General features: G+C 33.9%; 1 protein-coding gene and 1 long non-coding RNA gene across 2 annotated transcripts; one reads left to right on the top strand and one right to left on the bottom strand.

Moving 5' to 3' along the window:
- Positions 1 to 9,496: 9,496 nt before the first annotated feature.
- Positions 9,497 to 46,066, top strand: LOC127105383 (transcription factor NAI1). Its single transcript, XM_051042559.1, has 4 exons — positions 9,497 to 9,699; positions 9,774 to 9,878; positions 45,168 to 45,479; positions 45,610 to 46,066. The coding sequence occupies exons 1-4, from the start codon at positions 9,658 to 9,660 to the stop codon at positions 45,670 to 45,672; spliced, it is 522 nt and encodes a 173-aa protein (XP_050898516.1). The 5' UTR covers positions 9,497 to 9,657; the 3' UTR covers positions 45,673 to 46,066.
- LOC127105384 (uncharacterized) lies at positions 39,399 to 45,122 on the bottom strand. Its single transcript, XR_007794994.1, has 3 exons — positions 44,785 to 45,122; positions 39,704 to 39,759; positions 39,399 to 39,646 (listed from the first exon to the last, which is right to left on the bottom strand). It is a non-coding gene; the product is annotated as an uncharacterized LOC127105384 (long non-coding RNA).
- Positions 46,067 to 57,405: the final 11,339 nt, after the last annotated feature.

The raw sequence follows: 57,405 nt of genomic DNA, 5'->3' as shown, positions 1-57,405 counted from the left end.
GAGAGACATACAACATACAAAAACCAAAAATATATCTTCTCCCCCTTTGTCATTATAAAAAAGGATGGGAAATATGAAACAATAAACAACATACATGTTGTATGATGATAAAGCAAATAATATGAACACGGATAATAAAATAACCAAAACACACTTTTAATAAAAAGCAAAAATCTGGAAAATGATCAGGTGTAATCGGTTACAATATGTACAGAAACAGTAGTGAATCATGTAAGCAAGGATGTAATCGATTACATGCTAAGTGGTAATCAAATATGGCAATATTTAACTGTATTGCATTGGAAGTGGATCGATATGTCTCTCTAGCTTTATTGGCCTTTGTCGGGCGTGATGAAGTTGCTGATGTGGAGCGTGTTACCTTCGGTATGGCTGTTGTTGATACTGAGGAGGTCCTCGAATTGTAGGATGATACTAATATGTGGATAGAGTGGCGTCTGATATAGAGACCTACAAGGTTGTTGCCTCTGAATAGTCGAGATGTATGGGTATTGAGGTTGTTGACTCTGAATAGTCATAGATCGAGATTGGAAATATTACTACAAGGTAGTAATACGTATAAGGGATCTCATCTTATTGGGGGTTTCTTATCAACCCAACAAGTCCGAAATCTCGTTTGATAATACTACACAACCACCATAGATGGGAAGGGTTAAAAGGTCCCTAGATTCATTGATCCAACTTAAAAACACCATCGTCGTGACGAAGGCTCATCGGAAATAATATCTCAAGAGAATCTACTTTAAGCGGGGTCTTCGTATCGTCCCAACGAGGAAGGCTCCTCGTGAGCCTATACTACGCAACCACCATTTAATCTTATGGTTCTTATCAGATTCAGGTAGAGAGTGGATCTCACAAAGCGCCAATAATCAGAGATCCCCCAATAGAATCATGAGAACCAACAACAGACCATAAATAATAATAATACAATTAGATAAAGAAAAAAAGAAAGAAGAAAGCAAGTGAACAAAGCTAACATTCATCGCAAATTGAACTAAGTTAGGCTTGACTCTCTCTTGCTTGGAGCATAATTCCCCAACAAAGTTGCCAACTGTCGTACCTTGAAAAATACGATCCTTCGCGATGGTCGCGGAAAAATGGTTCAAACAGAGTCGTCATCGAACTTTATTTATTTCAACAAGGGAATAGGAAAATATTGATAAAACTTTTAAAAAGAAAGAAGATGGTCGTCGCAACCATATTCGGGTTCGGGAGTCGATTACGTAAGGGGAAGGTATTAGCACCCCTCGTGCGCGTTATACTCAACGGGAGCCTTTTAGTCTAATTTGTGATTTGAATGTTAGCTAATGTTAATTATTTTCCTTGAGAGATAAAAATATTGAAAATAGAAATGAAAGGAAACCTCAAAAGGGGGAAATAGAGGTTTTTTATTAGTGTGCCCGACAAGATCTCGCAATCTCGTGCCTACGTATCCTTATAGTGCAATAAGGAAATCAGAGCATTCATAGTTCGGGGAACTACGGTTTGTTGGTTTATTTGTTTTAGTGAACAAATGTTTAGATCACATTCTAACGGTTAAACATTGTTTGTGCTCGCAATTGGAGACTTAAAGTGTTTGTTTGTATTTGCATTAGAATGTACTAAAAAATGTTCTTTTTGAAAAGGTTTCGACCGCAGGTGGGAGAGAAAAAGTGGTTTGTTGTGTTGAGTGTTTTGTTGGATGACGATTACTCGAATGATCAAGTAAGGGAACTCGTATCCAAACAATTGATGAGAGGAACCAAAGGCTCTAGATCATCTCCCTTTTCATCTTTAATTGCAAAAGGATTTGATAATATTAAGGTGTTCTAAATGGACGGGGAATACTCGAATGGTCGAGTAAGGCAACTCGTATCCAAGTATTTGGGAGGAGGAAACGAAGACTCGAGACCATTCTCTTTTTCATCTAATTTGTTATAAAAATGAGTTTGTGTATGGTTGATATTTTTTTAGATAAACGACGAGTACTCGAATAATCGAGTAAGACAACTCGTATCCAAGTATTCGAGGAGAGGAATCAAAGGCTCTAAACCATCTCTCTTTTTATTTAGTTTATTATGAAAATGATTTGATTTAATTAGTTTAGAAGTTTTAAAGAGAAATGACAATTGTTTAACCAATCGAGTAAGGGAACTTGTACCCAAACAATTGAGGAGAGGAGTCGAAGGCTCGAAACCATCCACATTTTCATTTTTAAATAACGTTCAAGTATAATTAGAGTGTTTTGTTTTTGATTTAATAAAATACTCGACGTTGAATCGATGTTTTGAATTTGCATTTAAAATGGAAAGAGTTCTGGAAATGATTTTGAAAAATGTACTTGATATTGATCAAGCATCTTTGATTTTAATATTTTTGAAATGTTAATTTTAATAGTCATTTTATCTTTTTGGATTAACAATTATGCATGAACTAAAAATACAATAAAATAATCTAAAAAATAAAACAATAAAAAAGGTAACAAAAATAATAAAAGGGAGGGGGCACACTATCAACATAAGAGGTAAAAGAATTAAAAAAACTAAAGGAAATGAAAGAAAGAACAAAAAAAATTAGATAAAGCAATAATAAGAAAATAAGAAATAAAAAAATATACAAAAGACAAAAACAGACTGAAAATTTGGGGCGTAGCTAGAAAAAATGCTCTAGGACCAAATGATGGGGGTCCATAGGGGTGTGCTGAGCAAACAAGGGGTGTGGGGATACTTCATCTTCCCCAACACCATATTTAATTATTATACTTATAGCAACAAAAATGAAAGAAAAATGTTTTCAACAAAAACATATAAACATCATAACTTTCTCAATTTTTTACGAAATTAAAAAAATAAATAATGAAAATTTATCTACTCGATCTTACAAAAATAATGGTATATTTAAAATCAGAAAATAAACAAAAAATCGAAAATCAACAAAATGCAGCAACATATATTTGCTTGATTTCGCCTTTTTATCTATCCTAATGACAAACGAACTATGAATTTATGCTCGGGGTAATGTTGGGAGTTTATTGGATACATTATTTATGTAAAATAAACATCAATTTATATTTGACCATTTTTGTTTATGGAGGTTCAATAGCACTTTAAACTCTTGATGTTGAAACCAATTAAATTTCCATACAGAATGGTGATCATTAAAGTACTAAATAAGTAAATCAAAAGTAAAAATAGAATAAAATTTAATAAAGAACAAGCATAAGATTCATTTAAACAACAACAAATTACTTTTGCTTATGGAGGTTCAAGAGCACTTTTCAACTCTTAATTTTGAAAATCAATTGAGTTTTCATACAAAATGGTGATGATTAAGATACTAAATAAATAAAGCAAGATTAAAAGTACAATAGACAGTGGCGGAACTGAGGGGGGACGTGAGAAGGCCACGGCCACCCCTCAACTTTTTATTTTTTTTTAATTCATATATATTAAATTACTAAAACATCCTTATTTTAAATTAAAATTAATTTTTATTTTTTCTTTTTCATTCAAAGTTAGGTTAAAATACAGATAAGGTAAAAAACTCTTACCTTTCCTTTCTTTCTCATATGGGTTTGTTACCGGCACCAGAATCGGAACAGATTAAAGTGATCGGCATCTAACAGGTAAAAAACTTTATTCATTCTTTTATAAAAAGTAACAAATTAAAGTGATTGCTTGATTTGTGTTTTTGAGATTTTTAGGGTTCTTCTTTCTTAATGTGTTAAAATAATCTATATGAGGTTTATTAAGGCAATTCATAACATTGTAATTTACAAATATAGTTATACACTGTAATAAAGTTTATTTAATCATTGTTGCTGCTAATTTCTAATAGTGAAGTTACCGGTATTTGAAAACAGATTAAAGTTGATTAATTAAGTTTATTAATTTTTTTCTCTTTTAGTTTTTATGTTCTCTAAATTGATTTTTGGATCTGATATGATATTATAGGAAGAGTAAAGATGAATAATAGGAAAATTGATTCTTTTTTCCAAAGGAAAGCATGTGAAATTGAAAGAGAAGAGAGAGATGAAGAAATTATAATCCCGACATCCGAATCTGAAACAGTTATTGAGAATCCAACAATTGAAGAATGGTTTTGAAAATTCTTTGGAACGCGATCCTAGAAAGCGTCCTCCGATTTGGCAATATCCACCAAATCAAGTGGATGCAATACAAAGAGCTTATCTAAAATGGGGTCCATATCAAATTCATTTAGAAAACTATCCTTTGTCCGGTAACGAGGATCATCCGAGAAGGTTTCAACATACTTGGTTTAACATATTTCCATCATGGTTAGAATATTCACCATCTGAAGATGCCGCATATTTCTTACCATGTTACCTTTTTAGCAAAAAACTAAGTGGACGTCCCGGATCACTTGTCTTTATTTCTATGGATTTTAGAAATTGGAAGAAAGTTAGGAATGAAAAATATTGTTCCTTTCTTAAACACATAGGGAAGGATCCTTGCTCACCACACAACAATGCAATGAAAGCTTATCAAGACTTGTTGAATCAAGATGGTCATATTAGAAATGTTATTCAAGTGCAAAGTTCAAGTCAAAGAATGAATAATCGGTTACGACTCAAGACTTCAATTGACATTGTTCGTTGGTTAACACTACAAGCTTGTGATTTTAGGGGTCACGACGAAAGTAGCAAATCAAGAAATCAAGGTAACTTTCTTGAGTTATTGAAACTTTTAGCATCCTACAATGATGAAGTTGCAAAAGTTGTGTTGGAAAATGCTCCACAAAATTGCAAGTATACTTCACATCAAATTCAAAAAGAGCCCTTGCAAATTCTTTCTAGTAGGGTGAAAAAGAGTATTCGTGAGGAAATTGGTGATTCCAAATTTTGTATCGTTGTTGATGAAGCTCGTGATGAGTCAAAAAAGGAACAAATGACTCTTGTATTAAGATTTGTTGATAAAGTTGGTTTAATACAAGAGAGATTTTTTGATGTGGCACATGTTAAAGACACCACATCTTTAACTCTTAAGGAAGCAGTATGTGATATACTTTCTCGACATAACCTTGATGTTTCTCACATTCGTGGCCAAGGGTATGATGGTGCTAGCAATATGAGAGGAGAATGGAATGGTTTGCAAACCCTCTTTATGAAGGATTGTCCTTATGCATACTATGTTCATTGTTTTGCTCATCGATTGCAACTTGCATTAGTTACATCATCAAGAGAAGTCAAACCTGTTCATAAATTTTTTGAGAAGCTGATCTTTGTTGTGAATGTTGTTTGTTCTTCTACAAAGCGTCATGATGAGTTACAAGCTGCCCAATTAGAAGAAATTGCTTATTTGTTAGAGATTGATGAGATTGTAACTGGTAAAGGTGCAAATCAAGTTGGTACATTGAAACGAGCTGGAGATACTCGTTGGGGATCACATTACGATTCAATTTCTAGCTTGATAAACATATATGAAGCAACTTGTTTAGTTTTAAAAAAAATTGCAAAAGATAGAGGGAGTTATGCTACACGTGGGGATGCAGATAGTTGTTACAATTACTTGAAGGCATTTGATTTTATATTTATTTTGCACTTGATGAAAGAAATCATGGGAATAACAGATATGCTTTGTCAAGCCTTACAAAAAAAATCAAGATGTAGTTAATGCTATGAACTTGGTTCGTTCAAGGTTTGAGAAAAAATGGTTGGGATATATTGTTTACTAAAGTGGTATCTTTTTGTGAAAAACATGGTATTGAGATTCCTGATCTTAATGATGTTCATTCAACAACAAGATTTGGACGCTCCCGTCTTGAAGAGAATCAAGTCACAATTCAACATTACTTTAAAGTTGAAATCTTTTTCACTACCATTGACAAACAGTTACAAGAGTTGAATAGCAGATTCAATGAGCAAACAATGGATTTGTTAACTCTTTCTTGTTCTTTATCTCCTAAGGATGGATATAAAGCTTTTAGCATTGATACTATTTGTTCTTTAGTTGACAAATATTATCCTATGGATTTTAGTGATCAAGAGAAGAATAATTTGCAATTTCAACTCCAACATTTTCTATTTGTTGCTCGTCAAGCATCAAACTTGAATAATTTATCAACTATTCAAGAACTATGTTCATGTTTGGTTGCATTTGGACAGGCTGAAACTTACTTCTTGATTGATAGACTACTTCGTCTTATCATGACTCTTCCCGTTTCTACGGCCACAACTGAGAGGTCTTTTTCAACAATGAAAATTATTAAGACTAAGTTGAGAAACAAGATGGATGATGGATTTCTTGGAGATATCATGACAGTATATATTGAAAGGGAGATTAGTGCAAGCATTAGCTCGGAGTCAATTATTGACGATTTCAAGTCACTCGGAACGCGTAAAGCATTATTTTAAGGTAGTTTTAAGTCATGTAATTTAAATTTTTAGTAATTAACTTTGTATTTATTTTAAGTTTAATGTTTTATTTAAAATACTATTTACATTTTATTTATAATTTTTATTTTACGTTAGCGGTCATCCCAAATTTTTTTATCTGGCTTCGCCACTAACAAAGACTTAAATAAAGAACAAGCATAAGATCCATTTAAACAACATCATATCACTTTTGCTTATGGAGGTTCAAGAACACTTTTCAACTCTTGATTTAAAATCAATTGAGTTTCCATGCAAAACGGTGATGATTAAGGTACTAAATAAATAAAGTAAGAGTAAAAATGGAATATAATTAAATAAAGAACACACATAAGAGTCTACTCATTCAATAAAAAGAAAGAAATGACTTGAAAGAAAATGAAGAGAAAAATAAAGAGAGTTTTGACTTAGCTTTTGTGAATGATTGAGGGTTAGATTTGTGAATGAGAATAATTTTATTTATATGCTCTAAAAATGGTAGTTTAGGAATTATGTAAGAGTGTTAATGCATTCTAAAAACTCATTTAATTAAATACTCCCTCCGTTTCTTTTTAAGTGTCTCTTTTGTATAAAAAATTTGTTCCATTTTAAGTGTCATTTTCAAAGTTCAAGATAACATCAATTGTCATTTTCTCAAAATTACCCTTAATTATTTATTATAGAGAGAGAAAAAAAAAGTTAAATATATAAATAAATAGATAGGTGTATTATAGGTAAAAAGACAATTATTACTTGAAAAGTAGTAAATTTGATTAGTTTTATTGGTATGCGTAAAAAGTCAAAGAAAGACAATTTAAAAGGAACTAAGGGAGTAGTGAATAATGATGTAATATATCCATGAAATAATGATGTGATATATGCATGGAATGATGATGTAATAAATGAGAGATATTTTGAGTTTTCTAGAAACATTGATTTTTTTATGATGCATGAAAATGATTAATAAAATTCAAATAGATATTTTGATGATAAATCAAATGATCATGAATTTATTTTTCAAAATGCATAATAAAAAAATGCAATTTTAGTCAATTTCTTCGACAGGTAAAATATTGACTTTATGTTGACTTTTTTACTATATATGTATATATGAATAATTATGGTGACTTTATTTAATGATAAAAAAACATATGGGTAAAAATGCAAAACTGGACAAATGGATTTGTATCAGATGAATTTAAAATGCCAGACAAAATTGGGGTATGACATCTTCATTGTGGAACAATAATTTTGAGAGTGTTAGTTTTATTCCCCGACACCTTAATTTTCTTGAGGTTTTAATGTAGAATCAACAACATGTGTTACTTGGAGATCATATCTTTTGTGCTAGTAGATTGATTAACATCCTCAAACATATCCTCGAACTATATTGTTTAGGGTGTGCCTACTAATTTTTTATTCGCTTATTTCTTCATGTTCCTTATATTTCCTAGGTCAGAGGCTTCTAGGTCTATCCTCACTAGAAGTCAAAATATTTTCCCAAAAATTGATGTTGCACCCTAGACGTACCTTATGAAATGCTCTTCCTGAATGAGGCCCTTTATCTTCTTCTTCTTCACTTAGTGGCAATCATTTTTATGGTGACCTTTAACCTTTTGATATTTACATTATTTATTGGGTTCGCTAGCCATAACCTCTCATTTAAGGGTTGATGGTTTAATAATGGCTATGGTGTGAAGTACTTCTCAAAATATTTTCTCTAGATTATTATTTAACGGTTTGTAATTTTCCCCAAGAGTTATAGGAGGTTAGAAAATCCTATAACCTCCAATTGGCTTTGGATAGTTATTCTTGCATTGGATGTAAGATTCTCATTTCATCTACTTCTCTCATTTGTGTCTCTGGCTCTTTTCTTGCGTTTCTTTCCCCACAATTTACCTAACATTCTTCCCCCGTCATTATCGCCTTCATTTAATGTTCAGGTTTTGAGCAAGGGACTCATTGAAATGTCTGACTTTTAACCCATTCTGGAAGGCTCCTTCAAACATCTATTGGTTAGGATTTATTACCTTGATAGTGACTTCATTGAAACATGTTAAGTACTCACGTAAGGGCTCAAAGAGCCCTTGACACACTATGGAGAGAGTTGTGGTTGACACCTTGCATTGCTTGTTAGCTAAGAATTATTTGGACTAATTTCTAGGATAATCTTGATAGCTGGTTACAGAGAATATGGGAAGATTCATTTACCAATGTAAGGTTGCATCTTTCAAGATTTCAGATATAAGCTTGTATTTCAGTGGGTCTAACACATCTATGACCACCATCTCCATGTTGAAGGCGGTAACATGCTCTTGAGGTTTCTCCTTCCATTGAACGTCGCCATAGGAGGCGACTTATAATTTTATGAGAATAAAGTGTCCCGGATTTCTGCAAAGAGGGGTTGAGGATCTTCAACCTCTAATGAGACATGATGAATCTTGAAGCTATTACTTGATCATGGTCAATATAATTCCGCTTCATCAAGTTGTGTGGTTGTTGACTCAATCCCAATGTTATCTTAAGATGTGACATTGCCACCCATGTGTAGAATTCACGTCCTAGCTCTCTAAAGCTTATTTGAGGTCACACGTGTTTTTCATGTGACAACAAGTGACTGGACCGGGTTAGATGATCATATATAAGTCTGAAATAAATATTTATGACAGTTCACAGTTTCCAAAAACGATATCGATAATAACGAAGTGGTTAAGGAGAAACATAACCGCTCAAATAAATACACAATTAATTTTTATAATCAACCACCATCACTAACTAATGATAAAAACAAATAATATAATAAAACTTTTAAAAAAATAAATCAAATAAACCTAAAAAAAGACAAAACTTCAAAAGAAAATTATCAAAATAATTTACTTAATTGTAGAAACGAACAAACTAAAATTACTGAAAAATCAACTAAATTTACTACACCGTCTTCCACCACTTTAAACCATTTTCTTTGTCTCTTTAATGTTTCACCCACATTCTTCTCCTTTTCTCCTTTTTTTTCTTCACAATAATTTGACAACTAGATGTTCCTTTCTCTCAATACCCACATGTGGGCTTGCCCCAATTAAAACCATAACACACACATTTAATTTCTTTTTTATTTATTTATTTTCTAAACATATTTATTTATTTATGTATAAAAGTCATCCTCACTTTCTCATTCTCTCTCCTATAAGAACAACTACACTTCTTATCAACACTATACTTTCTTCCACATCATTATACATATTTCTTAGCACAAAGTTAAATTTTTATAATAGCATTTCACCACAAAATTAATGGAGGGATCTGGAGAAAATTGGCCTTCTCATTCTGATTTGGTAAAATGCAATTTCAACTTTTACCAAAAACTTTGGTTCTCTTTTGATTCTGATTTGTTAAATTTATGGCTTAGGGTTTAATTGATGACGTCATTTATGATGATGAGTATCATTTTAATGAGAAGGATTTATCAGAGATGATGCTGGAACTTTCAGCTACCATTCCTGGCTCGAATAAGGTTAGTAAATATATTTATATTCAAAAGAATGATATTGTTTTTTTGTTTTACTTGTTGTTAATTAATATATTATTAGTATATTAGTTATTGTCAACAACAAAAAAGTAGACTTAAAATTGTGTTGTTTCTTGTTTTTATTATGAAACAATAATTTAAGAAAATTCTTTTACACTCTCAAGATTTGCTTGCTTTCAATAATCAGTAGAAAAATTAAATTCAAAGTTAAAATTATTTTACAATAATTATATATAGAGTTATAAAAAGATCGATAATTTATTATCTTTGTAAAAAAATCGATAATTTATCATTAATAGAGTAATAATTAAGGTGATTTAAAAGTTAAGATATCCTTTTCCATTTATAGTTTATCATAGGAAGAAGAGAAAACTTAGGATATGAACAAATTTGGCTAAAAATGATTCAGCAAAAGAAAATAAAAGTTATGATTGATAGATAACCCATCTGCGAGTGCATATTCAAAATTTTGAAAAAATATTCATACAAAAGTTTTATTAAACTCCAAAACTATAATGGTCCAAGATGGACCATAGTTCCAACTTGCATATGTATTAGATTCAGAACAAATGAGAACCACAAAACACATAATGTCGGCATAGCAGTAGTATTATTGTACACTATGCACATTCAATTATGCATTTGAAAATTAAAAATATATTTTTACACCACAGCATACCTCTGCCATATTTTAGTGTTTATCAATACATTAAACAATAAAATATATTCGTAATAAATTTTCTTTTTTTAAAAATTATATAATTTTTTATTTTTAAATTAAAGAATATTGATATGTCGTAATTTTATTAACTAATATTTTATATTTGATTAATCAATTTTATTTATTGTTAAAAATTATTTTTAATATCTGAATGTCTATTAACCAATTTTATAATTTCATTAACCAATTTTTATTTTTTATTAATCAATTTTGTTTTATTATTAAAAATTAGTTTTAGTATTTTGCCGTTTATTAACAACTTAATCACTTTATTAATCGAACGTTTTACATTTTATTAACCGATTTTTTACATTTTAGTATCCAATTTTTTACTTTACATTAATCAACTTTGTTTTACTATTAAAAAATATTTTTAATATCTGAATTTTTATTAACTAACTTCATCATTTCATTAATCAATTTTTTACATTTCATTAATCATATTTGTTTCATTACTTAAAGTCATTGTTCACCGACAATGTTCACATATTGTTTATGACATTATTCATGACATTGTTCACGTTTTTTTTATGATATTGTTCATAAGTATATTTTTTATTTTAAAAAAAAACACTGTTCACCGTATAAATACGGTGAACAATATATACGGTGTAAGTATTGATGTATGATGATGGTGTGGAAATAGCATTGCTATTTGAAAATACTTGAAATTTATATCGTTGTCCTTTTATACTTCCACACCTTTAATGTATATTTGAAGATAGATGAGTAAATTGTTGGGCTATCCCTCCTCCTTTGAGTGACCCAAATGAATGTGGGTTAGTAGCCGATGTATGTGTACGCCTTTGTTATTATAAAATAAAGAGAATTATATCAACAATTCATAAGGTGAGAAACAACAAAAGAAAAATTGAGAGAAGAGTAAAATTTCTCACAGCCCCACTTCAACACAGATTAGTCCCACGAGATCAGAATTTCCTCACATTCCAACTGTCGGACCGTCCTGATTTTTGGTGATAGCGTTCAACACTCATAAATGTAGGTTTTGAACGGAGGAGATCGGATTTTGAGTCTGTCTGACGAGTCTATTTTTGAGGTGAAGTTTTTGTGGTTGTTTTGGTTGATTGTCTCTCTTGATTCTTGTTGTATTCCAAGATTGATTGTAGATATTGATGATGTTTATGTATGCCTCTAACTAGTGTTAGAGAGAAACTTGAATGTAGCCATTGTTTGATTATAATAGAGAATTAAGTGGCCTATGAGTCTCGTGGTTTTTTACTCCTAATTAATAGAGGTTTTTCCACGCTAAAATTGTCTTGTGTTGTTTGGTTTGTTTTATTGTTTGTCGTTGCATTTGATATTTGGGAGAGATTGTGTTGTTGAATTATTTTGTTGCATTGTAGAATTCCTCCCAACAAGTGGTATCCAGAGTTGTGGTTTGATTTGTGTAACAACGGAGACGAACATATCTAGGATGAGGAGTTTGAATGGATCCAACTATAATGTTAGGAAAGGGAAAATGTAAGATTTTCTTTATGTTAAAGGCTTTCACTTGCCGATTTTCTGTAGTGAAAAACCTGATGGAAAAAGTGATAAAGAATGAGCTTTGTTGCATAGACAAGTTTGTTGATACATTCATCAATGGGTGGATGATAATGTTTTGAATCATGTGAGTTCGGTGAATCGTACTCGCTCTCTTTAGACCAAACTTGAGGAGTTGTATGCAAGAAAGACGAGGAATAATAAGTTATTCTTGTTCAAGCAATTGGTGTCATTGAGGTATAGTGATGGTTCACCAATGATCGATCACTTGAACACTTTCCAAGGGATTCTAAATCAATTGTCAGCGGTGAATCTTACTTTTGATGATGAAATTCAAGGTTTGTGGTTTCTTGGTGCTTTGCCTAATTCTTGGGAGACTTTTAGGAAATCCTTGTCTAACTCCGCTTCGAATGGTATCATCCCAATGGACTTGGCTAAAAGTAGTGTGTTGAATGAGGAATTGAGGTGTAAGTCACAATGTTCTTTTTCACATTCCGAGGTGTTGGTTACCGAATCGAGGAGGAGACATCAAAATAGAGGTTCAAGTAATCATAGGAAATCACGTGGCAAATCACAAGGAGGCTCTAATAGATTCTCTAAAATTAAGTGTCATCATTTTTGGGAAAAAGGACACAAGAAAAGGTATTGTCGGAAGTTGAAAAGGGAAAACAAGAAGAAGAGCTACAACAATGACAAAAGGAAGGTAACAATAATGCAGATGTTGCTATTGTTGATGATTTATTTTTTGTTTGTGATAGTTGTGTAGAGAATTTCAATCTATCATGTGATGAGGTGGATTGAATGGTTGATAGTGGTGCTTCTACCCATGCAACCTCGAGACGTGATATTTATTCAACTCACGAGATCGGTAACTTTGGGGTTGTTCGTATGGGAAATAATGGGAAATAATGGGAAAGCTAATGTCATTGGAGTAGTAGATATTTATGTCGAAACTAGCAATGGGACTACTCTAGTTCTTAAAGGCGTGAAACACATTCCAGAACTTCAATTTAATCTTTTTCCATTGGAATTTGGATAACGAAGTTCTTTTTTGGCCAATGAGTGGAAGTTAAACAAAGGCTCAATGGTGGTTGCTAAAGGAAAAAGAAATTCAAACTTGTATATCGTCCAACTTGGGGTTTCGAAGTGTTACATCACCACTTGTGACAATGATAACTCATCTGAATTATGGCACAAGCGTTTGGGTCATATGAGTGAAAAAGGTTTGAGCGGTTTGGAAAAGAAGAATGTGTTGTATGGTGTTTCCGTTCCAAAGTTGAGAAAGTGTTCGCATTGTTTGGTGGGTAAGGAAGTGCGAGTTTCCTTTATGTCATCCGAACCAAAGAGGAAATTATAAGTGTTGGTTTTAGTACATTTTGATGTGTGTAGTTCGACGAAGACATAGTCACTTGGTTGTGCATATTACTTTGTGACTTTCATTGATGACTATTCTCGGAAAACATGGGCTTATACCTTGAAGATGCAAGATCAAGTGTTAGATACATTCAATTCGTTTCAAGCATCGATTGAAAGAGAAACAGGGAAAAATATCAAGGGTATCCGAACTGATAACGGAGGAGAGTATGTTGGACCTTTCGATAAGCATTGTCAAGATCAAGGTATACATCTTTAAGAGTCTCCTCCAAAGGCGCCGTAATAAATGGGTTATCCAAAAGAATGAATAAAACTTTGGTGGAAAGGGTGAGATGTTTACTTTCTCAATCAAAGTTGTCGAAATACTTTTTAGGAGAAGCATTGAGCACAATTATACATATTTTAAACCTCACTCCATGTGTTATGTTGAAATTTGATGTTCCAAATCATGTTTGGAGTGGTAAAGATGTTTCCTACGACCATCTTCGAGTGTTTGGGTGCTTGGCTTATATTCATATTTCGAAGGATGAGAGATCGAAATTGGATGAGAAGTCGAACAAATGTGTGTTTGTTGGGAATGGTCTTGATGAGTTTGGGTATCGATTATTTGATATGGTTCAACGAAAGTTTATTTGTAGTCGTGATGTCGTATTCATGGAGGATTATACCATTGAGGGCATCGAAAAAGTTGATAATAAAGATCTGATTTTTGAAGATGAAGAAATGGTTGATACAGACTCAGCTACTATTACTCATACCCTTATCACTTTCGAAGATGTTCCAATTGAAAATCAAGGTATGGATTTAAATGTTGATAATGTTTTAAATCCTAATGATATTATTAACATAATTGCTACGAAAGAAGTTGTTGAAAATGAGGTTGATCAAGAAGTGGAAAGTGTTGAGAAATGGGTTGCTTCTAATGAGTTGAGGCAGTCTAATCATGGTAAAAGACCTTTCGTTTGATACACCTCGAACGAGTATGTTTTTCTTACCGATGGTGGAGAACCCGAAAGCTTTGAAGAAGTTTTGGAGGATGAGAACAAAAAGGAGTGTGTGGATGCCATGGAGGATGAAATGAAATTACTTCGTGAGAATAACACCTTTGAGTTAGTGAAGTTGTCAAAGGATAATAGAGTATTGAAGAATATATGGGTTTATCGGATTAAGCAAGATAAATGTACTTCTCAAAGAAGATACAAGGCTCACTTGGTGGTAAATTCTTGTAAACAATGGGAAGTTGTTGACTTTGGCGTGATTTTTTCTCCTGTTGAAAAGATGCAATCTATTCGAGTGGTTCTTGGGCTAGCCGCTAGTCTTGATTTGGAAGTAGAGCAAATGGACGTGAAAACACCTTTCCTTCACGGTGATCTACATGAAGAAATTTACATGGAGCAACTGGATGGATTCCGGAAGAAGGGAAAAGAAGACTATGTTTGCAAATTGGTAAAGAGTATTTATGGTTTAAAATAAGAACCTCACATATGGTATTAAAAATTCAACTCTGTGATGATTGAACATGGGTACAAGATGACCAAGGTCAGTCATTGTGTGTTTTTCCAGAACTTCTTTGAAGGTGATTTCATTATTCTCTTGCTTTATATGGATGGTATGCTAATTTTTGGAAAGGATATTTCAAGAATTAAAGAGTTGAAGAAAACTTTGAGTGAATCTTTTGCTATGAAGGATTTAGGAGAAGCTCGTAAAATTCTTGGTATTGCAATTGTTCGAGATTGAAATTAGAAGAAGTTGTACTTGTCACAAGAAATGTATGTGGAGAAAGCCATTCGGTGTTTTAGTTTGTATAAGGCTAAAGCGGTGAGAATTCCACTTACTTCTCATTTCAAGCTTAGTCATAAACCATGTCCATCTACGGATGAAGAAAAGTTGAGTATGAAGAACATTTTGTACTCGTCGTCCATTGGTAGTTTGATGTATGTTATAGTTTGTAGAAGACCCAGTACTGTTCATGCTATGGGAATGTGGATCGTTATCTCTCAAATCCGGGAAAAGATCATTGGGAGGATATGAAGTGGGTGATGAGATATTTGTGTTGCTCGTCAAATTTGAAGTTGTTAGATGCCCAAAAGTGCTTATTAGAGCTATCACATGTGGGCATCTTTCACTCTTTTTCCTTGCTAAAACTGTCAAAACCACATTTGTTTTACATGGAATGCATTACATTGATAAACAAGCTTGGTGCCTTTGAGTTGTGTGTTATTGTGCAGGAAAGACATGAACTAATTGAAAATGAAGACACAAGAAAATTGGCAAAGGAACCAAAGAATACAAGCATTTCATCAGCCTGCTCGCTAGGCGAGGCTGTGGCGAAGCATTGGTTCGCTAGGCGAGTTCCAGGAGAACAGCTCCAGTAAATTGTCAAATTAATTCGCTAGGCGAGCTGAAGGCGAAGGTGGTAGCGAGTTCATTCTGTTTTGGTGAAAAACGCAGCTAGCACTCACTCGCTAGGCGAAGCTCTAGCGAGTCCCCAGCGAGCATTCCAGTAGCAAAACCTCTCAACCTCGCTGGGGCGAAGGTTGAAGCGTGTCCTTCGCTAGGCGAAGGTATGTTCGCTAGGCGAACATCACAGTTCAGCAGGCCCTGTTTTCTCTGGGCGCAGGGGCCTTTTGTGCCCATTTTAGACCCTCGCTAGGCGAGCCATTCTGCTCGCCTAGCGAACATGACAGACCAACTGAGGTCTATAAGTAGCAGGTGCCACTTTTGAGCACCATACCTCATTTTTTACCAACTTTTTCCATTTTTGTACTTTCTTCTAGATATTTTTGCAGCATTGTTCTTGGGATCTTTATGCCCTAGTTTTCATTTCTCTTCATCTTAGAACCATCTTCTACAAAAAGAAGGTGGATTCCCATCCAACTTCGATTATCCGACTTGGATGTTGATCAACCTTCTTTCCTTACTTGCCGACCAAGCTACCATGAAAATGAGTAGCTAAGTCATCCATTTGTCAAGGTTAGATGTAGGTGATTACTAGATTTGTGTGTAAATGTAAGGATCCTCATATGTAAACTCTTTAACGGTAAATATATGATGAAAACTTTGTTTCTATTTAAAACTCTTTGTGTTGGTTTATGATCGAGAGATGTTTACCGACTCTTGACCTAGGTTTTCATCCAAACTTGTTTGTTAGCTAGAGATAGTAACGAATGATTTTGTTCACCATAAGGTTGAACCAAAAGTTGTCATTTTGATAGATTGTGTTCGAGAGAAACAATGGATCAAAATGGCAAAACTCACAATATGTGTTCGAGAGAAACATATTGAGAGGACTTTGTGAAATGATTTATCATCTAAAGGAGTTTATAAGATTGTTGACCGAGCAAATACATGCAAAGTGATCATTGAAACCTAACTTTGACAATATTTCTCATTTAATCAAACCATAACTTTTACCGAAACTTATTACTTTTTATGCAAGATAACTTGATTAAAACCAAAACCCTATTGTTACATTGAGCTACGATTAATACAACCATCGAACGGCGGTGATATCTTACAATCCCTGTGGATACGATAACAAAAACCCGACACGAAATATACTTTCAACAGAAGCTAACCTTGAGATGCAATAAGCCTATGTTTGTTGGGTATACGGAATCAGATCTAGCCGGAAGCTTAGATGATCGAAAATCTACTTCGGGGTATATGATGACTTTTGTCGGGGAGTCGTGGTTTGGCAATTAAAGTTGAGAAAATATGTTGCATTCTCTACTACCGAAGTCGAGTTTATATCTGTCGTGTAAGCGGAAAAATAGTTGTTATATTTGACGAAAATTGCAATGGAACTTGGAGTGAAACAAGAAAATTATGTCTTGTTTTATGATAATCAAAGTGTCATTCACTTATCGAAGAATTCCTCCTTTCACTCAAGGTAGAAGCGTATTGATGTTCGTTATCATTGAATTCGTGATGCATTAGATTCCAAGTTGATGGAGCTTGAAAAGATTCACACCGAGTAAAATGGTTCGAATATATTACAGAAGATGTTGCCTAGGGGAAAGTTTGAGTTTTGTTGCACGGTAGCCGAATTTCTGTTGCCTTCCAACTAGTAGGTCGAGGGAGTTTGTTGGGCTATCCCTCGTATTTGGAGTGCGCAAATGAATGTGGGTTAGTAACCCATGTGGGTGTAAGCATTTATTATTATAAAACAAAGAGAATTAGGTCAACAATTCATAAGGTGAGAAACAACAAAAGAAAAATTGAGAGAAGAGTGAAATTCTCGCAGCCCTAAATCAACATAGATCAGTCCCACGAGATCAGAGTTTTCTCACAATCCAACCTTCAGATCGTCTTAATTTTTGTGACAGCGTTCAACACTCGTTTAGGTACATTATGAATGGCGGAGATCGGAATTTGAGCATTCTAAGTCTAAATGACGAGTCCACTTCTGAGGTGTAGTTTTGGTTGATTGTCTCTCTTGATTCTTGTTGTATTCCAAGATTGATTGTAGAACTTGATGATGTTTATGTAAGCCTCTAACTAGTGTTTGAGAGAACCTTAATTGTAACCATTGTTTATTTATAATGGATATTTAAGTGGCCTACGGACCCGTTGTTTTTTACTCCTAATTAACGGAGGTTTTTCCACGCTAAAATTGTGTATAATTGTTTGATATATTTTGTTGATTGTCGTTGCATTTGATATTTGAGAGATATTGTGTTGTTAGATTATCCCACTGCATAATGGATTTCCTCCCAGCATAAATAAGAAGAGGATTTTCTACCTTTACTATTGTGTTCCTTTGATACTTTTGGTGAATTTAGGAGACACATGAATAAATAAAAAGAACTATTTTGTCGAGAGAGAAATAATGATTAAAAAAGAGATAAAGAGAAGTTCATAAAAAACACCAAAGTTAAAAGGTAGTATATCCATATCTGAGTAAATGACAGAGTGGTGGTTAAAACATATAGATGGATAGGCACCAAAGACACCAAAATCAAAGGTAGTCAATCCCTTTATATATATATATATATATATATATATATATATATATATATATATATATATATATATATATATATATATATATATATATATATATATATATATATATATAATATATATATATATATATATATATATATATATCAGATCGAATCACAAACTAAGTCACTCTCTTTAAAACCTTTCACAAAAGTCTCAAAGTTATACAAAACAATCACATAACAACATTGTCTCTAGTATAAAATAACTCAGTTCTATATTATACGATTACTATTTGCACGATAGATAATCAGTTTAGAAATACACCCTCTAATGGTACAAAGGTCAACCGAATATTGTATAAATATCACTTGTAGTATCAGGTATAAGGACCTGTCGTAATAATTTCTTAAACGAGGAGAAATTCAAGCAATTCTCCAAAGACAATTCAATAATGGTTATTTGACAACTCAAAATAATTTCTTAAACAAGAAGAAATTCAAATAATTCTCAAAAGAGAATAAAAAAAACTTTGTAATTTCTCAAACAAGGAAAAATTCAAATGATTCTCTAAAGATAATTCAAGAAAAATACTCGAAAAATCAACGAGTGGAAAGAAAGGGGGGGGGGGGGGGGGGAGGAAGTTGGCGCTACGACAATTCGAAAATACATAGTAAAGTGAGGAAGAAAAAACTCAAATGAAGTTTTTTGTGTGTGTTGGAATGAAACATGTGCTTTCCTTATATAATGAAGTAAGTTAGCAAAAGAATGCAATATAAGAAGTTTGAAACTTATAGTTGTTTCAATTAACATACTAACACGCATAGTTTTCTAACAGTGTGAGACTTAAGGATATTTTTTTCAATTAATTTTCATATTAAAACGTTGACGTGTTCCAACAATCTCTAACAATGCATACATGATATTCTCTTCCAACTCCTTTAGAGATACAATCTCTACTAGTGATGTGTTTCTCATTATTTGGTGTCTTTTTACCATTTTAATAACAATTTTCATTTTTTGAAATTGATACAGTACTATCACAATGGATAAACACAACTGGAATATGTTTTTCCCATAAAAGGATCTCAACTACTAAGTATCTTAACGAACTTGCTTTTTCACTAGCAGTTGCTAATGTTATCATTTCAGTCTCCATTATGGAGCGAGTCGACATAGTCTATTTCTTTGATTTCCAAGATACAACATCTCCAAATATATTGAATATATAACAACTACTTGCTTTGGAATCATCTGATAAGGTGTTCCAATTTTCATAATTGTATCCTTCAAGTATATCAGGAAATATCTAATAATGTAGATTGAAATTCATGGTCCTTTTAAGGAATTGCATGACTCGCTAAATAGATTATCAATGCTCATTACTCGGTCTACTAGTAAACCTGCAGAACAATCCTACGACATATGCAATAACGGGTCCAGTGCAATCAGTGGCATGCCTATTACTGTCAATGATGCTCTCATATTCAATTTGTCTAACACTATGAACAATGTTCTTAAATAGTTTAACACTATGACCGTATAATGTGCACGCAGGTTTAGAGTAAAAATAATTATATTTCATTAAGATATTATTCACATAGTGAGATTGACCCAAAGATATTCCCTTCTCAGATCTAGTGATCTTGATTCCAATAATTACATTGCTACTCTGAGATCTTTTATATCAAAGTTGTGACACAACAATGATTTCACAACATTCACATATCTGAATATGAGTAAGTTGTCTACATAGAGAAATATGATAATACAAATTCTATTTTCATATTTGTAATAACTGCATTTGTTACTTCCATTCACTTTGTACCCTGTCATACCCCAAAATTTGCCCATTAATATTTCAAGACATTTCAGGGCACTCCGACTCATTTTTATGACACTTAAAGGATCAAAGGCCCAGCTCGCGAATGACCCAAAATGGCCTACTCGCTACACGCTCACCTAGTGATAATATGAAAGTGGTTTATTTGGAAGCGGAGGAAAAGGGGTGCAAAAAGGAAAGAAAACCAACCAAACAGCAAAGCCCAACCCAAAGTACAAGAACACGGGTGGGGCATCTGTGACGAGCGTCACAGAGGCTGTGACGAGCGTCACGCCTCGCACACCCCTGTGACGGGCGTCACACATGGTGTGACGAACGTCACACCATTCCCCTACTTTGTGGGCGCAGGCAACGCTTCAGAGACTTGAAGATCCGTTGGACCCTATATCCACGTACGTGTTGAAGACTTTTTTTGGCAGCAGGCATGACCTAATGACAACAATATAAATAGCCGCCTTGAAAACCTAAAAGGGGAGCTTTTTCCGAGATTCTTTTTCCTTTGCCGTTTTCGCCTTTGCATTTTTCTTCTTTTCCAGCAGCTTAGGCATTGTGTTTTACAAGTGCTACACTATTTCTTTTGCAATTCCGGATTCCCTTTTGGTATTTAGTTAATTCTTTTCGCACAATAGTTTCTACAACGGAAACTATTGTGTGCCTTTTTACCGAATCTAATCTTACGGCGGCAGCAAGGTCACCTCCGCTCAATTCTATCCGATCGGCCAATTCAAGGTTGCGACTCAATTGCAAACAGGTTTGCGTTACTATTATCGCTTTATGTTCCTAATTCACATGTGATATCATAATTGAGATTCATAAATATATTTGAGGCTTTGCATGTAACTTAAGTATGCCTGGATACTTTGAATTGTTGTAATGGATGCCGCTGTTCTTCGTCCTATTTTGATCTTTGCCCATCTGACCTGTTTTATCATAACCATGCTTTGTTTACCTATTACTTTGGTGCAACTCTCGATTGCACCCTGATTTGGTATTCTAACCCGTTTGCTGAATTTTGCAAAGGTTCATATGTCCCGGGAAAAGATTGCTGTTTAGGTCTCCCACTTTATTTGTGGGATACCCTTGTGGAGACTCACCCTAAGTGGCCTAATTAATTTTAATGTGTTCATTTTAATGTCTCAATTTTAATGTATTAATTTTAATGTATTAATTTTAATGCATTGATTTTAGTATGGACTTAATTACTTAATTGACTTTAAAATATGACCTTTAAATAAGTGATCTTGGACCTCTCTTTGCTGCCTTACGGTATTACGGTATAATGGTCATGCCCCGCGAATGTGGGGATACACTTAGCAATGGCCCTTCGATTAAATCATCATAAAATAAATCATGGTCCCTCGGATGTTGCCTTCGAAAATACAATTTTGTCCCGCGATGACCCTTCGGTGTAGCCTACGGTTAAATGATGATCGTCCCTTCGAATGCTAAGGTATCCTTACAACTGTTGCCTTCAATGACCTATCGATGACCCTACAATGACCTTTTTACATCCCAAGGATAAAACTACTTACTTCTCAATAGTCAGGACAGTTTTACCCTCATAAGGATAGGAAATGACCGGAAAGACCTCGGACAGGTATAACCTTAATTGCTCATTCATAACAAAAAAATACTTTTCACACCTTACACCTTTCAAACATCTTTTGGAAAATCATCACTTAGCATACATCCGTACTAGGATCATTGCCGAGTTATATTTTTCTAAACTACTTTCAAAAACTATACGAGATAACCACTTTGTATACATTCATGCAAGAATCATTACAAAGTTAAATTCTCATTTTCAAAATATTTTTCACACATTTCTCAACCACCTTTTTCAAACTAGAAAACATAAATGATTGAGCAATTAAGAGCCCATGGATAACCATGGATACAAAGGGTGCTAATACCTTCCCTTTGTATAAAGTACCTCCCGAACCTAAGAATTTAAAATTAAGGTCTTTCCTGTTCTTTTCCACCTTTCCTTATGGGATAAAAGAAAAGTCGGTGGCGACTCTTGCTAACCGCAACATTGCGATTACAAATCCAATAAAGTCCAGTTCACCGTATGACATACCCTTTCGATATTATTAAGTCACCAAAATTTTAATGCCATTGATTTGAAGCTTGGTATAGACCATACAATGACTTATCTAACTTACAGACATTATTTTCTTGCCCATGAATCACAAACCCTTCCGCTTGGTTCGTATGATTATCTTCTTCTAATTCATTGTTTAAAAAAGTTGTTTTAACATCCATTTGGTGTACTGTTAAATTATAAATAGTAGCAATTGAAATCAGTGCCCTTATGGATATAATTCTAGTGAATGGAGAAAAACATCGAAGAAATCTATATTTTCTCTTTGCCTAAAACATTTGGCTACAAGGAAAGCCTTGTACTTATCAACTCTTCCATCAGATTTTAGTATCTTTTTTAAATCCATTTACAACTAATTGGTTTGCAACCAAGAGACAAGTCTACTAAGTGTCAGGTCCTGTTAGATTCTACATAATTTATCTCATCGTTAATATCTTCTTGTCACAAATCTACATCTAGAGACTACAAGACTTCTTAAATATTTGTTGGATATTCATCTACTATATAGGATGTATAATTGGGACCATAGTCTTCAACAACTCTTACTCTTTTACTTCGCTGAAGTTATATTTCTACTTCGTTGTTGCTTTTTGTGCTTCTTATCACAAGAATGTGATTCGATTCAACGCCCCCACTATTTCTCAACTTGAAAGGAATTTTTTTCCATAGAATTCAATGTCATTTAGTTCTACTATCAATTAAGAATTTAGGTCATAAAACCTATGCGTCTTATTGTTTACTGCATACCCAATGAATACACATGCTTAGACTCTACTAGTGAGTTTAACTCACTTCGGATATGGAGTTCTGACATAAAGCATACAACCCTAAATTCTAAAATAAGATAACTTTGGTTGTCTTTTCTACAATATTTCATAAGGACATATCTTATTTTTAAACTTAGGAACTCTATTCAGGACATAACAAATAGTCAATAAAATTCCCCTCCCTAGTGAGATGCAACACCAGAATTCAATGTAATCATAACGACTAGTTCAATAAGAGTTTTATTCTTTCTTTCTACTTTACCTTTAATTTCAAGAAAATATGGTGTAGTGGTTTCATGTAAAATTTTGTGTTGTTTATAAAATATTGTTGTTTCTACTAACTTGATTATCAATTTCATTAATAAAAGTCTTAAACATATCAATATCATTAAAAAATATCATTGTTAGTGATGGTGTACAAATCTACCCTAATAGACCGACTAGACCTTACCTTATTCAGGGGAAACCCAAAAACAAGAGTCTTTCAAATCTCAGGAGTATGCATGACATCCTTCAAGATTAAAGTCTTTTCGGAGCTGAACTTCAACTCCATTTCTCCAATACTCACAACATTAGTGGTGTGGGAAACTCTCAACAACTCTTTCTGATTTTTCAGCATTCGTGTATTTTTTTAAACATTGCACAATCATAAGAGACATGAGAAGAGGAGTCAATCTCCATCCACCAACCATGTTAATTTCAATGATCATAGCAATAAGTTTCCCATTAGTCAGGTTGACATGTGCATTAGGGGAAACACAAGTTTTAGATTTGATCTTACATTTCTTTGCCATATAACATGGTTTTCCACAATTGAAGTAAGAAAAAACACCAGTGTCATTTCTCTATGGTGGTGGTTGTCGCCAATGCCTTTATAACCTCACCAAATTTCTTTTTGCTGTTTGAAACAACCAAGACTTTTTATTTTTGATATTGTATATAAAATTTTTCTTTAATCCGAAGGAGACTAATCAGACTCTCAATTGAAAATTAATTTGTTTTGTGGCGAAGCAAAGTTTTAAAATATTTCAAATTATGGGATAGTTTGAAATTGTTCAATTAAAGACATACGTTGATTGATGATCTCGTGAGAAATATTTTGAAGTTCTTGACATTGAGCCTCCACTAAACTTTCATATACCATCTGATACTTCATGTAGCGACTAACAACATACTAATTTTTTCTCCAGCATCTTCAGTGTCATACTTCTTTTTCAAAGCATCCCAAACCTATTTTACAGTCTCGCAGTAACTATAATAATTATACAGATCATCTACGAGTCAACTTAGAATATGATTTTTGTAGAGATAATAATTCTCTTTCCATAAGGAAATTTCATTCATCGATTGTAAATTATTTTCTTTAATATGTGCAACAAATTCTGATTCATTAGAACTTAATATTCCATCAGAGTCCACAAATCTCTTACCGTTAGTTTGCTCATTTGATCCAAAAGGAACACTAGGAATTCCACATGTCAGAACATTCACAACCTTTTTTAAAGTTAAGAAAAATCATTATTTTTGTTGCCAACATATTTAAGTGACTTCCCTCAACTTGAACAGTTTATCAAAGACAACAACAAAAGTACCAATAATTTATGTGATAGCCAAGACAGTTTGGAAACATCTTAAAATTGTTGTTTAATGATTTTTGAAAAAAATTGCCACAAAAGAAATTACCAAGTCGAATTATACACTAGATTGCTCTATTTAAGACGTTTTGCGGCATTGCCCAAAGTTATGCAAAGCAGCCACTCAACTACGATGCCTATATGATAAAAAAATCTAGTTCTATATTGTACAATTACTACTTATACAATAGATAATAAGTCTAGAAATACACTCTCTGATGGTATAAATACCACTCATATTATCTTGTATAAAGACCATTCGTAATAATTTCTCAAACGAGGAGAAATTCAAATGATTCTCTAAAGAGAATTCAATAATTGTTATTTGAACACTCAAAATAATTTATCAAACAAGAAGAAATTCAAATAATTCTCTAAAGAGAAAAAAGAAACTTTGTAATTTTGCAAACAAGGAGAAATTCAAATAATTTTCTAAAGAGAATTCAAGAAAATACTTGGAAAAATCAATGAGTAGAAAAAAAGGAGGGGAAAGTTAGCGCTTCGACAATCCAAAAACGCAAAGTAAAGAGAGTAAGGAAGAAAAAACTCAAGAAATTTTGTGTATGTTTTGGAATGAAACATGTGCTTTCCTTATATAGTGAAGTAAGCTAGCCAAGGAATGCAATATAAGTAATCTAAAACTTAGAGGTTTTTCAATTAACACACAAAGATGCATAAGTTTTAATCAATGTGAGACTTAAGGTGTTTTCTTCAGATTTGTGTTTCTTGACCCCTGGTAAAAATGATAGGATATGTAGTAAATATGGTGATTATGATATCCCCTTTTATGAGTGCCTTTTCTCGATCTTGGGTCTTCGACTGCCCCTCAATGTCTTTGAGATGGAGGTTCTTAAGCATTTGATAATGGCTCATTTATAGCTTTAAATTACGAGTTAGGCGTATGTGAAAGTCTTTTAGAACTGCTGCGAATGTTTGAATGAGAGGCCTTCTATGACCGTTTATTTCATCTCTGTAGAGTCTAATGTAGTCGTGCGACTCATGTGAAGTTGCGTGGCTTAATCTCCCTGGTGCTGACCGTATATGGCTTCAGAGCTTTTTCATAGGGCTTACAACACTTTGAAAACTAATTCTTCTTGGTGAACCCCATCCTCTTAGAGGCTCATGAAACAGTGTGAACTGTCGGAGATGGAATAGTAGGTAGATCTGCTGAATTATTCCCCAAGTATTGTAATGAGGGCCATTTCCTAATTGAAAATGGGTTGTATTTTTAGGGACCATGTTTCAAGGGACCTACGTGTTTCAAAGGACCATGTTTTCCCGGATCAGATGCTCAAGGATGGAGACGTCGTTTCCCAGCTAGGGTAACCTTCCCCATTTTATTTATTTATTGTGCACATCTTGTTTGTAAAATACACTTGTAGTATCTAAATAGATATGTGTATATTTGTAAATGAAATATTTCGACCTGTTTGAAGTATGTTTGTGTGATCTCGAGTATGTGGCTCTGTATTTTGTGCGAACTTACTAGGTTTTCCCTCAAAGTTTATTGGACGTCTCTAGAGCTGTTCTCGGCTAAAGGTAGGTTCCCCTCCCCCGCCCAAGTTAAAACCCGGTCCAAGGTCGACGTGTGGCCAACCCACCACGACCTCTAGAATGACTAGCTTCTAGGTGAGGGTAGACCATTATTTCCAATGGGGAATTGATTGTTGTAGTTGCACACGCGTGGAATTTGCGACAATACCCATGAATTTATTTGTGTGTGCGCTTTGGATTATGGAGAATTAATTGTTGTAGTCGCACGCACATGGAGTTTGTGGTAGCACCTTAAAATTTACTTGTGTGTGTTTTGTATTGGAGCCTCGATCCCTTCGGCCGTACCCTAGAATCTATGCAACCTTACAAAATCACAAGGAAAAAAGTATTTCTGAACTTGCACTATTTCATTAATACTTGAGAATTAACTATACATATGAGGAAGTTGATTATACAAACATAAAGTATAATGCAAATAAGATAGAAAAACATAACCTGGCAGACTCACTCCCACTTATTCTTCCTATTTTCTTCCTATTGGATCACCCACTATTGGGAGGATAGACGTTCATGCGTCTGAGTTGGTCGGTTAGGGATGCCACATTAATTTCCATTGTGTTGCCTTCTCCTTGGTCTCGCTGGAGTGCTTAATAGATTCTCTTTTCTCCCTTAAGTTCAACATTGATGGTAACAGACTCTCCTTGAAGATTATGGTATTTTAGCTTGAGATGGACTAGTGAGGCTACAAATCTAAGATAGTTGTGAAGGGTCTCCCAAGAATACAATTGTAGACGCTCTTGCAAGGAACCACCAGGAACTGCGATCTGATGGATCAGATTTGTTTCCCTTCTCCCACAGATACCATTAACTCAATATACCCCCACATATGGGTTGTCGTACACTTGAATGCTTGCAAATATGGGCCTTTATACGTCCATAAGCTTCTTCTATCGAGGCCCATCTTCTCAAATACCTCAGAGTGCATAATATCACACGAGCTACCTTCGTCAATCAGAATTTGGGAGACATCAAAATGTATGATCATAACTGTTATCACTTAGGGAAAGATATCACTATGAAATCCTCAAACTATTTCAAAATCTGGAACCCTAGAATTGGTCAGACAAAGGTTTTTTTCGACGTACCTCCATCATTTTTGTGAACAACCATCATATCGACGATTTTCTCTTCTTCGTTCCCTTGGAGTGGAGGTTTTCTTGGGGGCGCTCTTCCAGTGATAGCATCTATATACCAGAGTTTTCCCTAGCTGGCATTCTTATCTTTGTCAGAGTTAGCATGAATAATTTATACTTGGAGGCATCATGACCCGCTGTCGTACACATGTAAAAAACAAGTAGAAAAATGTAGTAAACGGGAATCAACACCTCGATTCGTATCACATGAACTCTTGGAAAAATTAACCAAATAAGAAAACGAAATAGGGGAGTTTCGATTCGATTGAGAATAAGTGATTAAAAAAGTGATTATGAAATAAGTGATTATAAAATAAGTTGATCTACTGATTCAATTTCCTAACTTATCATTGGTTAATATAATTTTCATGACCTAAGTGGATTCTAATCCCTTTTCGATTACAGTAACAATAACAAGCACATTGATACTGTAGATGTTTTTGATTGGCTGCATTTTATGTTAAAACACTTACTGTACTCTGATGTCTTGACTGATGTCATGACATGCTTAAGTAGTATGCTGCAGGATTAGCTAATACAGGATTTACTGAATGTCAAACTGAATGTTATGACATTCGTCCCTGACAGCAGATACTGAAGTATAGGCTAGTTAGTTTTTCCTGTTATGTTTCAGGCTGATTTTTAGGAAACTAACAGCTGTGTTAAGATTTATGGGACCTAGCATATAGCCTATTGCCTGGATGTCAAACTGAATGTTATGACATACATTCCTGACAGCATATGCTAAAGTGTAGGCTAGTTAGTTTTTCTGTTATGCTTCAGTATTTATTTCAGGCTATTTTTCAGGGATCTAACAGCTGAGCTAAAATCCAGGAAACTAACAACTATGCTAAAATTAAGAGACCTAGCATATAGTCTATTTGTTAGCACCCTAATGTGTGGAAATTAGGTTAACTTGCTTAACCTTAATTTTAGGGAATTCAAGTACAAGGCCCAAGTGCTGCATTATAAAAGGATGACAATCCTACTTTCAGCAATTCAGGGATTTGAAGTGTGAAGAATTAAATACATCATTGTATTTCCTTGTTGTATGTTTTATTGTGTCTTGTATTAGATTTTACGTGTGAGCCAAGCAATTATCACCTAGATGATTGCATTGGACTAGGGTGTTCATTGAGTTGTAATTGTTGTGTCACTCTAAGCTTTTAAGCGTGAGTGCTGTGTTTCTTGATTAAAGCTTTTAAGCCCAATCAAGAGTTGTTTGAAGTATAACTTCACCACTGACTTTAAAATTATTAAAGGTTGTAATCACTGCTGTGATTGAGGGGGAGTGAGTAGGAACTCTGGTCTTAGTTTAGATTGAAATTGCATTGGGTAGGTCTTAAGTGATAGGATTAAACAGTTGGTTTAAGTCCTGAATTAATAACTCTTATAGTGGATTTCCTCCCTGGCTTGGTAGCCCCCAGACATAGGTGTGTTTGTCACCGAACTGGGTAAACAATTCTCTGTGTTATTTACTGCCCTTTACACTTACTTTCTGCATCATTCCTGTATGAGCAGAATTGGATGTCATAACATCCAGTGTAACATCGATAGTCTGTTACTAGAATTTCAATTGGCATCAGAGCAGACACCCTACCTGTTAATTTTTGGGTGAGATCTAGGGACGTTACCTTCTAGTACCATGGACAGGGATGCAGGATTCTCAAATAGACCACCCATGCTGGATGGTTCTAACTATGATGACTGGAAACCTCGTATGATAGCCTTCTTGAGGTCTCTGGATAGCAAGGTCTGGAGAGTTGTTAACAAAGGATGGGAACATCCAACGAAGACAGGTAAAGATGGAATCATTATGCAAATTCCTGAAGAAGAGTGGGACAAAGAGCAAGAGGCATTAGCCCTTGGAAACTCTAAGGCTTTGAATGCACTGTTCAATGGGATAAATAAGAACATCTTCAGACTGGTGCATCACTGTGAGCTGGCTAAAGAAGTTTGGGATACTCTCAAAACAACTCATGAAGGTACCTCCAAGGTAAGGATGTCTAAACTCCAGATGCTGACTACTAAGTTTGAAAATCTGAGGATGAAAGAGGATGAGACTATTCATGACTTCCACATGAATATTCTTGAAATTGCCAACACTTCTGGAGGCTTAGGAGAGAAAATGTCTGAAGAAAAACTTATAAGAAAGATTCTTAGAACATTGCCCAAGAGATTTGCCATGAAGGTTACTGCTATAGAAGAGGCTCAAGATATCTGCAATATGAAGGTTGATGAGCTTATTGGCTCTCTCCAAACTTTTGAAATGGGCTTGTGTGAGAATGTTAAAAAGAAGAACAAAAGCATAGCTTTTGTATCAAATACTGAAGAGGATTCAGAAGAAGGAAATATTGGAGGCGATGAAAGCATATCAGAAGCTATAGCCATGCTTGGAAGACATTTCAAAGTGTTCATAAAGAAGATTGATCAAAAAGGTAGACCAAATGTCAAGAACATTTCGTCTGACATCAGCAGAAGATCAACATCTGAAGAAAAGTTCAACCAAGGCAAGGGAATCCAGTGTCATGGATGTGAAGGTTTTGGACACATTAGAGCTGAATGTTCTACCTTCTTCAAGATGCAAAAGAAGGGACTATCTGTCACCTGGTCTGAAGGAGACTCTGAGAGTGAATCAGAAGGAGAATCTGCAAAACATGTCACTGTACTAACTAGTGTCTGTGCCTCTGATGATGACTCAAGTGGAGATGAACTTACATTTGATGAACTTGCTACTTCATATAAAGAGTTATGTGTCAAAAGTGCAGAAGTGTGTATCCAAGGAGAAAAGCAGAAGAAACTCATCAAGGAGCTGGAAGCTGAGAAGAAGAAGCATCTGACAATCATAGATGGTCTAAATGGTGAGATAAACTTACTGACCTCTAAGCTAGATCAAATGACAAAATCCATCAGAATGCTGAATAAAGGAACTGACACTTTGGAAGAGATTCTAAAGGTGGGACAAAATTCAGGAACCAAAAGCTCATCTGAATTCAAAAGCTCAAAGGCTGAAGTTCAGAAACTCAAGCAGAAGTCACAACCAATGTCACAACATCATGGACACAGGAGGATTAACCATCAAAAGAAGAAATTTCAAAGATGGAGATGCCACTACTGTGGTAGATTTGGTCACATAAAACCCTTCTGTTACAGGTTGCATGGCTATCCTAACCAGACCCCTCAAGTCAGACCTAAGCAGAAGGCATCTAAACTTAATGCCCCCATCAAGAAACAACAATGGGTTGCTAGATTAGCTCACACATCTCTAAGGGCATCTACCAGAGAAGACTAGTATTTTGATAGTGGTTGCTCAAGACATATGACTGGGATGGAGAACTTATTGGTAGATATATAACCTCATACTACCAGTTATGTGACCTTTGGTGATGGAGCTAAAGGAAAAATCAAAGTTATTGGTAAACTGGACAGTCCTGGAGTTCCAGAACTAAATAATGTGTTGTTAGTAAAAGGACTAACTGCTAATCTCATCAGCATAAGCCAACTATGTGATCAAGGCTTCAATGTACAGTTCACTAAGGAAGAATGTGTTGTGAAGAATGGAGAAAATAAGGAAGTTATGAGAGGATCCAGATCCAAAGATAACTGCTATCTATGGGAACCTGAAGTCTCAAACTACTCCTCAATGTGCTCCTTAGCCAAGGAAGAACAGGAAGTGAAGTTGTGGCATAGAAGACTTGGATATCTTCATTTAAGAGGAATGAAGAAGATCATATCCAAGGAAGCAGTTAGAGGAATCCCAAAGCTACTTATTGATGAAGGAAAAGTCTGTGGAGAATGTCAGGTTGGCAAGCAAACCAAGATGTCACATCCTAAGCTTGGCCATCCTACAACATCCAAAACTCTGGAACTTTTGCACATGGACTTAATGGGACCTATGCAGGTTGAAAGTCTTGGTGGGAAGAGATATGCTTATGTGGTTGTTGATGACCATTCCAGATACACATGGATAAGCTTCATCAGAGAAAAATCAGATGCATTTGATGTCTTCAAAGATCTATGCATAAGACTCCAAAGAGAAAAGGATAACAGTGTTATCAGAATAAGAAGTGACCATGGAAGGGAGTTTAAAAATTCCAAGTTTGAGGATTTTTGTTCATCTGAAGGAATAAGCCATGAGTTTTCCTCACCTATTACTCCTCAGCAAAATGGAGTAGTTGAAAGGAAGAACATAACTATTCAAGAGTCTGCTAGAGCTATGCTTCATGCAAAGAAGCTTCCTATGCACTTTTGGGCTGAAGCTATGAATACAGCCTGCTATATTTACAACAGAGTTACCTTGAGAAAGGGAACCTCTTCCACTCTGTATGAAATATGGAAAGGCAGAAAACCTACCGTGAAGTACTTTCATATCTTTGGAAGCAAATGTTACATTCTTACAGATCGTGAACAGAGAAGAAAAATGGACCCCAAAAGTGATGAGGGTATATTCCTGGGATACTCTACTAACAGCCGATCATACAGAGTTTTAAACTCCAAAACTAATGTCCTGATGGAATCCATAAATGTTATTGTTGATGATAAAGATGAAGAATCCAATGTCACAGAGGATGTTGGAACATTCCTTGAGACTTCAACAGAAATACCAGTCAAGACTGAAGATGTGCAGGATACTCCTCCTGGACTTGAGTTAGAAGCATCCAAAAAGGTGCCTTCTATCAGGATTCAGAAAGACCACCCTAAGGATCTTATCATAGGAGATCCCAATAGTGGTGTGATTACCAGATCACGGGAGAATAACTCAAATTCCTGCTTTGTATCCAAGGTTGAGCCTAAAAATGTGAAAGAAGCTCTGACTGATGAATATTGGATCAATGCTATGCAAGATGAACTGGAGCAGTTTAAAAGGAATGAAGTATGGGAGTTAGTTCCAAGACCTGAAGGGACTAACATCATTGGTACCAAGTGGATTTACAAGAACAAGTATGACGAGAAAGGAGTAATCACTAGGAATAAAGCAAGACTAGTGGCACAAGGGTATACTCAAGTTAAAGGGGTTGATTTTGATGAGACTTTTGCACCTGTTGCAAGACTTGAGTCAATAAGGTTGTTGTTAGGTGTTGCCTGCATTCTGAAGTTCAAATTGTTCCAAATGGATGTGAAGAGTGACTTTTTAAATGGCTACTTGAATGAAGAAGTCTATGTGGAACAACCTAAAGGATTCAATGATCCTAACCTACCAAAACATGTGTACAAGTTGAGGAAAGCTCTGTATGGATTTAAGCAAGCTCCTAGAGCTTGGTATGAGAGGCTGACTGAATTTCTGACTACTAATGGTTACAGAAAAGGAGGGATAGATAAGACTTTGTTTGTGAAGGATGAAGATGGCAAAATCATGATTGCCCAAATATATGTGGATGATATTTGGTTTGGTGGAATGTCAGATAAAATGGTGAAACATTTCGTTAACCAGATGCAATCTGAATTTGAAATGAGTTTGGTTGGGGAATTGACTTATTTTCTTGGACTGCAAGTTAACCAGATGGAAGATTCTATGTTTCTCTCCCAAAGCAAATATGCCAAGAACATAGTTAAAAAGTTTTGTATGGATAATGCCAGTCACAAAAGAACTCCTGCACCTACTCATTTAAAGTTAACTAAAGATGAAGGAGGTTCTAGTGTTGATCAATGCTTGTATAGAAGCATGATAGGTAGCCTACTATATCTCACTGCTAATAGACCTGATATTGCCTATGCAGTTGGTGTGTGTGCTAGATACCAAGCAGAGCCCAAAGTGAGTCACTTAAATCAAGTCAAGAGGATTCTCAAGTATATTAATGGGACTTGTGACTATGGTATGCTATACTCTCATGGATCTGAGCCTATCTTATCTGGGTATTGTGATGCTGATTGGGCTGGGAGTGCTGATGACAGAAAAAGCACATCAGGAGGATGTTTCTTCTTGGGAAACAATCTCATATCGTGGTTCAGCAAGAAACAGAACTGTGTATCATTATCCACTGCAGAAGCTGAGTACATAGCAGCTGGAAGCAGTTGTTCCCAACTGGTATGGATGAAACAGATGCTGACTGAGTATAATGTCTCTCAGAATGTCATGACATTGTTCTGTGACAATCTCAGTGTCATCAATATTTCAAAGAATCCTATCCAACACAGCAGGACCAAACATATTGACATTAGACATCACTTCATAAGAGATCTGGTAGAAGACAAAATGATTTCCTTGGAACATGTGTCAACTGAACTACAACTTGCTAACATATTTACAAAGGCTTTGGATGCTACCCAGTTTGAAAATTTAAGAGGCAAGTTGGGAATATGTATTTCTGAGGAATTATAGCAACTAAGGATGTTAGGAATGTACTGTTTAATATTTCAAATTATTAAACAATTGAAAGTGTGCTCTGATTGGTCAACAGATAATGGTTACTTCACTTGCAACAAGTGTGTTCACAAGATGTTATGGGGGATATCTGAACATGAGATATCTTATGTACCTGCTGGAGTTAAAGAACATGTTCATGCAGGAGGGTTTCAATATGTCATACACAAAGTCATGGCATCTGATATGGTTGTACCTGTTATGAAGCAAGGGTGTGTGTCTACTTGATCAAAGCTGTGAAGCAAGATCAAGTGGGTGTCGTCTTGATCAAAGCTGTAAAGCAAGACCAAGAGTGTGTATTCTTGATTGAAACTGTGAAGTAAAATCAAGTGTGTGTTTCTGATACTTGCTTGTATGGTTGTTCTTTTTGGTCTGTTAAGTGTTGCTTTGGCAACATTTTTGACAAAAGGGGGAGTAATGTACCCCAGGACAACATATTTCTTTGAAGTTGAAGGTCCTCTAAACAAGAGGTTATGTTGCTGTCTGCTATCTACTTGTGTTGCTGCTGTTTGAAGTGTGTTGTTGCTGTTTGAAGTTTAACTTCTATGTGTAATGAGTGTATTAGCTAATTTGATTCTCTGCTTGTATGCTTTCTGCTGCTGTGAACTCTGTTGTGATGCCAAGTTGTTTTAGCCAAAAATTTGCCAAAGGGGGAGTTTGTAGATGTTTTTGATTGGCTGCATTTTGTGTTAAAACACTTATTGTACACTGATGTCTTGACTAATGTCATGACATGCTTAAGTAGTATGCTGCAGGATTAGCTAATACAAGATTTACTGAATGTCAAACTGAATGTCAAATTGAATGTTATGACATTCGTCCCTGATAGTAGATACTGAAGTATATGCTAGTTAGTTTTTCCTGTTATGTTTCAGGCTGATTTTCAGGAAACTAACAGCTGTGTTAAGATTTATGGGACTTAGCATATAGCCTATTGCCTGGATGTCAAACTGAATGTTATGACATACATTCCTGACAACATATGCTAAAGTGTAGGCTAGTTAGTTTTTCTGTTATGCTTCAGTATTTATTTCGGGCTATTTTTCAGGGATCTAACAGCTGAGCTAAAATCCAGGAAACTAACAACTATGCTAAAATTAAGAGACCTAGCATATAGCCTATTTGTTAGCACCCTAATGTGTGGAAATTAGGTTAACTTGCTTAACCTTAATTTTAGGGAATTCAAGTACAAGGCCCAAGTGCTGCATTATAAAAGGATGGCAATCCTACTTTCAGCAATTCAGGGATTTGAAATGTGAAGAATTAAATACATCATTGTATTTCCTTGCTGTATGTTTTATTGTGTCTTGTATTAGATTTTACGTGTGAGCCAAGCAATTATCACCTAGATGATTGTATTGGACTATGGTGTTCATTGAGTTGTAATTGTTGTGTCACTCTAAGCTTTTAAGCGTGAGTGTTGTGTTTCTTGATTAAAGCTTTTAAGCCCAATCAAGAGTTGTTTGAAGTATAACTTCACCACTGACTTTAAAATTATTAAAGGTTGTAATCACTGCTGTGATTGATGGGGAGTGAGTAGGAACTCTGGTCTTAGTTTAGATTAAAATTGCATTGGGTAAGTCTTAAGTGATAGGATTAAACAGTTGGTTTAAGTCCTGAATTAATACCTCTTATAGTGGATTTCCTCCCTGGCTTGGTAGCCCCCAGACGTAGGTGTGTTTGTCACCGAACTGGGTAAACAATTCTCTGTGTTATTTACTGCCCTTTACACTTACTTTCTGCATCATTCCTGTCTGAGAAAAATTGGATGTCATAACATCCAGTGTGACATCGATAGTCTGTTACTAGAATTTCAGATACTAATACATGAATAAAACAGATTTCGAATTAAGCAAACGGATTAGGAAAACTCGAATTAAGCAACGCGATTATGAAACATATATCAATAGAAATTAATCAAAACATATTCTATAGAACTTGAATAAAACATACAAGACATAGAAAAAATATTGAAAGGGAAAAGAAATTTGATTGAAAAATTAAATAACCTTAAAGTATCGACGGAAACCGATTACATCATATCAACCTTGTAAACTTTAGTTCTCCATGAAATTAGTATCCTAATCTCTAATTTTATTGAATTCAAAATATGATTATTGTAGAAGCGAAAATTCTAATATAACAAAAGGGAAATCCGGGCCCTTATGGAAACCGACCCGAAAATTACAAAAACCGGTTCAAACTAACTATTTTAGTTAAGTCTGAAACTTCAACGAATTATTAGAATCCCCTTCACTCTGAATCAACTTTTGACTTCAACATAAAACTTGTAGCTCTTTCTCTTAACTTTCCAATGCAAATCATAACGAATCAATCCGATTCTCGAAGCTAAATTTATAATCTGCACAGTTACAAGGTATCAAATAACTATTTAAGCTGAAAATAAAGTACAAAAACAAAATAAAGCTAGAAATAAACTTAAATATAAAAACACACTAAAATAGTAAAAATAATAAAATAAACTATAGATTTTCCTAAGTACAATGGTAGAAGAAAGTGTATCAAAATGCATTGATCACTTCTCCGACATTGAAGTAATTCAATCGATTGTTGACGAGTTACACACGCTCGTCCGAATCTCCCTTTTTGTCATGCTCACTTATCTTGGGAGACTTCTCCATTGATTTAGGTATTCTTCTATCCAAAATGTGAGTGTGTAAAGAATGCTTCTGTAGATTCCTTGATGGTTGATTTTCTACATGGTCTTGTGGAAGAGAGTGATTGCCTCGATCTCCCTTAAGACTCCAGGGAGGACTCTGAAGCTTCTTGCACCTCGAACGACTCTGCAATTTTAGAGCATCATCTTTCTCATCGCGGTCGGCTCAGGGATGGAAATTTGAGTTCTCTTTGGCATAGCCTCATGCGTGGTGTTTCCTCGTGGAGGCGTGTTTTGCATGCTTTCTTCGAGACGAAGTAATATCTTCTCAATTACCTGCGAATTCTGTTTCCGAACGATGTTGTACTTACTATTCTACAACTAAATGTATCCCAAGGTTGGCTTGCAATAGTTGCAAACCAGGCCAACTTCCTGGTTGTGAAGCTTGAGGTGGTATCGGAGGTCAAATCAGAGGCGTTGGAACAAATCCCATGATCTGAAGAGCTTGGTGTAGATCTGGATGTAGAAGAGTTTCCTCTATTGGATTCCCAACACCTTGTTAAGGAGGTGCTCGCGGTTGATTGATCATTGCTTGTGCAACAACGGTGATGACAATAACATTGCGTGTTGCTACGAAATGAGTAGTTTTGGATCCAGTCATTACCAAGAAGTGTGGAAGTCAGAAATCTGGAAATTCAAGAGATTAAAGTTGATATGCTATTTGATTGGATCGAACACGATGAATCTCTGTGTTCGATTTCAAGAGATCTTGATCAAGTGAGTTAGAAAGGCTTCGAACTGACGAATCAAAGAATAAATGTGAGATCGTGGTAAACATAGATTGAAGATAATAGCGGATCTGAGCTTCTGATGCGACAGAGAGGGGGACGACATGCAAGGTTAGCACTCCAACGCTCAAGTCAATATGTGAGGGAGAATAATGAATAAAAATTGATTTTGAAATTGACTTTGAATTTAAGTACCTAAAACATGCGTGTTTTCTATATATATTCAAGGGGGAATAATAACCTGTTATTTGTTAGGCGTGAGGCACGAAAAGTCGTTGAATGTAACTGAGATTCATATCCTTTGTACTTATCTGAAAGGGAGCTCTTGTGTGGTGAGAAGGTTCTAGATGGATCACAACTTATTTATAGTGGTCGATCGAAAAGATTTTATGATATACCTCTTTAAAATTGAGAAAGATTCGGTTGACTCGTGTTCGACTGTATTCATACTCATCTTACTTACTATTGGCAGAAGAAAGTTCACCCAACTATTAGATATTTGTCTTGCCGATTTTAATTTACAAGTAGTTTTTTTTGTATGAACTAAATATCTTCTCCACACAACTGTAGAGGTTAATACTCGAGCAGAAGATGATCATAATAGACGACAAAACTCTCCTTCAAAAAATTTAACACTACTAAATACACATGACTTAAAACCTATGTAAAAATATAGGAAAAGAATGTAAAGAAGCTCAAAATTAATTATTCAGTCTTCACCCTATGCTTAAATCTTCATCCTATGCTTAAATTTGATTTTGAAGCGACAATAGATGTTGAATGGCAACATCATCTTCTACCAAATTAAGGATAATTTTTAAGTAATAAAAGAATAAAAAGGGTAACTTTTGGAAAGTAATATTAAATATAGTGAAGTTTAGTGATTTTTATTTATATATGTAGTCACTAAATTTTGATGTTTCTGGTTTATCGATAAAGTTGGGAGCACACAAGTTCAAATAAGAGAATTTTATTTTTCACCGAAAATTCTGTCACACAAAAAAACCATTTAAGTTTAAATGATAAAAGACCATAACTGGCAGAAATATAAATATTTCACATATGTGAGTGCGGGTTGGAATTCATAATTCTACACTTTTTGATATTTAGGATCTATTAACTGGGAGAATTTTATTTTTCACTAAAAATTCTGTCACAAAAAAAAACCATTTAAGTTTAAATGATAAAAGACCATAACTGGTAAAATTAATTTTTTTAATAAGAAAGAATAAATTAAATAATTTTTTAAATTAATTTATTATAACAATATGAATTTTAATAAGAAAGAATAAATTAAAATAGTGTTTGGCAAGACATCAAGATATATTAAATTAATTTAAAAAATTATTTAATTTATTCTTTCTTATTAAAATTCATATTTTTATAAACTAAAGCATATGATAAAATAATAAATTACTGATTTATCTTTATAAAATAAATTTTAATATATAAAAATAAAATATAGTATATCATATAGAATTCAAAAAAAAATATTTATTTTTTAAAAATAAAAAATAAAGCTAAAATTATTATAAAAAAAATTAAAAAATAAATTATTGATTTATCGTTATAAAATATTTATAAATAAAATTATTATTAAAATACTTATAAATAAAATTATTATTAATAATTTCAAATATATTAATATTAATTATTTTAATAAAAACATACATATAATTTTCTTACAAGTGATTTACTTATATTGTATAATATATTTTTATATGACATATCTAAAATATAGAATAAATTATTTATTCAATCATTATTTTTTTAAATAAATTAAAATTAATAAGTTAATAGTGTTAATGAGTTTTAATAATATTAATCAAAACTTATTTAATTATTTTTAAATTTGTTTATATTCTTTATTTTTAATCAAATTAAATTATTTTTATTCTTATTTTAAAAAGTAATATATTTTAAAGATTAGTTTTATTATTTAAACATAATATATCATATTAACAAGTGTATCACATCAAATAATAAAATAATAATATTATATTTCTTTTCATGTGTGCACTACACATAACATAATATGACATTGTCTATAATATCACTTTCATATCATACTTTTATCTAACTATTCACTAAACGGACCTTTAATGTATATTAACTTTGCGATAAACTCATTTAAGAAATAAGAAAGAAAAAACTTGTTAGATAATTAATTGATAATCCTGGATAATCTTCGAAGAATCGTGTTCGTTCACTTTCCGAACAAAGTATTTCGACCCTATTTATGCCTGGGTTCACGAAATCTTTGTGGGGATAATTCTTGAAGAAAGAATGTTTCTGGCAAAAGAAAGATTCTGGAACGTAGAATGGTTTTTTTTTTTGTGTAACCCTAAACCGAGGCCAGATTTCCCCCTTTTATAGGAGAACGAAAACTGAAAACGAAAAGTCATACCTTTTCAAGAAAAACGGTAATAACGGTTGGGAAGGTTCAAACGTTCAAAAGTCATACCTTTTCAAGAAAACGGTAATAACGGTTGGGAAGGTTCAAACGTTCAAAAGTCATACCTTTTCAACAAAAACGGTAATAACGGCTTCGCCCCTTGGAACCCAGTTTTCAATTACTTGCAGTCAATTACACGTTGGCTCTACGAGCGTGCACTCCGCACTACTCCTAACTCGTTTCCAAGCTTTAACGCATAATTGCATCGGCCTAGAGTAAATCTCATTACTACTAAAATCATGGGTGATACTAAAATCACCAACAAATCCCCCCCATTTTAGTGTAATCCTTGATTTACTTAATATATACAATAAAATATATAAGGGTATATTACAATCAAACAGATGCATAAACGAAAATGTCTTGCGATTGAATTTTCATTTTAGTACAAATACACATTTCAAACACTCGAAAATCTGGGTGTCATAGCGATTGAACCCGTCAATCCATTTGAATGTCAGAAGATATAGTACACATATGTTTCTTACAATACTCTACTATTCATACTTGACACTTTACAAGCCATGTGTCCTTATCCATTAATAAGCATATAGGAAGCCAAGTCCAAACTTCTTGAAGCGGCAAAACTTCATGCTTACATAGGTGATTCTTTTAATCTTGTACCTGCATTTACAATTTTTCAAAAGAACCATTAAGAAGATATACTTCAACCTAACCATCACTTGCAGGTCTGAGCACATACCCTGGGAAGATAAATATAATTGCTCCAATCTTTAACTATGATCTTTCCACATTGAATTCTGCTTCTAACGTCATATTAGAAGGGAATTGGGTATATCAAAGCTAATAGATTTAAATGGACTTTAATCCCATCCCAATTACCGACTTCTTTACTAAGTCTCTAGCTAACCCCTTCGTCAAGTGGTCAGCTAAGTTTTGTTGCGACCGAACAAACTCTATAGATATCACCCCATTCATGATTAATTCTCTAATCATACTATGTCTGACACCCAAATGTCTGGACTTTCCATTGTATATTTGACTATAAGCTTTAGCCAATGTGGCAGTACTATCACAACGGATAGAAATTGGTGATATCGGTTTAGGCCATATCGGAATCTCGTATACCAAGTTCCTTAGCCATTCTGCTTCTTTACCAGCAGCAGCTAATGCTACAAACTCAGATTCCATTGTGGAACTAGTTATACATGTTTGCTTCTTGGAAGCCCATGAGATAGCACCTCCCCCAAGCAAGAACACCCATCCACTTGTAGAGGATGAATCTTCAGCATTATTTATCCAACTAGCATCCGAATAACCCTCTAACACCGAAGGAAATCCCATATATGACAATCCATAATTCATTGTACCCTTCAAGTACTTGAATACCCTAGTTATCGCATGCCAATGATGCCGGCTAGGATTACTCGTAAATCTGCTCAACTTTCCAACCGCATAAGCAATATCCGGTCGAGTGCTAATCATAGCATACATCAAAGAGCCTATAGCTCTTGAATATTCGAGTTGATCTACAGGTTTACCTGTATTTGGCATAAGTTTTTCTCCCGGATCCATTGGAGTACTTACTGGAGAACAACTTTCACAATTGAACTTCTTGAGCATTTTCTCAATGTAATGAGATTGCGTAATTACAATCCCTTTATTTTCCCGTTTAATCTTAATTCCTAGAATAACGTCCGCTTCTCCCATATCTTTCATGGAGAACTTTGATGACAAGAAATTCTTTGTTATATCAATTTGATTTTGGTCGGTGCCAAAGATCAACATGTCATCAACATATAAGCAAATGAAAACTCCTTTACCGGATGTATCAAATTTGCTATATACACATTTGTCAGCTTGGTTTAGAATGAAACCATTGGACAAAACAACCTCATCAAACTTTTGATGCCACTGCTTTGGAGCTTGTTTTAGCCCATATAATGACTTAATTAGTTTACACACTTTATGTTCATTACCAGGCATTACAAAACCTTCAGGTTGCTTCATATACACTTCTTCTTCCAAATGACCATTCAGAAATGCTGTTTTGACATCCATTTGGTGAATCACTAGATTATGAATAGCCGCCAAGGCAATCAACAATCTAATAGTAGTGATACGGGCAACAGGAGCATAGGTATCGAAATAATCAATCCCTTCCTTTTGTCTGAAGCCTTGGATAACTAGTCTAGCTTTAAACTTGTCAATTGTACCATCGACTTTCATCTTCTTTTTGAAGATCCATTTGCAACCCAATGGTTTGCAACCTGGTGGTAAATCAGATAGTATCCAAGTATTATTTTCCATGATAGAGCCAATCTCTTCATCAATTGCTTCTTTCCAAAAAGCAGAATCTCGAGACTTGATAGCTTCATCATACGTTCTTGGATCCTCTTCAATACTATAGCAATAATAATATTGAGTGTCAATCTGATCCTTTGATCCCTCAACTAAATATAGTTGGAAATCAGATCCATAAGATTTAGTTTTTCTAGCTCTTTTGCTCCTACGGGGTTCAAGTGCTTGACTTGGCACATCATTTGAATGATCATCTCTTAGAGATTCATCTGAAATAGGTATAGAGTCCTTTGGTCTAGGTACAGAGGAGAAACAGTTCTCATCAAATATGGCATCTCTCGATTCTATAATTGTGTTAATAGAGATCGAGTCATTAGGCTCTATAACATAGAACCTATAGGCCTTGGAGTGCTCGGCATATCCAACAAAGATGCAAGCTACACCCTTTTCACCCAAAGTTTTCCTTTTTGGGTCCGGGAGTCTAACCACGGCCCTACAACCCCAAACACGTAGAAATGTCAGGTTGGGTCGTTTCTTATACCAAAGTTCATATGGGGTAGTTTTGTTCCTTTTATTGGGAACTCTATTTAACAAATAGCATGCCGTTAACATGGCTTCTCCCCAAAATCCTTCACTCAGACCAGAGTAAGATAACATGGCATTCACCATTTCTTTTAGCACTCTATTTTTCCTTTCAGCCACACCATTTTGTTGAGGTGTGTAAGGAGCCGTAGTCTCATGAATGATTCCTACGGATTGGAAAAACACAGGATCATAATATTCACCACCTCTATCTGTGCGTAATGTTTTAATCAACACATTTTGTTGCACTTCAACTTCAGTTTTATAAATTTTGAATTTATCTAAGGCTTCGTCCTTAGCGTGCAACAAATAGACATAGCAGAATCTAGATGTGTCATCTATGAAAGTGACAAAATATTTTTTATGCCCTAATGATGGAGTAGCATGCAAATCACATAAATCACTATGTATCAACTCAAGAATGACAGATTTCCTTGTTATACTTTTAAATGGTTGCCTAGTTATCTTAGTTAACATGCAAGTTTTACACTTTTCTACATTTTTATCAAGATTAGGAATTAATTTATCTTTAGACATTTCATGCATTCTTTTATAATGTACATGTCCTAGGCGAGCATGCCATAACGAAGAATTGATAATATTCGAAGAGGACATAAATACAGAACCAGAATCATTAGGAACTCCATTCAAATTCATCATAAACATACCATTATTATAATATCCAAATCCTACAAACACACCAGACTTTGATAATACATATTTATCTGATTCACACACTTGCTTGTATCCAAGCTTATTTAATACAGGGCCAGAAATTAAATTCTTTCGTAATTTAGGAACATACAAAACATTAAACAAAGTAATAGTTTTTCCGGAACTGAATTCTAACACCACGTTTCCTTTGCCTTCAACGGGAGCGAAGTGATCATCTCCCATGTAGAGGACAGAACCATCTTCCACTGGAACAAAAGTCTTGAACCAGAAACGATCCTTGCAAACATGTGTAGTGGCGCCAGAATCAATCCACCATGCGGTAGCATCATCCTGCACATAGAATGCTTCAGAATTTAGTGAAACAGAATGTTTAATTAAACTATTCAAATCACGAATTGATTTCTGACCTTGGTTTTCGGATTGGTCCTTAGACCCCTTTCCTGAACCACTTGCATTCGCGTTATCGTGCTTTTTAACGAAGCGACAATCCCTCTTGAAGTGGCCTGTTTTACCACACTTCCAGCATTCTAATTTCGGTTTCTTGTTAGCACCGAAACTGCCCTTATTGTCCTTGAAAGCACGCTTCTTTCCTTTGTTTTTGTTGTTACCGTTCCTACCACCCTCTTCGATCATATTAACCGAGGGTCCAACAATTTCTTTGCCTTTTCCTTTGTTATCCTCCTGCGCTCTTAGAGATTCTTCTATGCGCAAGTGACTTCCAAGTTGGATCAAAGACAGTTCGTCTTTTCCATGTTTCAGATTGTGTTTGAAATCTTTCCACGAAGGAGGCAACTTGTCTATGATGCTTGAGACAGATATTGTTTCATCCATATTTAATCCGTGTAGTGTGAACTGTCCAAGGATTCGGAGGAGTTCATTGAATTGTTCCATGACAGACCTTGATTCAACCATTTTGTAGTTGTTGAAATCAGTCACCAGAAACTTTTTACTGGATGAGTCCTCTGCCATGTACTTGGATTCGAGACAATCCCACAATTCCTTTGCAGATTCTATGTTTTGGTAAATATCAAATAAGGGATCAGACATACCGTTAAGAATGTGCCCTCTGCATATGTAGTCGTCGTTCTCCCACTTTGATCTGCGTCTCAGATTTTCAACTGTGTCATCTTCCCGAATTTCTGGAATCGGTGTAGATAGGACATGCACCACCTTCAACGTTGTCAACATGAAATGCATCTTCTTCTGCCAACGCCTGAAATCTTGTCCTTGAAACTTGTCCAATTTTCCGAAATTTCTGGTCATCTCCTTGACGGTGTTTCCTCCAGCCATGATTATCAGATGAATACTTTGTTCGTTTGTTAGATAATTAATTGATAATCCTGGATAATCTTCGAAGAATCGTGTTCGTTCACTTTCCGAACAAAGTATTTCGACCCTATTTATGCCTGGGTTCACGAAATCTTTGTGGGGATAATTCTTGAAGAAAGAATGTTTCTGGCAAAAGAAAGATTCTGGAACGTAGAATGGTTTTTTTTTTTTGTGTAACCCTAAACCGAGGCCAGATTTCCCCCTTTTATAGGAAAACGAAAACTGAAAACGAAAAGTCATACCTTTTCAAGAAAAACGGTAATAACGGTTGGGAAGGTTCAAACGTTCAAAAGTCATACCTTTTCAAGAAAACGGTAATAACGGTTGGGAAGGTTCAAACGTTCAAAAGTCATACCTTTTCAACAAAAACGGTAATAACGGCTTCGCCCCTTGGAACCCAGTTTTCAATTACTTGCAGTCAATTACACGTTGGCTCTACGAGCGTGCACTCCGCACTACTCCTAACTCGTTTCCAAGCTTTAACGCATAATTGCATCGGCCTAGAGTAAATCTCATTACTACTAAAATCATGGGTGATACTAAAATCACCAACAAAACTGATAGCAAGTATATATAAATAAGTGATATAGAAACCAAGACTAATTTTGCTATAATAAATGTGCAGATGGACGATGCTTCAATTTTGGACCAAGCTAGAAGCTATGTGAAACAACTTCAAGAACGTGTTAAAAAGCTAGAACAAGATGTTGAACTCAAAAATATTTGTAGCAACAATAATGGAACAAGTACTGATATTTTTCCTGAGGTCAAAGCAAGAGTGTCAAAAATGGAAGTTCTCATCACAATCCATTGTGAGAAACAAAATGGTGTCATGGTCAAAATATTGACCCAGCTTGAAAAACTTCGTCTTTCAGTAAAGAGTAGCAGTGTCTTGCAATTTGGGAAATCCACATTTGGCATCACCATTGTTGCCCAGGTACATATAATTGATTTAAGGGTCAAGCTATTTCTTAAAAAAAAATCAATCATTACAATTGTATGTATAAGATGATGTTTAATATGAGATTCTAACTTGTTATTATGAATTATGGATATGTATAATGTAGATGGGTGATGGATACAACATTACAGTGGATGACTTGGTGAAAACCCTCCAAACAGCGATCTAAACACAATAGCAAGTACTTGTTGTAATAATTCAGTTTCATTGCAGTTACGGTTGTGGTATCTTATTTACATTGCGTGTGTAGACCCATTTTAATTACTCTTAAAGATATCAAAAAGTCATCGTGGGTAGGATTAAACATTGATCGGTTATGAGTGAGTTCATATTCATATTAGTCAAATTGGACTACTTTGAAAAAAATTGGATTTAATTTCACTCAAAACTATGTTAGGTTTGGCTGGTTCACAATTGAGCAGTTTTAAGGGTTCTTCCTATTTGATTCAATCACTGGGTCATCGGTGGATCAATTTTAATTTTTTTTCAGGATGTTGTTGTTCATTACACTCTTAATCTTAATATTTCTCTCAAATCCTATAAATTTTTGAAATTTTTCCTCTCGCACAGTTCAGATTATACAATTTTTACGCACTACAAATCTCTAAACACTGACACCTCAATTTGAAATGAGCCATGAGAATGAAATTAAGGTGTTTAAATTGTACCTTTCAGACCCAAAGTGACATAGTCTGGATAGTAATATCCAAAGAATCATGTTTTCTGCATATCAATTTTTTAAACTCTTTCACTTAAGATCATATAACATTTTTGCTTAAACCCTTTAAAATATTCTTTCATTCTTATTCAATAATTTCGTTTGAAAACACAATTCGATTGTATTTTAATATCATAAACATCATAATCTTCTCAAATTATAGGAAATGTATTTGTGTATCATTGATGATCATGGAATAATCTGATTTTTTCTTCTTAATTAAGAATATCTTTCGAAGAGTACCATTTGGAACCTTTTGGAGTGTAACATCTTAATGCTTTGAGTGAGTGCTTCAATTGTCTAATTTTCAATGGTTGTAGGTATAGTGCATCCATATGCTATCAGCAAAGTTAATGCATCAGGGGATGGTATTTTAGAATATACCCAACCAGATGTTGTACATGTTGATGGTGGAAAATAATTTACCATTATACACAAGTTTATGTTACGGGAACAATGGGTCCGTACGAAAGCTCCCAAATTAGGTTTTGGGTAAGTTAACAGGATGTCGTATTATTGTTCTGGTAGAAGGCATACATTTACTATAATGACATGGGAAAAAAGTGGTCAGTATGAAGTACCTATCTGAAAGTTGAAATGTGATAACATCTGAACAAGGAAATATGGATGTCCTAATAAGTTACACGAATACCATAAGGCAAATAATACTTTGACATTTAATATGATTTGCAGTCTACATAGTCATGGATTGAGTCGCAAATTAGTTGGTCATCCGATTGTCTATCGTTTAGATTCTAAATAAAAGAAACTTGTTCATATGATAACAATGAACATGTTTCATCCCAAAAACATAATCACAATTTTGAAACGAAAAAGAGTCGAAGTGTCTCAAATATTAAGCAACTTTAAACTTTTCGCCACAAAAAAACAGTGTGATAAGGGGCCAAATTCTAAAATTAATGGTTGTTGAAACTGTTGGATGATCATCATTATGTATCTAAATATAAAATGTCTAAGGATGAAAAAACAGTTCGAGATATATTTTGAATGCATCTTAATTTTGTAACACCAATCAATATATATATATATATATATATATATATATATATATATATATATATATATATATATATATATATATATATATATATATATATATATATATATATATATATATATATATATATATATATATATATATATATATATATATATATATATATATATATATTTGGTTATAACCTGTATATTATTAAAATTAAATCTAAATGACACATATTTTGTACTCTATATTCAAAAGACAATAAAATACAGACGCATGTGTGTGGGAGTGTGTGTATTAAAATTTAAATGACATACATTTTGACCATGTATTTGTACCTGTCCTAAAGTACAAATGCGTATCACCGCTTTGTTGGTAGGGATGACTAGGGACTTTAAGGAGTTTTGGTGATATCGGCTTGCTCACGGGAGTGAGAAATATTATTTGATAGTGTTTTTTGTATAACGAGAGCAAGCTCACGTGAGGTAAGAAACTCTATATTTTTTAGGATATTTTACGTGTATTTAGAATATCCTTCTAAATCTTAGAGTTAAGGTATTTATAGAGGCCCATTGGGCCTGGATATGAGTTCCTCTAATTAGTAGTTATTGTTCCACCTTTATAGGGGAAGTTGTTGACTGCTTACTTCTTAAGGAATCGTGGCCAAGACTTCTTGCACATGCGGTTATTGGCAATGTACACACCATTATCCACATTTCCTCTTAGAGCGAGCCACATATTATGTGGGGGTTAGGTTTAGGTGACGTGCTATGTGGTGAGTACCAGATGAGGATATGAACCATGTTGTCCCTCTTATGAGCCTTTACAAACATATCATAATATAGTCCCTTAAGCATGAGGGCTGGTAAAGGGCAAAGTGTTTTAAGCCGTAATTCCTTTCAATTTGGTCCAACACTTTAGGGGTGAGTCCCATAGTTAAGACAGAGTCCCTTAGTTTAAGGCGAGTTTCTCAACTAAAGGCGAGTCCCTCAGTTAAGGATCGTCCCTCATTTAGAGGTGAGTAATCAAACTCTTTCCAGGTGTTTCCGGCACAACCAATGCGTTAGGTGAGGGATATCAAACATTAGTCAATTGATTCTAAAGATGTCAAAACGTCAGTCAATTGTGAAAGCTTGGTCATCTAGTGGAAAAGAAACGTGTGTGGCATTTAATGTTGCTCATGATGTTTTTCCTGGGGAAACCATATTTACTTACACATGTCCTTGTCGTGTGGAACCCCTACCACTTTTTGAAGTTGCGCTATTAAGCAAGTATATTTCTTATGCCATAGATTCCTCCCTATAATAGGCCATGGTCTATTTTCCAGAGAAAAACTTTTCTTTTCCCTTCCATTTTGTTTAGTCGGAGAAAATTCATAGGTACGTTGGTGCTTCTTTATGTTTGATTAGGAGATTATGAGGTTCATTAGTCTCTCAGGGATCTAAGCACTACCATTTTTTAACCTCTTTCCTCTCGTCAGAAACTGATGGCCAAGAATAAAACTACGTGTGTCCATGTTGGAGTCATCATGTCTCTATATTTTGACTCTGACATGATCATGATGTTCCGTCAGGATATTAGGTTCTTAAGTACAAGGCACAAAAATGATTTTATCCTAGAACCATGTTCAAAAACGGAGAGAGATAATATGTAAAAAACCCTAGTGAAAATAAGATCAAAGTTCTCCAAATAGATGGAGATGGTGAATACACGTCCAAGATGTTTGAATAGTTTTGTGCAGAACATGGTATCGATCATGACGTAACTGCTATTTATACGCCTCAACATAATGGAATAGTAGAAAGAAGAAACATGACCATATTGGATATGGCAAGATGCATGCTGAAGCAGAAGAATATTCCAAAATCCTTATGGGGTGAAGTTGTCACCGCTGCTGTTTATATTATAACAAGGTGCCCTACCAAGAAGCTGAAGAATAGGGTTCCTGAAGAAGTGTGGAGTGACGAACGACCATCAGTGACTCATATGAAGGTGTTTGGTTCTATTTTCTCCTAGCATGTTCCTGATGCCATAACTGGTAAAATTAATTTTTTTAATAAGAAAGAATAAATTAAATAATTTTTTAAATTAATTTATTATAACAATATGAATTTTAATAAGAAAGAATAAATTAAAATAGTGTTTGGCAAGACATCAAGATATATTAAATTAATTTATTCTTTCTTATTAAAATTCATATTGTTATAAACTAAAGCATATGATAAAATAATAAGTTACTGATTTATCTTTATAAAATAAAATTTAAATATATAAAAATAAAATATAGTATATCATATAGAGTTCAAAAAAATATATTTATTTTTAAAAAGTAAAATAAAAAAATAAAATTATGATAAAAAAATTTAAAAATTTAATTATTGATTTATCATTATAAAATACTTATAAATAAAATTATTATTAAAATATTTATAAATAAAATTATTATTAAAATATTTATAAATAAAGTTATATTAATAATTTCAAATATATTAATATTAATTATTTTAATAAAAACTTACATATAATTTTCTTACAATAGTATTTTGTGATTTACTTATATTGTATAATATATTTTTATATGACATATCTAAAATATAGAATAAATTATTTTAATATCATAAACATCATAATCTTCTGAAATTATAGGAAATGTATATGTGTATCATTGATGATCATGGAATAATTTGATTTTTTCTTCTTAATTAAGAATATCTTCCGGAGAGTACTATTTGGAACCCTTTGGAGTGTAACATCTTAATGCTTTTAGTGAGTGCTTCAATTGTCTAATTTTTAATGGTTGTAGGTATAATGCATCCATATGCTATCAGCAAAGCTAATGCATCAGGTATGGTGTTTTAGAATATACCCAACCAGATGTTGTACATGTTGATGGTGGAAAATAATTTACCATTCTACACAAGTTTATGTTACGTGAACAATGGGTCCGTACGAAAGCTCCCAAATTAGGTTTTGGGTAAGTTAACAGGACGCCGTCGTATTATCGTTCTGGTAGAAGGCGTACATTTACTACAATGAGATACGAAAAAAATGGTCAGTATAAAGAACCTATCTGAAAGTTGAAATGTGATAACATCTGAACAAGGAAATATGGATGTCCTTTTAAGTTACACGAATACCACAAGGCAAATAATACTTCGACATTTAATATGATTTGCGATCTACATAGTCATGGATTGAGTCGCAAATTAGTTGGTCATCCGATTGCCTGTCGTTTAGATTCTAAAAAAAAGAAACATGTTTATATGATAACAATGAACATGTTTCATCCCAAAAACATACTCACAATTTTGAAACGAAAAAGAGTCGAAAGTGTCTCAAATATTAAGCAACTTTAAACTTTTCGCCACAAAAAAAAAATAGTGTTATAAGGGGCCAAGTTCTAAAATTAACGGTTGTTGAAACTATTGGATGATCATCATTATGTATCTAAATACAAAATGTCTAAGGATGAAAAAACAGTTTGAGATATATTTTGAACGCATCTTAATTTTGTAATACCATGCATACAGTATGATATATATATATATATATATATATATATATATATATATATATATATATATATATATATATATATATATATATATATATATATATATATATATATATATAATATATATATATATATATATATATATATATATATATATAGTTATAACATGTATCTTATTAAAATTAAATCTAAATGACACATATTTTGTACTCTATATTTAAAAGACAATAAAATACACATGCATGTGTGTGTATTAAAATTTAAATGACACACATTTTGACCATGTATTTTGTACTTGTCCTAAAGTACAAATGTGTATCACCCCTACGTTGGTAGGGGTGACTAGAGACTTTAAGAATTTTTGGTGATATCGGCTTGCTCACGGGAGTGAAAAATATTGTTTGATAGTGTATTTTGTATAGCGAGAGCAAGTTCATTTGAGGTGAGAAGCTATATATTTTATAGGATATTTTATGTGTATTAACAATATTCTTATAAATCTTAAAGTTGAGGTATTTATAGAGGCCCATTGGGTATGGATACGGGTTCCTCTAATTAGTAGTAATTGTTCCACCTTGATAGGGGAAGTTGCTGACTGCTTATTTCTTAAGGAATCGCGGTCAAAACTTCTTGCGCATGCGGTTATTGGTAATATACACGTCATCATCCACACTTCCTCTTAGAGAGAGCCACATATTATGTGGGGGTTAGGTTTAGGTGACGTGCTATGTGTTGAAAATCAGATGAGGATATGAACCATGTTGTCCCTCTTTTGAGCCTTTACAAACATATCATAATATAGTCCCTTAAGCACGAGGGATGGTAAAAGGCAAAGTGTTTTAAGCTCGTAATTCCTTTCGATTGGATCCAACACTTTAGGGGTGAGTCCCATAGTTAAGGCGAGTTTAGGGCGAGTCGCTTAGTTTTAAGACGAGTTTCTCAGCTAAAGGTGAGCCCCTCAGTTAAGGGCGTGTCGCTTAGTTTTAAGGCGAGTTTCTCAGCTAAAGGTGAGCCCCTCAGTTAAGGATCGTCCCTCATTTAGAGATGAGTTATCAAACCCTTTTCAGGTGTTTCTCGCACAACCAGTATGTTAGGTGAGGGATATCAAACATTAGTCAATTGATTATAAAGATGTCAAAATGTCAGTCATTTGTGAAAGCTTGATCATCTAGTGGAAAAGAAACGTGTGTGGCATTTAATGTTTCTCATGATGCTTTTCCTGGGGAAACCAAGTCTAGTTTATTTACTTACACATGTCCTTGTCGTGTGGAACCCCTTCCACTTTTTGAAGTTGCACTATTAAGCAAGTATATTTCTTATGCTATATATTCCTCCCTATAATGGGCCATGGTCTATTTTCCAGAGAAAAACTTTTCTTTTCCCTTCCATTTTGTTTAGTCGAAGAAAATTCATAGGTACATTGGTGCTTCTTTATGTTTGATTAGAAGATTACGAGGTTTATTAGTCTCTCAGGGATCTAAGCACTACCATTTTTTAACCTCTTTCCTATTGTCAGAAATTGATGGCCAAGCATAAAACTATGTGTGTCCATGTTGGAGACATCGTGTCTCTATATTTTGACTCTGACATGATCATGATGTTCCGCCAGGATATTAGGTTCTTAAGTACAAGGCACAAAAATGATGTTATCCTGGAGCCATGTTCAGAAACGGAGAGAGATAATATGTAAAAAACCATAGTGAAAAGAAGATCAAAGTTCTCCAAATAGATGGAGATGGCAAATACACGTCCAAGATGTTTGAAGAGTTTTGTGCAGGACATGGTATCGATCATGAAGTAACTGCTATTTATACACCTCAACATAATGGAATAGTAGAAAGAAGAAACATGACCATATTGGATATGGCAAGATGCATGCTGAAGCAGAAGAATATTCCAAAATCCTTATGGGGTGAAGTTGTCACTACTGCTGTTTATATTATGACAAGGTGCCCTATAAAGAAGCTGAAGAACAAGGTTCCTGAATAAGTATGGAGTGACGAGCGACCATCAATGACTCATCTGAATGTGTTTGGCTCTATTTTCTACTAGCATGTTCCTGATGCAAGAAGAAGGAAGCTTGATGATAAAAGTGAACCTATGATTCTGGTAGAATATCACAAAACTGGAGTATACAACTATTTAATCCAATCAATGAGAACATAATAATGAGTCAAGATATTGTGATTGATGAAAATTCTTCCCAGGATTGGAATTCTGGTGATGCAAGTAACAAACCTTTGATGAGTTATGGTGTCGATGAAGAAACTGATGAAGTTGAAATTGAAGTAGTTGCTAATGTTCTAGACACAATCAAAGTTGAAGAGGGTGTGGCTAGCACGAGCCAAAGACCTCAAAGAACCAGAGAACTCCCAACAAGGCTTCAAGACTGTGAAGTGGTTGGTGATGATGAAGTCGCATCAGATGGAGATTTGGTTCATTTTGCTTTACTTACAAATTCATAACCAATCAACTATAGCAAGGCCTTCAAAGATAAACAATGGATGGAAGCTATGATCGAAGAGTTACAAGCGATCGAAAGAAAAAATACATGGGAGCTAGTCGAATTGCCAACACACACAAAAGTTATCGAAGTGAAGTGGGTGTTCAAACTGAAGCACAATCCTGATGGGCCGATTGCAAGATACAAGGCAAGATTAGTATCCCGATGATTTATTCAGAGAGCAGGACTCGACTACTCTGAAGTATATGCATCAGTAATAAGATTGAAGACGGCCTGATTGGTGGTAGCCTTGGCATGCAAGCAAGGTTGATCGCCATTTCACTTATGTCACACAACCTCCTGGGTTTGTGATACAGGAGGAAGCGAGGAAAATGTACAAGTTGCACAAAGTCCTATATGGTCTCAAGCAGGCACCTAAGGCATGGAACAAGAAGATTGACTCATACTTGGTCGAATTGAGATTCATCAAATGCAAATATGAGTATGGTGTCTATCTTCAGGTTGTGGCACAAGATATAACAATCATCTACTTATATATCGATGACTTTCTAGTAACTAGAAATAGCATGGAGAACTTGTCGAAGTTCAAAGAGCTGATGAAGAGGGAATTTGGAATGTCAGATCTGGGAAAATTGTCTTATTTTCTAGGCATGAAATTTCAAATGTCGAAGCAATGTATGGTGACGCTCGTTTCATCAAACTTCAATACTCCTTTGAGCGGAGAAGATTCTCCATCAGTATAGACCAATGTTCATAATAGTCGTCGAATTCAAGGACAGTTGGTGGATGAAATTGGAAGATTCCGCCATTGAGATGGCATATATGATGACTAAGGAAGAAGATGATCAGAGAAAAAACGATGCTTGTTACAGAGAAAAAAACCCGAATATCTTTGAATTCAATGCCTTTTGATCTGGACCTCACTGATACCACTTGTTGTGTAAAAATATATCCAACTATTATTCCATTCACAATTCTATTTGTCTTGTATACCCTACAATTAAGTAATTAATACATTGTAATGAGCCTAGATCTAAATCAAGCCCGAAAAGTCCAAACGGAAGTTTAATACTCAACAAACGAACGGTATAAAGGCATAAATATATATCTTTTATTTCATAAGCATTTGTAAGGGAACACGAATTTACTGCACTCGAGAAGCAAATAGACTTAAGCTAACAGCCAACTCCATGCCTTTACATTCTTCCCCACCAGTTGTAGGTAGCTTCATCATGAAACAAGGAAACTCACCCCTTTAAAACAAAGAAAAAAATGAAAAATGAAATATTCCATCAAAATATTATAAAAACCGTATATTTCGAACTTCTAAATTTGTTGAGGAGTGTATCTATAAAGATCATCGCCAGAACCGCCACCAAAATGTCACTTCCATACATGTTTTTATAATATTGCAACTTATTTTTAATAGCAACCAAAGATCAAACATTTATAAATTTGCAACAACAAATGCTGGTTCAATTTAATAACCAAAAACATTATAAATATAATAATTCTCAACACAAACTTCAAATACATTCTTTTTCTTTGTTGAGATAATAATCCAAACACATTCTGACATACACTCCAAAATAGAGCTAAGACACAAATATATATTTCAGCAACTTGTTGAACAACAGCATGCTTCACTGTAATATATTCACTTGTTCATGAAAATTTAAATTATATAAGATCCAGTTGTATAAGAACAGCCTTTTTTAACTAGTCCTAAATTACAAATAAATGAATCACCAACTAAATAACCTTTAAGTTAATGAAAACAAAGCTATGTAGACTCTATTAAAATCATTAAAGAAAATATAAAGTATAAAGTTTGTAAACACTACCCATGACTACATAAATACTCATATTTGTTTCATAATTATTAAGCCTTTATCGTATGATTGTCTGAAACCTTTTTTATGAAACACATGCACAAGTAATACTAATGAAACCTTTTATATTGAAACCCTCACAATCAATAACCACATTGATGTATTCTTAGCCGATGAAAGTAATACTAAAGAAATAACAGCAACATTATAAATAGAACCAGCAATAGAAAATAACTATTTTTTTTTCAATACATATAACATTGAACCATATTTTATACACATTGGTATGAAAATGAAATATAAATATTTTATACATCACTTTTTCAGGAAATTCTCGATGAACACTATTACGGAAAACATCTATCACAGTGGTTCGAAAATGGATACAACCATGTCTGACCAACCATTATGAGATAAGATGTGATTGTATATATGATGTTTACGAACGTAGAACCGTTATGATAAACTAGGTAGTCCCCTATATCTCACAATGGTCAAAGTATGATATAAAGCGAAAGGTCATGGGATCGAAATCTAATGATTGTATGGTTTATACTATTTTAGCTCTATCTATAACAATTGTTGATATAAATAACCGTGATTAAATATATATATTTTTTAACTTTATTTTATTTTTTCATATATTACAAATTTGTATTTCTTTTACATGTATATTATAAATATATTAGCTAAATATTTTTAAAATATCAAATTAAATAATAAAAATATATTTACAATCATCAAAGACGAAGTCATACAGTACCATCCCATTTTCAACTAACACATTGAAAATAAACGTCTAACGTCTACGAACGTCGTCTAAGTCATCGAGAGAGAAATGTGTTATATCGTTAAACGTCTACATAAATAAGTAAAAAAAATTAATATTACATAATTTGAATTATAATAGCAAATTACTTTAACATTAATATGTTATCGTAAACATTTCATGACATTATATATACTTGATTCCACGAATCAATAATACCGGTAGAGACGATGTTAAACATGTGTTTAATTACATAGTACACACACTCGTATCCCTATGCTTGGTTCTTAGTTTATAAATTTAAATATTTCATGAATATATAACCACACATTTCATGAATATATATATATATATATATATATATATATATATATATATATATATATATATATATATATATATATATATATATATATATATATATATATATATATATATATATATATATATATATATATAAGTGAATGCCACATTTAATCCACTTACTTTGGACTCATAAAATGCGAGTTTTTTCTAGTGTTGTTCGACCTATAGTGTCTCTCTACAACCTTGTATATTGAAAATGGTTTAAAAATACTACACGTTTAGATAATTACAAAGTCAAAGAAAATATTACTAAGTCTCATAAACATAAAGTTAACTAATAATAATTTGTTGCATCATAGGTTCAAGTGGATTGTGTAACGAACACAGTGTAGTTACCATATTCGTTCAAAGAGATATGATGATCAATTGAAAATATTTTCTGAATGAACAATACAAGCATATATAATTAGTATTTCGTAAAAACATGAAAACTAACTATAATAGAGAAAGCATAATTTTAAAATTACCCAATTATTGAGGAATGGTGCTAAGTAATATTCTTTACACCCCGCACTATCCGTAGTGTTAAGTATTCTTCAAATGTTTTTGTAGAATTACCTACTCAAACTGGATCTAACAATCCATAAATATTAGATTTATTTAATTCTATACAAACACGGTGAACGTACCTAAATGGTTAAAAAAATACAAAAAACACGTGATGAATTAGTTCTATACAAAACGATGAATGTACCATAATGAGATATAATAACGTGCACCAAACTTGTAATAACCCTACGTGCAACCACCAATTTCCAACAATCATCTCCTTTTATATCTCTAGGAAGGATTAAGAATTCCTCTAACCCTATAACTCTGGATCATGTTCTAGTGCAAGAGAAAACACCATTGTTGTCTTTTTTCAACAATAATTGTTTTCTTAAGTTTCATGTATCCCCCACGAGATAGTCTATGGGGGTATTTGTTTTTATACTTGTTCAACTTTCCTACTTCACCTTTAACATGTTTTAAACATAGGAAAAATATTAACGCCCATGGTCGTATCCATAAAATTATTAGAAAATACAACGGGTACTAACTATGAACTCCTTAGAACTACGAGACTTCGTAAACAATTTTTAAAGCTTCTTGTCAATAAAAATGTATTTCACCCACGTACACTCAATATTAGGCTTAAGCTTCGTAATGTAGTCACTCGTTAGTCGTGACTTAAAACACCTCCAAGTCGTACCAACGTAAGTGATCCACTTTTTTTTCAACTTCGAATCATCATTA

Source organism: Lathyrus oleraceus, chromosome 7 (assembly GCF_024323335.1).
Source record: "Lathyrus oleraceus cultivar Zhongwan6 chromosome 7, CAAS_Psat_ZW6_1.0, whole genome shotgun sequence".
In the NCBI taxonomy this organism is placed as follows: domain Eukaryota; kingdom Viridiplantae; phylum Streptophyta; class Magnoliopsida; order Fabales; family Fabaceae; genus Lathyrus; species Lathyrus oleraceus.
The sequence above is the reverse complement of the archived record's forward strand: the minus strand, read 5'-3'. Positions and strand labels throughout refer to the sequence as shown.

Bases quoted from the DNA above. Each gene is read 5' to 3' on its own strand.
- LOC127105383 (XM_051042559.1), top strand. From the start codon at position 9,658: ATGGAGGGATCTGGAGAAAATTGGCCTTCTCATTCTGATTTG. The intron at 9,879-45,167 runs GTTAGTAAATAT...ATAAATGTGCAG, and splicing joins CCATTCCTGGCTCGAATAAG to ATGGACGATGCTTCAATTTT. The intron at 45,480-45,609 runs GTACATATAATT...TGTATAATGTAG, and splicing joins GCATCACCATTGTTGCCCAG to ATGGGTGATGGATACAACAT.